The sequence below is a fragment of the Adiantum capillus-veneris genome, chromosome 6, assembly GCF_014529385.1.
Source record: "Adiantum capillus-veneris isolate H3 chromosome 6, ASM1452938v2, whole genome shotgun sequence".
NCBI lineage: Eukaryota > Viridiplantae > Streptophyta > Polypodiopsida > Polypodiales > Pteridaceae > Adiantum > Adiantum capillus-veneris.
Genome location: NC_140936.1, coordinates 97724370 through 97796458, shown reverse-complemented (window position 1 = coordinate 97796458; position 72089 = coordinate 97724370). Strand labels below are relative to the sequence as shown.

General features: G+C 39.5%; 1 pseudogene; it reads left to right on the top strand.

The window, feature by feature from the left end:
* Positions 1 to 53507: 53507 nt before the first annotated feature.
* On the top strand, positions 53508 to 55180 carry LOC147455951 (uncharacterized; annotated as a pseudogene).
* The last annotated feature ends 16909 nt before the right edge of the window (positions 55181 to 72089 follow it).

Below are 72089 nucleotides of genomic sequence, written 5' to 3'. Positions count from 1 at the left end.
GGCTAGGTGCGTAGGCATTTGTAAAAATGTCTTTGCGGAGGCCTTTGTCATTAAGATGCGAGCTTTACAGGATTGGGAGAGTGGAAAGCTAATTTGCAGGAATGACAATCATAAGAAGGTTGTCTTTGACATGAAGGAGCAACGCCAAGAGGATCTCCATGAAGAATCATCTCAAAGTGAGACGGAGGAAGGCTGGACCGATAGCACTTCAGAAGGAGAAAGTAGTGGCAGCATTACTGAAGAGGAGTCTTCTATCAAAGTCATGGGGGTAAGGTTTAATCCAAACAACCAAGAGACCTCTTGCCCAGGTTTGGAAGAGGTAGGTTCCCAAGAAAACAAAAAAGTGGAAGATGAAAGAATGCTAGAAGGTATGTTATCTACAACACTTACAAAGGATGAAAGAGAGGAGCTCAAAGGTGTGTTAAGGAAATTTCCTAGGCTTTTTGCTAAAGACTACACCGATGTGCCTGGAGTAGATGTTGTTCAACACAAAATTGAGTTGAAGCCAGACGCCACAGCTAAGGCTCAGAAGCTACGAAGGCTAGGATTCATCATGCTTTACTCAAGGAGGTAAGAAAGCTTCTAGCAGTAGGTTTCATTTATCCAGTGGAGAATTTAGAGTGGGTATCTCCCGTTGTTGTCACTCCTAAGAAAAATGGCAAGTGGAGGGTGTGTGTGGATTACCGTCCACTCAATGAGGCAACAAAAAGAGATCACTTTCCCCTCCCATTTCAAGATGAGATACTAAATGAGGTAGCTGGTCATGAGAAGTACATTGTGTGTGATGGCTACTCGGGTTACTTTCAAATAGGTATCGCATTGGAAGATCAGTTGAAAACAACCTTCATCACTCCTTGGGGTTGTTATGCTTTTAGAGTCATGCCATTTGGACTGACAAATTCTCCTACGACTTTCCAACGCTTCATGAACATGGTGTTTCAAGCATTCTTTGGAAAGTCCATTAGGATTTTTACTGATGATTTTTGCATTTATAGCTCAAAATCATTGCATCTACAAAGGGTAGAAGAAGGTTTAAAGAAGCTCTACGACATGGGAGGTCAACTCAACCCCGACAAGTGTCACATAGGTGAGGATGAAGTGATCTTGCTTGTTCACAAGGTTTCCTATAAAGGCATTGAGGTGGATCCTTCAAAGGCAAAGGCTCTTATTGAGCTCCCATCACCCAAGAATCTCAAAGAGGTCATCTCATTCATTCAAAAGGTGAAGTATATGCCGCGCTGTATTCACTTAGCGTCGGAGTTGCTTCATCCTTTGCAAGAGTTGACACAACAAGTAGAATTTGCATGGTCTTATGAGCTTGAAGAGTACTTTTGTAACATTAAAGTCATTTTTTCAGAGCTACCAATACTCATGCCTCCTTGTTGGGAGTACACATTCTTTGTTATCTCTAGTGTTGGGATGAAACAATTGGTGCAGTTTTATTACAACAAGATCCCCACAGTACCAGGATGCGACCCATCTACTTTGCTAGTAGGTTCATGAATGCTTTGGAGAGAGGCTACATGGAGGCAGAACTCATGATGCTTTCTCTCATGTTTGCGGTGAGAAATTTTAGATCCTACTTGCTACCAAAAACTTTTGTAATTCTCACTGCAAAAAATTTATTTCCTTGGGTGTCATCTCAAATGAATCTTAGCACTAGGATCTCAAAGTGGATTATGGAATTGCAAGAGTTCCAATACTCTTTCAAGGTAGAAGATAGTGTGCGTGCACAATTGGTAGGGATCCTTACTTATAGGGTACATGAGAAGGAGATTAAGGTGCCTGAAGTAAATACCCTACCATTGCCACCACCTCAGAAAGTATTTCTAATGCTTTTACCTTGTTCTTTGATGGAGTTTTTCGACGAGCCACAGGAAAAGCAGGGAGAGGGCTAGTGTTGCTCAACCCAAGTGGGGAGGTGGTCATGAAAGAGAAGGTCAATCTACCAGGTTCAACTAGCAACAATGAAGCATAATACGACACACTACTTCATGGTTTAAAGATATGCATTGGCCAAGGTATACAACGTCTCATGGTTAAAGGGGATGCACTTCTCATTGTGAAGCAAATTTTAGGCATTTGGGCATGCAAGACTGAAAGCCTAAGGACAAAAGTTCATGCCATTCGTAGATTGTTTAATCAATTTGAAGAAGTGCAACTATATCATATTCCTAGGAAACAGAATGAAGATGCCGATTTACTTGCACAGCAAGTAGTTACATGTGTTGAGAAAGAAGTGCAGATCATCATGGTGGCACCAACTGTCAAGAAACCAAGATACCAAGGATTGGAGTCATTGACTCCCATTATTAGCTACATTTTAGAGGGTGAGTTTTCACAAGACTTCACGAAGTCTCAGAAGAGGAGACTCATGAAGAGGCAAGCACGCATCTCTTCCTAGAAGTATCCCTCTATCAAAGAGGGAAGGATCAAGTGTGCAGAAGAGTACCAACTATCAAGGAGATTCCAACCATTCTAAAAGGTTTGCATGAAGAGGAATGTGGTGGTAATTTTTCCCAAGAGTTAACTGTGAAGAAGATTTTGCTTGCGGGGTATGTTTGGCCAAGTCTGCATGTGGATGTCCAACATTGGTGCCAAAGTTTTCACAATTGTCAGGTAAATGGGAATAGAAGATTGGTTTATGGTCCAAGGCAAATCGTGCTTGCAAATGGACCCTTTGAAAAGTAGGGCATTGATGCTATGGGTCCTCTCCCTAGGACAAAACATGGTAAACTCTACATTCTAGTGGCTGTAGACTATATGACTAGGTCGGTGGAAGCACAAAGTGTGGCAAAGGTAAATGAGAAGACAGTGAGCAAATTTGTCTACACTCACATTTGTTGTAGATTTGGCACACCTTTGGAGATTGTTTCTGATAATGGTCCAGGGTTTAGAAAGGGCTTGCTCACAGAAGTCTGTGAAGAACTTCACATTCTACATCGTCATAGTATACCCTACTATCCCCAATCAAATGGTTTGGTAGAAAAAGCTAATGGTGTCATTACAGGCATCATTAGAAAGGTGGTGAGAAACAAGACAAAGTTGTGGGATGACTTCTTGGATGGTGCCTTGTGGGCGTATCGAACCACATATAGGGAAGCCACAGAGTTTACACCATTTCACTTGGTCTATGGTCAAGAGGCTTTGCAGCCTATCGAGCTCAACATTCCAACAATGCGGCTTCATGGCAAAGCAGCACAAGATGATCAAGAAGCATGGATGGATCGACTTCTTACCTTAGCTAAGCTTGAGTGGAAAAGAGAAGCAGCATACGAGTGCTACAAGAGGAAAGCCACAAAGACGAAGAAAAAGCTTGACAAGAAACTGAAGGACAAAGGCATCAATGAAGGAGATCTTGTGCTAAGGTATGACAATCGACTCGATAATCGTTTTGATGCCAAGTTTGAAACTAGATGGTAGGGGCCATACATAGTCAAGAAGGCTTTCAATTCAAGCTACTATCAACTTATGGACTTGAATGGGAAAGAGCACTCTAGGAAGGTAAACGGGTATCGCTTGCAGCCTTATTTGAGTTGCCTTCTACCAAAGGATCTACCAAAGATTTGTCAAAAGGCAGCTATCTCATGTAGGTATTGTTCCGTGAAGCATGAGTGTAACTCAAACCAAAATTCTGAGGGGCCAAACAATGAAGATCTCGTCAAGGACTCTGAAGCACTCTCTTTGGAAAAGATGCTCTATGATGGTACATGAATATACCATCATCCTGGGGGAGGGCTAATGATAGCCATTTTTTGGCTTTCCATAATTGCCATAGTAAGCTACCTCACCCTATCAAATCACTCAAACATTTTGGTTATCCCTTTCACTGTACATAGACGTGTGTGAGTTAGGGACTTTCTCCATATTTTCTTAAAAACCCTCAGCTAGCTAGTCACTGGGCTAGTTGAGCCAAAAAAATAAATAAATAAAATATATTATGGCCCATTTGTGTGTAAATATTTCATTGTATATAGGGCCTAAATAAAAGGATTTTTCATAATTATTTTGGTATTTATTTAAATATTTCTATCTATGGTGTGTTATTTATGCTATGTACATTGACTCACCATTACCATATTTTTTCTTACCATTTTGCATACTCTTTATTCCATATAAAAATAATTTCATGCAAGATTCTCTTATTTTTGGTGTAACTCCATCCCAACAAAAATCCAAAAAAACTAGTTCTATTTATGTGTATATTTTTTCACTATTGTGATTTTTCCCTTCCTATATCTATTCTCTATTACTCTCATAAATTAGACCACCAAAAATATTCATCTTTTTATGATAGACTTATAATGAGACAGATTTATTTTGACCCCTTTATATTTTTTCCACCTATATTATTTATATTTGACATGTACATATTTTTTTAGACCCCTCAATATTTGATTTTCTTAGTTGTACTATTCACTTATATCATGATCTCAACAATATCTTCAATAAAAGACCTACCAAATAAGGTCAAGGATATGTGGCATGCATGCATGCACTATGGGGGGCTCACTCTTGGAGGTATTCTAAAGAATTATCCAAAGAAGGATCTCACAAGGACTTTGTGCTGTGAGCTATGATTTTATTGGTGGACCCTACTTTTCCCATGCTATGCAGCCACACTCCATCTTCCACTTTATCATTTTCCTCTTTCACACACACTTCTCCACTCATCATCCCCACCTCTCTCACCACTCCTCTCTGCACCCTACTCACCTTCTTCTCAACCTTGAAGAATAAGAGAAACCATGGTGAACTCGTGTCTCCTACACACACTTCCATTCCAAAATTGACCACCTAGTCTCATTTTTCCTCATCCATATTACCCATATCTATCAAAAAACCACAAAATTCAGCCTCTTCTCTTGAAAGATAGCATCATGGTGATTGATTACTCATATTACCCAAGGGAGGTCAAGAGTGGAGAAAAAACGTACCATCAAAGCTAGTGGACCGACAATAACCTTCAAAATTGACCCTACACAAGACACTTGGAGCATCAACATTGTAAGAAATCTATAATTTCTTACCTATTAAGAGTTTTTTCTTCCTTATTTGTACCCTACATGGATACTCCCATTGTAAATATCCAATTTCATTTGTAAATCAATAAAAATACCAACTCTACTAATTTACTAACACTAACCTACTATGAAAAGTCCTATCACCTCCACTTCTCTCCTCTCTCTTCTTCATATATCCACACCAACTTCTTGATAATTCCAAGCAAAAAAAATTAGATAAGTGTTGAATTTATCTAACCCAACCATGGTTAGAGGAGTAACCCTAGCCCCCAAAATTGCTATAAAAGGAGGGTGTAGCTAGCACAAAAGGGGGGGAGCCATAAGAAAGAGCACTATGCTATAGCTTGAGAAGCCAAGCTCAACCTCTCTAGAAGGAGCTCTTGAGTGGAAGCTCATTGTCTTATGCATATGCATGTGTTGTATTAGGGGTGATTAGCAAGGGAACTCTATGCCATTGTAAGAGAGAGAGTGATCATTCAATTGAGAGTAGGAAATCTATCATTTCTCCTACTAGTGTAAGCTATACATTTGCTGAATCCAGGAGGGTGGATTTGGATTAAGCTTGGATACTTTGTCTCTCTTCCAATGTGAAGTAATGGAAAACAATGATGTGTGAGTGTCTTGGTGCTGTTTTTAAGTTCTTGATAGCTTGTCTCTAGGTGTTGTCATCAATTTAGCCATAAATCCCACATACTGTAAGAGGGCGACAGGGTGGAGAGGACTCCCCTGGCCTTAAGACAGTGATTGGGGTGGCTTTTCTTGTGATGTGTTGTGGTGTAATTTACTCAAGCTATGTTAAAAAAGTACTAATCTCACTTTGATTGGTCATGACAGATTTGTAAGAAGGTATTAATGCAACAAGCCCCCCCCCCCCCCCCCCCCCCCCCCTCTTCTCTCTCTTTCTCACATATATAATTGTGTTGGCTTGATCACAGCCGATACATTTCAAAGCAGCCCGAGCACTCTCTCTCTCTCTCTCTCTCTCTCTACGCTTCCTAGTTCGCATCCAAAACTAGGTGGTGCCCCAAATTTGTGTAGGGTTAGGTTGCGGGTTTGTGTGTGTGTTTGCTGTTTTTTCAAACCCTGTAATAGGACTAGTCTTTGAAGTTCTTAAAGTCGAAAAGAATGTAGGAGGACATATCTTTCGTTAGCACGATTTGAAAGATTGTTGAATAGTCTATTAAATAGAGCTTCTACGAATGAGTTGAGATATTAAGAGAGATCATATATTTTTTTTTAAAAATAATACACTAAAGACGGATTTGATAAAGATTAATGAATAACAGATAGTTTGTCTATGAACAATAAAATTGAGATTTTTATTAGTATCAATATTTTATATTTATGTGTTTTAGCTTAAAATGCATGGGCCGGGTAGTCTTAAAATAAGTTGAAAAAGTAGTGGAGATCCAAAAATAGAGCTTTTATGAGTCGCGACCTAAAAGTTGCATTTTTAGCCAAACGGAGATGTTTTTTGCAATTCTGTTCGCGTTGCCTTGTAGAACAGACCTATTCCCGTCATTTTGAGTACCTCGATTGCTCTGTTCTGAGTTTGTTTGTAGAAGTTATGATAAAAACAAACAAAAGGCAGCAGTAGTGTAGTAGACACAGGGACAGACAGACATACAACATCATACAGCTCTCCCTGCTATAAACCAAGAAGTGGATTGTTTCTTCATGGTAGAGTAGTGCAATTGAGATTATGAAGGCTTTTCGAGGAAAAGAAGGATAAAAGAATGACGGGTGGTGCGTTTGGGGATCATTCACCGATCTCTTCTTCTGCGAGTGCGAGTGCGAGTGAGAGTGAGAGTGGGAGTGCGAGTGCGAGTGCGAGTGAGACGCTGCATGCAAGCGAACTGAAGCTCGGGGGTGGTCGGTAGGTTCGAGCTCCATACAACGGAGTGCGCCCGTATTCAATTGCTCCTCTGTTGTATCAAAAGTCTACAAAGATTCATCAATACAAAGATCTCTTTCTATACCTTTTGCTGTCTATCTCTATTATTCGGTTCCCGTGACAAACCCCAACCCAATTGAGCAGCACGGGAGCCTAGAAGGGTGCTTAGAAGCCACTCTTCTTGTTGCCCGCCCCGGACCGCCTCAGCATAAAGGGATTGCAGATGCTATGTATGCTGACAAGCCACCTTCCTTTTACAAAACAATGGATTTTTTTGTCTATTTTGCCGAGTACAAAGTTCCATCACGAGAAGGTGCATATGGAGAACTACATCAGTTACCCGTTCCCACCATAAGTTCACTTGATTGGGAAGCTCCTGATGCATGTACTATATCAAGCTTCAAATCCAAGATCAAAAAAGACATCCTTAAAGCTATGTCTCCGGGCAGGATATCAAGAAGGATTAAAGTTCAATGGTTCTTGCCTATACATGTCTTTGTGGCATGTTTCAAAACAATGGATTTGTAGAGGAGAAAGACGATGTGGCTTAATAGAAGACTTTCTATGACTGAACTTGATAATGTTCTTGGAGATGGATGGAGCACCAAAGAAACTTTCCATATTGGTGACAATATTAGTTGTAGAGTAAGCCCAAATTCTATGTCTATCTCATATCAATTATGTCGTCAATCATTAGTTCTGGGCTACGACTATAGGAGATGGAGAAGCAAATTAGGTAGCTGGGTTCCTCTCGACTCTAAGGAAAATTGTCCAAAGTTTGAACTAAAGGTCACAGTACATCCACACACCGAGTATAGAAGCTTGATAGTAACAACAAATTGGAGTCTAAATGATGTTAGAGAATCTCTTGAGTTTCTTGATGAAACATCTCCCGAGTATAGATTCAAAGTGGATGAAATTTTGGTGAGCACAAGGATGGAGAATTCAACCTCTTGTATCACATGCCTTCCCCCAAAAAGAGTTGTATTTGAGCCACTTACAAGGACTTGAAAAAACAAGTTCCATATTGTAATCATTTTGCAAATATATTTATCTTTTCTCTACTTATGTTGTTTTAAACTTACATGACATCATGATACACATTTAAGAATAGACAATTGGTATTAAGTATTTGAAGTACAAAATTATGAATCAACAAAGGGTATATATATATGTTCATATGGACAAAATGAACAAAAGTGTACATAGCTTTTGTGGACTATTCAATCATGAAATTCCACTTTTCTTTTTGCCTGAGAGGATTTTGCATCCTCAGAGACCCTTTTCCTTTTGTGTTCATAAGGGGGTGAAACTTCAGGAGTGGGTGGTGGTGGTGACTTGGTAGGGGTTGGTGCTTTGGACACCTTAGGGCTTGGCACGGGTGACATGGCAGGGGTTGGTGCTTTGGGCTCCTTAGGACTCGCTGGCTTGGGTGATTTGGAAGCTTTCTTTGACAACATGAATGTTAGCTTGAAAGGTGAGCTAGGTGCCTCCCCCTTATTGTTCTTAAGTGTACGACGCTTTTGCACTTTGAATTTCAATGGTGAGTGGAATGGATGGCCCTTTGTATTTGGTCTTTTTTTTGCAGGGCTCTTAGTGGGACTCTTTCCCTTGGCAGTCTTCTTAGTGGGACTCTTCTCCTTGGAAGGGATATTCTTTTTGGTAGGACTCTTCCCCTTGGCAGGGATCTTCTTCTTCTTGGGACTCTTCCCCTTGGCAGGACTCTTCACCTTAGCAGGACTCTTCTTGTGATCCTTTTGCTTTGTATGGATCTTTGCAGGACTTTTCTTCTTTTGATCCATTTTCTTTGCATCCAAACCTTTGGTGGCTCTACCTTTCTTTGGTGGCAAAGGAGAATCAGGATCATTTGGATTTATTGATCTTTCCAAAACCATAGAAACAGCCTTGTCTCTCATCCACGTGACGCAAGACTCTGGATAGTCATGCAACTGAAAAAAAAAAGAAAAAGGAACTAAAGGACATGACATACATACATAAAACATCAAAATAAATACATGAACCACACTTACAGTGAGTGTAGTCATCCGGCACCTTGACTCAAGATATCTCCATGCATTTGCAAGCACCCTCCATCCACAAGATGTTGAGTCTGTCTGTAAAGTCACTTTTTGATTGTAGTACTTGAAAGCTTCTATATTGTAATCCTTGTTTGTGGTACTCAGGTGACCAACAATAAGTTTGGCAGCACTGCAAGAAGACATTGAATCTACTAATAGAAAGCAATGGGCCATCATCAAGCATAGATTATGCTTCATACTTACAGTTTACTTTTCCCATGGATACTTGACAATGAATTCATAAATATAATATCTTTCTCCAAAAGATTGAAGATAATAAGACTCCAATGTCCTCTACAAAATAAAAAACAAATTAGCTAAGAATACCACATAATGTTAAAAATAACATGTAAGGAGTTAAGAATTACCCTTCAACATAGGGGTATAATATGTAATTGCAGGTCAACATGTTAAAATCATCAAAAAAACTTGAAAAGGTTCCTTGCTTGTTGAAAAGGCACTGTGTCACTAGAGGGTCAAGTATGGCAATTTGCATAGCTAGAACCTCTGGAAGATTCCTCATAAGACACCTGGAAAAGGAAACACATGCCCCAATGAGCCCCTTGTGCCTGTCTGCCATGCACATGCACTAATAATTAGCAAAGCGCCACACCTGAGAGAGATATAGAGCACAGTGTCACCAAGCTCAATGTTGGGATTTACAAGAATACTTGTGTCTTGAGGGAATATGTCCAAATATGCCTCAGTATCTCCAAACAAGGAGACATCCACCACCATTTGGCCCGTGATTTTTTCATAAAGAAGAGAGTTGGATGCTCTTAAAATTTCAGCTTGATCTTTAAGGATAGCATCCTCGGATATCATGTCTTGCTCCCTCTCAACTTCCTTTCCTGCTTTAATATCCTAGTACTTTCTTGTCTCATACTCATGTGTAACATCCTCAATGACAACCCCAGAATCTTTCTGCTGCCTGGAAGGAGGGATGTTTAAAATTTGGAAGTCTCTAAGATCCTCACTAGGAATGAGCTCAAGAGCCTTATCAAACTTGTACCTTAGCCTTGACACAAGCACAAAATCTTTGCTCATAAGTGTGACCCTGTGAGAAAATGCAGCTGCAATGTAGCTATCATTCATAAAGTCTATGAGAAAATCCCCAACAGCTTCCTGAAGGCACATCACAGCTTGAGACTGCCACCTTATCGAGACAAAAGTTTTGATATTCATCATGCTTACAAGTCTATCGGATATCTCCTTGACAACTCTCATGAAAGTGAGCTTTGGAGTTAGTAGACAAGTAGACTTTTGTGATTTTCTTATTTCTCTTAGGGACTTCACCTAATAATTCAAACTTTTTCTAGCATTGGGCCTCTGACGAGGTAGTGGAGGGGGTGCTTTCTCAGCATCTTTCTCAGCATCACCTATTTCTCGATCAGTTGGGGCTTGGTAGACCTTCCTTGCAGTTTGCTTATTCCTCGCCATTTGGGTAAAAAAGCACGCCACGTGACAGACGCGTAGGCCACAACCTTCAAAATGTTTCTATCGCGCCGTGTGTGAGGAGAAGGGTGACAACACGACGCGATAGAAGGGTGACCCAAGATTTGGAATAGGTCCGTATCGCGTCGTATGTGATCACAGGAACATCCAAAAATAATCTCACAAAACGCCCTGTACGACGCGATAGAGGGTGCAACCACACCTTAGAACATCACCGTATCGCATCGTATGCAAGGTGAAATCTTTAAGCCGAGCAGATCCCCCGCACGACGCGATGAGAGCCTCACCTAACCGTTGCAACATACGCCTATCGCGTTGTATGGGAAGTCATGAGTATTCTGAAAAAAATACTTTCCTAATGTGATAGAGGGCACACAAACACCTGAGGACATGGTATAGAGCCTCATATGCGAGTTGTGAAAATGTTTAAATTGCCAAGCAGCAACCCCCGTATGACACGATGAGAGGTTCACTGAGACTCTGGATCTTGCGCCTATCGCGTCGTAAGGGACGCTTAGAGTATGCGAAGCGGTAGAAAGTAGAAGGTGAGGATGACTCGAAGTGCGGGTAGTTGAGGACGACACGACGCATAAGACCGTCCGTACGATGACCGTTGTGTGCAGGCCACGTGGCACGTGTGCATGACTGGCACGTGTCACCAACAATCATATTTCGAATGTTATATAAAGCTTGGTCTCGAATTTAAAAAATGTTGCACATTAACTTGTCGCATACGACGCGAGATATTATCTATTTTTGTGTAATCCTTTCGTCTCGCACGATCTCATCTTTGCAAATTGCACATCGGTGCCCCCTATTGCTTCTTTTTTGCTTTGTCTCGTACAACGCGCAGGGAAGAAGTTCCAAAGGCTGGGTCTAGCGCCTATCGCGTCGTTTGGTGTTGTTTTTTGGTTTTGTGTGGCTTTGTCCCGCACGATGCGTAGGGAAGCAATTCCAAAGGCTAGGTCCAGCGCCTATCGTGTCGTTTGGTGTTGTACGGTTGGTGTGGCTTTGTCCTGCACGATGCGTAGGGAGGCACTTCCAAAGCCTGGGTCCTGCGCGTATCGCGTGGTCCGGGGTTGTTCGTTTTGCTGTGGTACATTGGCACTAGTACATTAGCACTAGTACATTTGCAAACGTTGGGCGTATTTCCGTACCTTGTACCTAGCTTCACCTGTCGACCTTTCCTCTACCATGATTGAAGGCCGGGAGGAGATTTTGGAGGAGAGTCCAAGTGAGAAACTATTGGTGGCTATGATGGATGGTGGTGACATGGAGGTGTACACCAAAGCATATGAAATATTCAACCCTGTGTTTGATCTTGCAGCTTTGTTAGACCAATGGAAAGACTTCTTGGCAAAAGAATTCAAAGAGTTTGAAGAAGCAGTTGAAGGAAAGTGTTTGGTTTTAGATGGGAAGGCTTATTGTCATCTAACCGAATATACTACACACTCAATTGAGAAGAGCAAAAAGGAGGTTTGGAAGATTTTCTAAGAAGACTTCCTTTGTTTTTCCACCTACCATTTCTTGTCAATTACATTTAAAACCTTGTAACCTGTTCCAAAAGAAGTTGCTTTTCTTTTTTTTTTTGTTCCTTAAAGTTGACATGCAAGGCAAATCTGATGAAGTGAAAGATACAGATGAGGCAACAAATAAAAATGTTTCCACAGTTTTGCATCTTGAGAAAAGTGAAATTCTAGAAGAGGAGGAAGTTGATGTTGCAGCTGAGGAGCAGGAGAGTCCAAATTTTGATATTGCTCAATTTAGAGCTAGTACTGTCATTGATGAGCCAACAGATGAGGTAGAGGTATCTGAAGCTTCGCTTACTATTCCAAACCTTCCCTACTTCTTTATCAATGGGAAAGAGTATCTTCCTCTCCATCATATCCAGTGTTTGCTTAATATGAGGGAGGACTACTGTATTGCAACCATTTATGAAGCTTCTGAGGTGGCCAAAGATTTTATTGACACAGAAGAAGAGTCAAAAGAGGAGTTTTTGGCACTTGATCTTCATACATCCAATAAAGATTTTTTGACTGCTCCTGATGCACTTGCTCTATGCATGAGAAGAGTGGAAGAGGAAAAACCTTCCCTCAAAGATGAGGATTTTGAGAAGAGGCTTGTTGAGCTTGGCATCCAATATTTTGGCAGAGACTTTAAGCTGAAAATTTTTGGAAAGGAGGTTGACATAAGAGAGATGACCGGATCATGCAATTTCCTTCAAGAAAAAGTCATTGCCGAAGATGAATTGCAAAAGGTGATCTCCCTACTGAAATATTTCTTTTTTTTCAAGTTAGTTTTAATTACTCATTGTCTTGTTTTGCAGATTGAACTCCTTGACAAAGAAAATTTTCTTGGGAGAGCTAAAGGCTTGAGAGGGAAATCAATAGAGGGCTCTTCAAGAAGGGATGCCTCCTCTCTCATGCACTACATGCCTACATTGGATTGTGCCACCTTCTATGCTTTCCACATGTAGTATTCTAAAGATCCTGAGTTGCCAATGTTTCCACTGAAGATATTGTCACGGTTTTTAGGGTACACTCCCCTTCAAATCAATGCAAACAAGATTATGCTACTTGAGAGAGCAGCAGCACTTAGAATATTTGGATATGCTGCAGGATTCAATGCCTCAAGAGCAGGATACTTTCTTTGCTACTCTAGCTATGCAGCAGCAGCTGAGGAGACAAATGTCAACCTTCTTGGGGGCTATAAAAGAAGAAAGTTTTTGAGATATAGGGGTGACATGTCTGGAGATATTAAAAAAATCAAAAACTGATGTAAATTTGATAATTTTTACACCAAAATATCTTTTTTGAATTTGGATCTCTTTAGAAAGATTTAGTACAAAGTTTCAAAGTGAAGCATTAATCTCAGATATGTGGTTGAGCAGCATGGTTGTTTGATCTCATCCATTGTAATTGCATCCTATAGAACCAATTGAATAATTCCTTTAGTGCATTGCTCCTTCTTTGTCCACCTCCCTTTCTCGTACATTTGAAAAAAGAAGTCCTCGCTTGATAGTGAGATTTTTCCATTCCCTGAGTATTCCATGTTGCAAGGGGTCCTTGTTTTGAAAAATATGGTCCATGCAGGTACAGAATATGCTAAAAATTTTAAAAAAATTAGTTCAACTCAATAGGATGCAAAGTAAAATACTATCCAGACTTTAGAAAGTAATTGAATACTCACCAAGTAATATGTGATGTCTTTTGCTCCCCAAGCATATGTAATAGCAGTTATTAAAAGCTTTATTGTCTTTTTAAAGTCATCTGCATAAGTAGCAGAGCTAACTTGTTGTCTCAAAACTTTCAAAAAATTGTCGAGCTTCTTCCACACTTCCATGCGTTTGTTGGCTACATCTGGTCTACTTTTGACATTGGTTGTTATAACACAAAGATCCTTCCAGCAGTTCCACATAGCATCAACTTGTTTGTTATCATGGTTACTCAAAAATCTTATGGCTTTTGCTCCACCCATTGAAACATCTTGCAAAACATCACCGGTTCCTTTTGAAAGAGTGGGATCTTTTTTTAGATGCACCTGACCACCATGAAAACCCATTTGAGAGAGCAAAGCCTCGCATTTTTCTATGCACTCGTCTGCAAGTTTAGTTGGCTTAATAGAATATGCATAGTCCAGATGGAGTCGAAGCAATTTTTCCAAGATTCTAAATATCTCTGCATGCATTGTTCATATATGTACATTTTTTAAATCTATTGTTAGAATATTTGGATCCCAAATCATAGAAGATGATGGGTAGTCGATGACGTTAACACTATTCCCGATGATGCTTTTCCAACCTCGTGTTCTGCAAGCCATCCTTTTGTTCCAGTGCTTGCCATGCAATATAGACATGGATCTTGGTACGTATTGGCACCTCCACATACACCAACATGCACTTTAGTGATTTTAGGTCGGCACTCAAGTGCCATTCTACAAAAAAGTCACCCATGCCATCTAAATAGAGTTTTTCACCTGCATTTTGGTCTTGTATAACACAAGGGATATCGGTCTGCAAAAACAGCCATTTCAATGTATCATGATTTTCTACTGGTATTTGAGTTGCTCCGATCCACCAAAGTTCCATTTCTGATTGAGTTTTGTGGTATGGGGAATCAAGCTTACCCTGGCTATAGTCCAATGCTCTATTCATAAGGGATATGGATACTCTTTCCATTTTTTGACATTTTTGAATTTAAGCTTCATCCAATTTCAGAACAAATATAAGTTTTCCTTCACAATCTACTTGCATATTATAGTATCTCACCATAGCAGATTCAACATTTTTTATACTCATCCAAATGTTATTAAAAACATTATACTCAAAAGAAGATTTTTTTTTCTGTTTTTCATATGGCATCGTTCCTTCTATATGATAGTACTCTCCAAAATGTTCGGGTATTTCTTCGTTTAATAGAGTCCTAACTTTCCCAACATTATGAGGCCTAGGCAACCCAAAAGCTTTAATCTTGTAATACTTTAAAACCTGAAACCAAGTTTTAGAGATGGCCCTGTAACCCCTTCTACTCACCCCCACTGTGTCACAAACTTCTTGCATTTGAGAAGGTTGGACCAGTAAACCCATATCTTTCAGTAAACTTTGAAATACCATTTTTTTCTGAGTTTGATTTTCAGGAAGTTTCAAAAGTTTAAGAATATCACTTTTGTTCATTACCTCATTCAAAAATCTCACCCTTTCTTGACCATTGGACATATCAAATCCTAAAAGACTAGTCACATGTTCTCTAGTAATCTTTAATATTTTTTTCTTTGCTCAGAACCTTCTGTTAAGTTTACTACATCTCTCATTTTCTTTACTCGTGCTCTTAATCCTATTGGAGTTTCTTTTAAAGTCCAAAGTTGGTGATTTTCTTGTTTTAGAGATGCTATTTGGTTTTCAAGTTCTAAAATTCTTGCTGCATTTGAAGACAAAACAGTTTTGGGATATTGAATGTAATGTGTATGATCAATGTGTAAATGAGATAACCTAGAACTATATCCTAGTAAGCCATCAACCCCATCACCAACAAATCTCATCAAATCATGAGGTGTGTCAAAAGATGGATACCTTCTAGTGCTAGGATCCGGTGGATACAAGCTCCCATCTGTCCATATATCAATGTGTTTCTTTCCCTCGTTGCGAAGTTGTTGTGCTTCATTTGCAATTGTAACTGGTCTTTGATAGACACTCCGCGTAGTAGCATATTCCTGGCTTAGCTTAATATTCAAGTGAAACTTGCGGTTATCACCAATGGAAGATGTATTAGTCATTGTAAGTAATGAAGGAGTAGAAAGTATAATGAAAATAACGTAGCAGCAGAACAAGGTGCATCAGAGAAGAAGAGAAAAAGCTCGCGAAAGGTGAGAGAAAAAAGAGAGATTCAAAAGTGGAAACAACTATTTGCCGCCAAGTGAAGTAAATGAAAACAAATTTCGAGGTGAGCCACAAAGGAATGTGAAGAAAATGATAACTTTTTGAATATTTAGAGATATGTACCTAGATGTTGAGATGTAGAGAGAAAGAAAGAGAGACGAGACAAGAGACACACCATATACGCTCCCAAAGACTGATTCATATTGAGGACAAGATACAAATATATAGGTGAGACCAAGTTCAGTAGAGTGAGCCATATATAGCTCCAACACCCCCACTCAAACAAAGGTCTCTAGCTTTGGATGAAAAAACCCTTGGGGAGTTCAAGGGAAAAACCCAAGCCCCTATACAATGTGAAATATGAACCAGCGGTGATGATGTGAAAGTGAATTGTGCATCTATGTACAAATATTCAAGTGACTTAGATATCACAAGGTGCAAATGTGGAGTGTGCATAGTGCATGGTACCTAAAAGATTACAATGTCATATGTACAAAGCTATTACAATAGAAAAGAAGCTAATCTAGAAAGAGTGAGGCCAAAGCAACTCCAAGCTCCGAGCGCGAGAGGATGAAACGTGACTCATTGAGGCCTTTGGTCAAAATGTCTGCAATCATCTGGTCACTTGGACAGTGTTCAACCATAATGGTTCCCCTGCGTACTTCATACCTGACATAATGATAATGGACATCAATGTGCTTTGACTTATTATGTTGAACATAGTCTTTTGCAAGACTAATAGCACTTTGGTTGTCACACCGCAAGGGTGTGCTAGAAAGAGGAGAGTGACCAATATCAACCAGCATTTGTCGAAGCCAAATCAACTCACGAGCTGCAAGTGATACCGCAACATATTCTGACTCAGTCGTAGAAACTGCAACACAACGTTGTTTCTTGTTGGTCCAAGAAACAAGACAACCATTTATAAAGAAGCAATTTCCACTACCAGATCGCATAGATAAATGTGAGCTTGCCCAGTCTGCATCTGTGTAACCCAAAAGAGAAAGAGATTGCATAGAATCCGATGTGAGTTGTCGTCGATAGACTAAACCAAAATCTGTAGTGCCTTTCAAGTATTTCAATACACGCTTTGCAGCAGACCAATTCTTAAGAGAAGGACATGCAAGATGTTGTCCAAGATAGTTAGCAGCAAACAGAATATCAGGACGAGTGTTCATGCCAACAAACTGAAGACATCCAATCAAGTTAGCATAAGGTTGATTTGTGACAAGTTGACCGCCATTGTCAAAAGTATTCTTCGTAGAGCTCGCAAGACAAGGTGTGTTGGCTGATTGTGCAGATTCCATACCAAATTTTTGAATAGTATCTACAATAAACTTTGACTATCGAAGGAATAAAATACCTTTTGTACGGTTCCGTTGGATTTGAATGCCAAGACAAGAGTGAATCTCTCCAAGATCCACCATATCGAATGCAGAAGACAATAACTTTTTCACTTGCTGAAGAAATCCCAAATCATTGGAAACAAGGATGGTATCATCCACATAAAGAGCAAGAATCACAAAACTGCTACCTTGGCGTTTTATGTATAAGTTGGGGTCTGACGAGCAAGAGATGAATCCTTTAGAGGTGAGAAAAAGATCAAATTTTGTATACCAGGCTCGCGAAGCTTGTTTGAGACCATATAGTGCCTTATGGAGTTGAGCAACAAGGTCTTCTTTACCTGGAATAACAAACCGTTCTGGTTGTTCCATATAAATTTCCTCTTCCAAGTCACCATTAAGAAAAGCAGTTCGCACATCCATTTGATGAGCTTCTAAATCAAATTGAACAGCAAATGCCAATAAAACTCGAACACTTGTAATGCGAACAACTGGTGAAAAAGTCTCTTGATAATCAACACCAGCTACTTGGGAGTAACCTTTTGCAACTAAACGCGCCTTGAACTTGTCAAAAGATCCATCTGCTTTTACTTTCGTTTTATACACCCACTTACATTTAATAGCTGTACAACTAGGAGGTAATTCAGTTAGTATCCATGTACCTTTAGAGATAAGAGAATCGTACTCTGCTTCCATAGCCTCTTGCCATTGATCCTTTTGTGGTGAAGAGATAGCTTCATCATAAGTAACGGGATCTTCAGAAGTAGAAAAAGCATTATCAGCAATATCGTCATCATAAACATGACATGAGCCATGTTCAAAATCAATAGGCAGATCAACAAAAATATCAATATCATCATTGACAACATTTGGAATGGATGGTTGTGAGGAGGAAAGTTGCTCTATAGGAAGAGTTTCATCTTTTGAAAGAAATGGAAAAGCCTGAAGCAATGATTTAGTATCATCAGAATCATCCATGGACCATGAGCCTCCCATAAGCTGTTCGTTAAAAGTAGCATCACGATTCACAATTACTTTCTTGGAGGAAGGGTCATAGAATTTGTAGCCTTTGGAAGTGTCAGAATATCCAATAAAAATAACTTTAAGACCAGGAGCATCAAGCTTTGTTCGTGTTTCTTTGGGAACATGAATATAAGCAATACATCCAAAGGTTCGAAAATGAGATACAGAAGGAATGTCACCTGTCCATGCTGTGATGGGCATCTTACCAGAGGGTGCAATAGTAGGAAGATGATTCTGAATAAATGTTGCTGTCAAAGTAGCTTCAGCCCAGAAAACACGAGATAAGCCAGAATGAATCAGCATACATCTTACAGCATTGAGAATAGTGCGATTCTTTCGTTCAGCAACACCATTCTGTTGAGGCGAATATGGAATAGTGTGTTCATGATGAATTCCACTATCAGCACAGTAACTCACAAACTCTTGAGAAACATATTCGCCTCCATTGTCACTACGAAGCTTCTTAAGGCGACGACCAGTTTGAAGTTCCGCAGCCTTGTGGAATTGTTTTAAAACAGATAAGGCTTCAGATGTTTGTCTAAGTAGAAATACAGTCGTATACCTTGAGAAATCATCAATGAAAGTAATGAAGTAGCGATATTGTGATCTCGAAGAAGGTAGAGGTCCACGTATATCAGTATGAACAAGATCCAAGATGTCATGAGAATGAGTTGTATTTGAAAGAAGAAAGGGTTTACGATTGTGTTTCCCAAGAGCACAAAATTCACAAATTCCCATATGGGGATGTACTTTAAGATCCATGCCATGAACAAGATCACGACGTTGAAGATCAAGGAGTTTTGAGAAATCAGCATGAACAAAACGGTGATGCCATACTTTGCAATCATGATCACCTGGAGCAGTGACAATATTTGCTACAGCATCGTTGAGAGAGAGTTCAAATAAATTACCGTTTCGAGGAGCAGTGGCTATAGTCTGTCCATCATTCTCAATTCGGCATTTGGTATAATCAAATCCAACAAACAGACCAAGATCAACAAGTCTAGCAACTGAAAGAAGATTACGTTGAAGATCTGGTACATGTTATACTCCTCACAAAATTCGATTGGAAGAAGATAAGGTACGAAGATATAAGTCTCCAATACCCTTTACTTGACAAGTAGTATCATCAGCAAGATAAACAACACGTTGAACTGGCAGTGGATGATAGTTATGGACCCACTTAGACTGATATGTCATATTTCCTGTAGCACCAGAATCGACAATAAAAAGTGATCCATCACGTACATGAAGTATTCTGTCTGGAGCAACTGAACATAGGACGCAGCTTGTTTCTGGTACAATGTTGTTTCGATGTTCAGTAGCATATGCTCTATTCCGATCTGTGTCGAATCGACGCTTATAGCACATATGAGTGGGATGATCAGATCGTCCACAATATTCACAAGAAGAAGAAGAAGAGTCTCTAGATAAACGTGGTTGTTTTGTGGTAATATTGTGTTCTTCATCATATTGACGTGCCCAACAATCATCTTCAGTATGGCCATTTCTGTTGCAGTAAGAACATTGCTTATTAGGAAATTTGAGACGAGAGAAAATATTACCGCGACGGCCACCTCTGCGGTTTCCTCGTTGAAATGGACGCCTTCGAGCATAAAAAGCACGTTCCATCTGTTGTGACTCAGTCTCCTCTTGTGAAATCATAGCTGTATCGTGACCAGCATTCCGACGTTCTTGACGTTGAGAGTATTCAATTAAAGACATGCAAGCTTGGTCGAAATCAAGACCATCTTTATTAGAGAGAATAGTAACAATGTTATCATAAGAAGAGTCCTTCACCGTATCAAGGAGAAGTGTAATCAGTTGCTTTTGTGGAACAGGATCACCGGCAGCAGCAAGTTGATTAATAATAGATTTGAAAGACTCAATATGTCCCGTCATGGCAGTACCAACTTCATATTGTAACTTGTTAAGCAACCCTCTCAAATAAAGTATTTCTGTAACAGATTTCTTCTTAAAGTTTGCAATAAGGTACTTCCATACGTCATGGGAAGTAGGCAGTTCATACATATCAAGCAAAAGGGAATCAAGAGCAGAAAGAATATACCGACGAGCTGCAATTGAGAATGAGAGAGATATAAGTACTGCGTTCTGTCAACGATAAACGTAAGAAGGATGCTCAAGGAACATCCAAAGATGTGAGAGACGTCACCCAAAAAAGACAAGGTAAAGGAGACGTTAATAATAAACGAGTCCTCAAAATAGAGTGGCGTGAGACGCAAGATTGAAGGCCACAATACGAATAGCAAAAAGCTAAATCTTCTCGAAAAAGTTAACGCCAAAATATAAAAAAACGATCGCAGACGCTTCACGAAGAAGTAGGACGAAGAAAGCTGCGTCAAGCTCTATTGCAGTAAAAACAACATAACTTTCTGTTGCAAACTCCGATTGACGCAAACCTAGAACTCAAATCGAAGAGCTCGAGGAGACGAACATGTTTTGGATGAAAAGTGTGATTACGCTACGCTCCATAGCGCTTTTCCCGTTTCTCTAAATTTTGAGCAGAACAGCAATAAAAATTGAGATGAAGTTCAGGGTGTCATTAACAAGAAAACGTAATCAACGATTAGATTGATTATAAATAAACGCCACATAAAACACTAATCATATTCTTCTTAACACAAAACAACCACAGTTAACAAGAATCAACGCTCAAAAATAAAATTTGTAACAATTTTGAATCTTACATGCGAATCACATACACATACTGTTGTCACCATGAATTGAATCGGCGCGTGATTGTTACCGCTCTGATACCATGTTGAGATGTACAGAGAAAGAAAGAGAGACGAGACAAGAGACACACCATATACGCTCCCAAAGACTGATTCATATTGAGGACAAGATACAAATATATAGGTGAGACCAAGTTCAGTAGAGTGAGCCATATATAGCTCCAACACTAGATACGCTTTAGATTGCATAGATATGCTTTAAATGACCAAAACGGACAAATTTGGAGCCGTTTTGACCACAAACGGCTTTGCTAATTAGTAATTCCTTACACAGCCCTTTTTGAGTAGTTTTTGGCCCTAATGAAATCAAATAGAAACTTATAAATAGCAATCATCATCATGGTTCTATATACCATGCATCATGGTACTCACCATGATACATTTTGTGGACATCTCCAAGCACTATTAGAGTTTACTAAACCGTTAGTACATAATAATCAATAGACAGATGATTGCATGGAAGAATCGACTCATAAGGCAAAATCTCTTAGAGAAATATAAGTTCATTTATGATTGGCTAATGTAAAGATTTGCAACCTCTTTGAAGACTAACATGCGGTCAATTACAATTGGCTATTTTCCCTAGCCGGTTAAAATAAGGAAAAACATGAAATTCTCCCAGGTTTTATGTCAAAATTGAAAGCTTTTGCACTAAAACTTGACCCCAATGCTTTGACCTAGGGACTTGATGACTACAAGATTTTCCTTGAAGCAAACAAGGGTGTATGTAGTTAACTATCTTTACCCGCATACGTGTCGTTTGTCGATAAAGATGCTTCTTTTCTCGAGCTTCTTTGGGAGACTATAGTGGAAGTCTCGGAGAATTTGATGGACCTTCCTTCATAGGATTGACAGAGGCTGCTTGAGAACTCCTCCATGGGGGCACCAATTTATGACGAAGGAAATTTGGAATGGCGGCCTCTACACCAAAACAAACTCCATTGCGCCACAAGGGAAATGAGATGAGGGCACCACCTAGTCTTGGAAGCGTGGACTAGGACCGCTGCGCAAAGAGAGAGAGAGAGAGAGAGAGAGAGAGAGAGAGAGAGAGAGAGAGAGAGAGAGAGAGAGAGAGCTATCGCTTTGAATGAAGCATTAACCTTAGTGTGTGTACAAGGAATGGATAACTTCAAGCACTCCCAACACAGATAGCATGTAGATTACTAAACAACAACTCAAGAATTAGAAAAAATCACATCAAGCACTCTCAAGATCTCTCCTAATTAACATAAGTAAGAGGAGGGGAGGTTACTAGCATAAAACAATTTGCACTCTATAATGTGCAAAGAATGGAGTGAATGAATGATCTTTATGGCTCATGATGAGTGATACAAAGACTCAATGAGGCTGAGGGAGACTTGAAATTACAAAGGGGCGGGGGCTCTATATATAGGCAAGAGAGTGATTAGGAGTGAGTTTAAGATCCAAGTGCAATTTGTACAAATGAAGCTTGATTAGGGACATTCCACCAATGAAGAAGATCCTTCCAAGTGATTGTTGACCAATTTGCAACTAATTGACTCCATCATCACTTGTGTTGTCTTCACTCCTTCCTCCATAGCTTGAGTCCAAGAGCTTCCTTATTTTAAAATGTAAAGAATTACAACACAAGATTAAGCATGATTTGAGAGGTGATTAGAAGAGGAATTTGTGATTGTTTTATGAGCTTGAGAGAGAGGAGGAAGAAGGGGAGGGTGAAGAGACTAATGGCTGATTTTTAGAGAAGGACTCAATGTGGAAAAGGAAGGGTGTGTGTGTAAAGGTAGAGGGGGTGGTATCCACCACAGTTGGAAAAACTGGCGTCCACCATTTTGGCCATATCTCCTAAACCATAGATGCAAAAATTATAAAAAAAAATATGGTCAGAATCTTCAGCTCATAAGCTACAACTTTGATGAAGAAAACTTTTCTTAGATCGGAGTGGACGTATTTTTAAAAAATCCAAAAAAATCATGTGTCTGTTTCCTTCCTCCACCAAGTCTTCCATCTGGGTCCCATCTGTTTGAATCATCATATGCCTCCAAATCCATGATGATATGAGCCCCTCATGACCCTTAAATCCTGGTTGCATGGCTCCACAAACACATCATATCTTTTCTTTTCACATTTACATATTTCCCTTCCCTTTACTATTAGGTTCTACCTTTCACCTCCTGTGAACTAGTCAAAGAAAAATTCCCATTAAGTCTTTTTTTTTTTGAATTTTTCCAAGAGGGTGTTCTCACTCTTTCTTTTATTGTAAACCTCTAGAAGCAAGGAAAACCAATAAAATATAGTTAACAAAATTTTGTGATAGGCTCGGATCACCATGTTCACCTCATTATTTGAGGAAGGCATGAAATAGAAAAATTCCAATATATTACATGGATATCATTCAATACCATCGCCACTCCTATGATCATATTATAGCTGTTGAGCTTATATGCAAAGCTACTCAATGTATGGCTTCTCTATATACGGCACGCAGGTCCCCTCTATATATACATCATCTCATGTGTGTATTCTACACACTTTGGGGTTCTATTTTTGTGCTCTCTCTCTAATCTCTCTCTCTCTCTCTCAACATGGTATCAGAGCAGGACGTTTTTGTTCTCAATTTTTCTCCTGATTAAAAATGTTTTTGCAAAAACTATTCATTTTGGCCAAGGGAATCGATGTGGTCTACAACTTTGCAGAAGAGTTTTTTTTCAAATTTTGCATCGGTTTTGAGTTATCGTTCGCGGACTGCGTACATGTCCGAAAAGCAACTTTCATTTTATGTTTTTGATCTTTCTCCTAATTGAAAACGATTTGAGAAGTGTCATATCGGTGAATCCCAGGTGGTTTTGCTAGGCCATGTGGTTTCTTCACAAGGAATTCAAGTGGATCCCTCTAAAGTAGAGGCCCTTTTGTCATTATCTCCACCAACAACAACTAAGGAGCTAATGACCTTTAACCACAAAGTGAGGTACATGTCTCGCTTCATCCATCTCCTAGCAGAAGCCATCGCCCCTTTGCATAGGTTGGCAAGCCAATCTACATTTGAATGGGGGAGGGAACATGCAAAATGTTTTGAGGAAGTGAAGGGCATTCTTAGCTCTCTCCCAATCCTAATGCCACCAGATCCAAAGGAGACCTACTATGTCACTCCAAGTGTAGGTTTTGAAGCAATTGGTGTTGTTTTGATGCAAAAAGATCCTAAAACATCATACATGAGGCCGTGTCCGAAAAGTATCTTTCATTTTTTGTTTTTGATTTTTCTCTTAATTAAAAACGATTTTGCAGAAATAGTACTGGAATTGATGTGTTGTACAACTTTGCAGAAGAAACTTTCTCTAAATTCTGCACTGATTTTAGGTTATGGTTCTCGGACTGCGAACATGTTTGAAAAGAAAATTTACTTATTGATTTTGATTTTCCTCATAATTGAAAACTTATCAATTATATTTTCTCTTCATCAATCATATATTTGTTACTGACGTAACTTTGTTGCAGAAGACTGTTACACATCCTTTCGATTCAGTCGAGCCGTTGATGATCGTCCAAATCCTCTCGAACTACTGATGGCACATGATCTTTTGTTATATGATATATTCGTTCATTGATTCTCATATAATTATTCTTCTAGAGATATAGTCCACGTTGTTTTATTGATAATCTCTCGTTGATACCATAGTGATTTTGATGGTACCATGACGATGTTTTGTTAGTACTTTGGTCATGGTGATTCTCGTTGATACCATGATGATATTTTGTTGATACCATGGTTATTCTCGATGATACCACGATGTTGTTTCGTTGATACCATGGTTATCCTCGGTGATACCATGATGATATTTTGTTGATGCCATGGTTATTCTCGGTGATACCATGATGTTGTTTCCTTGACGCCATGGTTATTCTCGGTGATACCATGATGTTGTTTCGTTGATTCCATGGTTATTCTCGGTGATATCATGATGTTTTTTTTTTGATACAATGATTATTCTCAGTGATATTATGATGTTGTTTCGTTGATACCATGGTTATTCTCGGTGATACCATGTTGTTCTTTCGTTGATACAATGATTATTCTCGGTGATATCATGATGCTTTTCCGTGATGATTTATTCATTTTTATTGATACAATGATGATCTTTTGTTAATAATTTGATGATATTCATTGATATCACTACGTTGATAAATGTCGTTTTATGTAGTATATACACATGTCATTTGCATCACGTAATCACGCATCTTGTACTTTTACGTTCATATTTTATGTACGTATGTTGTCATGCGTATATATGCCGTCAAAAGAGTGGCATCGTGAACCATCTCTTATGGCATTGTGAACGTAATTATTTCACTAAGGATGCTAATATTTTTCATGAATATGTTTTTTGAGTTTATGATCTATGTAGGATTGATTAAACAATTGATTTTATGAAGATAAACTTGGTGACAATAAAAGATTTATGAAGAGATGTTTGGTGATGCCATATTGATGACAAGCTACACATCAAATTGACGGAGACACTTCTGATTATGAGATAATCAATAGCCTTTACACCTCTTTATTGAACCTTTCTATTCATTATTATATTTGATAGGATAGGAGTAATGTAACTCCTCATAAAACATTCATTAAAAGGAGTGATGTAGCTCCTCATAAAATATTCATTGTAATTAAAAGGAGTGATGTAGCTCCTCGTAAACATTTGTACATTCAATGATTTTTATAATATAACGGTGGGTGTATATAAAGCTGTGGGTTTTTCCCTTGATCCCCCAAGGGTTTTTTCATCCACAGTTAGGGACCCTTATTTGAGAGGGGGTGTTGAGCTTATATGTGAAGCTACTCAATATATGGCACCCAGGTCCCCTCTATATATGCATCATCTCATGTGTGTATTCTACACACTTTGGGGTTCTATTACTTTGCTCTCTCTCTCTCTCTCTCTCTCTCTCTCTCTCTCTCTCTCTCTCTCTCTCTCTCAACAATAGCTCGAGGATGTTATGGAAAAAATAAAAACATAAAGAGATAAGGTGCCCCAAAAAATGGCCTTAAACTCGAGATAAGGTACAATTACTTGGAAAGCTATATTTCTAAGTAGGTGTGCAAGTCATCCACATTGATAAGACATCCTATGTAAGTGTGTGTGTGTGTGTGTTTAACTATGAAAATCTCCTCATAATTGAACCATACTTAGAAAATTATATTAAAAAATATATTAAATAACAATATTTTAAAGCAAGATGCCATTAACATTTCATATACAATAATATAACATTCTGTATCTAATGGATAATACAGTTATTCTGATCATTACAAATTGATATCTTAATTTTGTATCTCTGTGTGTCTACCGTTTGGGATGAGCTTCCACTACATCTACATGGTGAAGGATCCAGTTGTTACCTGCATCCATACAAAGACATTCAATTAGAACTGGCTATGTTTGTGCATGTTGCAGGTGTCCACACTGGATCAAGTTGTTATCCATGTCACACCTGTAGACCTAGTTTATAGCTTACCCTAAGGATAGACCATTTAGTTGAATTTTCAAGTAAATTAAAATATGTTTGAAGAATCATATTTGTGTTAAGTTTCCCTAAAGAAAAGATGCTAGTGTTTACTACCAAGTTTTATACAAACATCTATAATTGAAAAAAATCGGACAGAGTCTCGTTTGTACTTTAGTTAATTTTTCAAAAAATAACCGTATATGCCATCTCTAACTGAGACCCTCCATAGCAGGTTTGAGGCTTCCATAGCATAGATCATAACTACTTCAAGTCTCAGACTTAGCTTTGTCAAAAAAGAAAAGAAAAGAAACCTCAATACTATTACTGTTCAATGAAGTTAAGCAAAAACCTTTTTGTCACATAACTTATTTGATTTCATGCTTCAATAATTCAACAAGTAGGTATTCCATATACCAATATTCATTATATGTCAAGAAGAATCATTCCTTGTACCTTCCAGTGAAGCAAAGACAAATACACACACACACAAGGTTTCCTTTCGTGAATAGATCATTATCTAAGCTATTCATGAAGTAGAAACTTCTCAAACAATAATAATGTAAAAAATGAATTTTTCAAAAGTATGAACTTGTCAGGTAGACCCAAATATGAGAAGTCTCCTAAAACATACTTTCCAGCAATCATCTACTCATATGCTAGCTAGACATTTGTCTTAGTAGTTGACACACTTAGTTTATATGTTACTTAGATTTGAGAAATTACGGCAGCATCTCCTTTGTAAATTGGATAAAATTTCAAGAAAAAAATTTATGCCATCTCACGGAGAGACCCTCAGAAGAGGATAAAGGTCAATCCATAAAAACCCTTTGCAAGACATAATCAATTACTTTGCATCCCAGCATATCCTCATACCCGAGGCCAACCTATATCATGCGTTCGGATGCTCCTGTTTTATATACTCACATTTAAAAATGTGGATAACAGAACCTTCATGAATCCTAGAAACATACTTAATTGAGTCTAACTTTATTGTTTTAGGAAAAAAAGTACCATTTAGGGTTATACGAAGAACAAGGTATCTAGTTTTACAATAGTGCACACGATTTTATCTAAGATATTTTTCTAGATCAAAAGATGTAGGCACAAATTCATATATTCCAAATGTTTGTTGTGAATGAGCATATGCTTGCCAACTACCACATGCTCTGAGACATGGTTTATAAATTTTTATCATCACTAGTATGCTACCAATCTCACAGTCCATAAGGTCTTTACTGATAGGTATCAAAAAACCATAATTATCATAAAGAGTGCATTTAATGTATGTTGGCTTCTTATTATTATGAAACCTAAACCATTGTTTGGTTTAAAAATGATCACAGTAACAAATTATCACAGCCATTCTAAGTAGGTGAAAACACTTACCTGATGAGAGCATCTCCATGGAAATTTGTGTGAGTGTCATGCCAAAGACCGTCATGATACTCCAATAAGATCAGTGATTCCTTAGGTGAATGAGCCTGACCAAGGAAATAATTCCTTGATGATCATGCGTGCAATCTTTCTTCCAAGCCAAATCCAAGTGTTGATGAGACAAAGTTCATTAAGTGCCGCCATCCGCTAATTGTGTTTACCTGCTTTCTTCACCATCATGTCCACCTTGCATATAGGTTTGTCTGAGTCAAGACCTATGTATGCATGTCTGATAGTGTACTGCAAAATGTGAGGGATCTAAATGTGTTACGGATGAGGAGGCATGGGCTCTAGTCTTGTGTGTGTGTGTGTGTGTGTTTGGGTGTGTGTCTGTCAAAGTTCCCCTGCCAAGCGAAAAATGCAAAGCCAATCCATAGGGATTGTCTGGTACATACCATTCCCAGCATGGGCATGCCAACGGAGAGAGAAGGATAGAACATATGTGTGTCTGTACATGCGTGCAAGTGTGTATGTGGGGGGGGGGGGGGGGGGGGGGGGGGGGAGGGGTGTCTTCAAGACAGCTTCCAGAGAAGCATACACTAGAACTGATACAAGCCGGAGAGTTGGGAAAGTTTTCGCTCACAAAGGTATGGCAATGGTTGCATGAGGGGGGCTCCTGAGCACAAGTCGCTCCATGGAGCAACAGATGCAGGGCTCAGCCACGGTATCGATAAGCAAGTGCAGTGCAAATAGAAATGCATGCTCCTTATAGCTAGAAGGAGTGAACTCCCCATTTTCTATAAATTCCAATTTCCAAGTTAAGTAGACTCCAGCTCATCAAAAATTGGGAGCTCTAAAAACATCCCCATTTTCCTTTTTATGAGATCTCTGAGCATGTAGAGAACTCACCAGGTGGAGTACTTATGAGATCCTTGCGCATGTGGTGAAACTAGCTTGAGCGTGTAGAAACTGCACCAACAGAAAGAGATTATGCGATCCTAAGCATGCAGAGAACGCACCACGAGGAGGGGAGATTGAGAAAATCACAGCTTGTGACATGTAGAGTTCTCATGTTAAGAGCATATATAGAGGGATAACACAAAGGGCGAGAAAATGAAAGGGGAACATATGTGCCCCAAGTTAACGTCAATTTGAGATAGCCTCTAAATTTAGGGGCCTCTAAGTATAGGTATGTCCCTTCTATTCCTTGCATGTATCTCATTAATACCACCATTGTGTCTATGTGAATATTACAGCTAGACAATATTGTACCACCAAAAATCTTTATGAGCTAGTAGTGTCTACAATAATGTTTTAGGGGGAGAAAGAGAGAAAGAGGGACAGAGAGAGAGAGAGAGAGAGAAAGAGAGTAGATGGGTCCATGATGCACAAAGTGTTAGCTAGTGCGAGCATAGGGCCATGATGGGCGAGTGAATGACCGCCAACCTAACCTAGGTTTCCGATCGAGAAGAGGTCCAAAAAGGGTTTGCATGGAAAGAGGAGCGCGTTATTGCAGAAAACAACCATCTCTCATGCTAGAGCACAGAGAGGGCCAAGTGAGATTCATAAACAGAAAGGTCATCCACTTAAACTAAGGCAAAGTCATCTAAGGTACATATATTTTTAGGTGGGTGTGCAAGTCATCCACATGGAAGACACCCTATGTAAGTGTGTGTTTGTGTGTGAGTGTGTGTGTGTGTGTCCCCCCCACATGCAAGAGGAGAGATCCACTTGGTGGAGGATAGTCCACCAAGTGGACATATCCCCCACCAATTGCAAGAAAGTATGGTTAAAAGTCATAAAGTTGTGTTATCCTGCCAAAAAAAGAATCATGGTTTGTAATAATTGGTATTATTATATAATGTATTATTTAAATATATTTGCTAAGTATGGTACTAGTCCCCGACCAAAGACTAGTAGGAAGAGAGGGCGTGTGTGTTTATGTATGAAAATCCCCTCATAATTGAACCATAATTAAACAATTGCATTGAATAATACATTTTAAAAAAATACTTTAAAACAAGACATCATAAAGGTGAGTATACATTTCATGCGTAGAATATGTCCTTTCTTTGTCATATACAACACTCTGCATGTGATAGTCAATATGATCTTTGATCATAACAAATTGGTATCTTGTTGTTGTATCTGTATGCATCCAGTGCTTGGGATAATCCTACTTGTTGTTGTTACCTGCATCCATACAAAAGTATTCAATTAGAACTGGCTATACTTGTGTGTATTGTAGGTGTCAAAACTGGGTCCAATTGTTATCCATGTCACACCTACAACATTGTTTACAGTTTACCCTACGGACTATCATATGTCTAATGTATCAACAAAGCCAAAAACTAGGCTTCTTTACAAAAATTGGACAGCATCTTGTTTGTATTTCGAGAACTTTGTCAAAAAGCTATCATAATTGCCATCTTTTTGGAGACTATCATAGGAGGATTACGGCTTTTAAACTAAATAGAAAATTTAAATAATCATGTACTTATTTGCATTGTTCCTTAGTTATTCAATTCCCTTTTTCATGCCAAAAACTTGAGCACAATGTCTCAACCAGCATGCAAGAATATTCAATACATTCTAAGTGTGTTTATTTTGTTCCGAAAAACATTATTTTGTAAAATAAACCAAGCAATTCTAACAACTTGGGAGACCATTTTGTGGCAGATTGGGATAGAGTTCAAAAGGTCTCTATGAACTTGATCTCCCTTTAGTTCATCTCTTAATAATTCCCTCCACAGGAGGTTTATGGTTTGCCGTAATAATCACGTTGTTGGGTGCATTTCTGACACCCCGTTTTTTGTAAATTTGTACATATGGACATGACGCCCGATGTCAAAAGGGCATGTGGGCTTTCTTTTTGTGGTTTTTTTACCTTGCTTTAGCAAGAACATGTACATGCACTACAAGTCGCTAGTCTAGTGACAGCTGTCGGGCTACTGTAAGTGCCCGTGAGTGAGTTTTTTGAAGTGAGCCTTGTATATAACTTAAACTCATGTAAAAAATTAAAAACTTTCAGCAAAAGATCAGAAATTTCCAGGTTTTAGCTCGTTATGTCTCCTTGGTGCTCTTGGATGCAGTTTTTTGCCCCGACTAGCCTTCTCTACGTGTAGTCGTGCTGGGACAGCTATCTGTTCGCGTCAATTTTGCTCATGGAGGCGTATGGAATCAATTTTAGTCATCTTCATATTTCTGGCCAGTCATTTTTCAAGCTTTCTCTCAAGCTTTAAAGTGCCCCAATTGGAGTTGTTCTCATCAGGTTAAGACTAGTTCTCTGTAGGGTTATGGCTATGGCAGCCTAGTGGCAAATTGTGTGTAGACAGATTCGGAGGGCATGTATTTATGAATTGTGGAATTGATGTTGAAGTTGTGGGTTTGTGATGTTTGATTGTGAAAGGAGAGGCTCTTGTATTCATATGCATTGGTCGGCGTGTGCTGTAAATCCGTGCTTTGACAGGGTTTTGCTCCTATGTGACATAGTCTCTTGGGTGGGCGACGGCCAGTAAATTCCCAAGGGGACTACTCCTATTGGACTTGTGGTGTTTCAAAAGGATTTTGCGAGGCTTTTGGTGTCTTGTAGTTCTCTTTCAACGCTCTTGGGTGACATCACTATAGAGGTGTTTCAGTTTTCTTGTTTCTCAACAGTGTTTTGGTGCCCGCCACCAAGGAATCACTTCAAGTTACCTTCAGTTTACAGGTTTTGAAGACATGGTGTTTAATTTTCCGGAGTTTAGTGGGAAATCAAATGAAATTTCTAAAGGTTTCATTGAGAGAATGGAGTTTGCTTGCCTTCTTGCTGACAAGCAAGACCCAGCGTTGGTGCTACGAATCTTCTACTTCTGTTTGAAGGGAGATGCTAGGGAATGGTTGGAAGGCTACGAAAAGGAGCTACAATCAGCCCAACCTCCTCAAGTCATGACTTATGAAATGGTAAGGCATGCTTTTCTTACACACTTTCAACAGGTGGAAGACCCACAAAAGGTATGGCAGTCTATTCAAGGCTTAGTACAAGATGAAGGACAAACCATAGAAGACTTTGTCAAGGCATTCAATGCGTTATGGGCAAAGTGGTGTACATCTTTGGGGGCTGAAATTCCTCCACCCATGTTGAAGAAGGACATGTTTCTTGCAAGCATGAGGAGTAACCCACGCTTGAGGGTAGAGCTTAAGCAGCCAAGGACCTTTGAGGAGGCAGTTGAAATTGCAAAGAATAAAGAGTGGAAAGCAGAGCGTCTTCATCAACTTGGAATCAATGTGGAGCCAAAGCTTGAAGTGAAAGCGGTAGAGCAACCAAGGGTCCTCATGAGGGAGCCAGGTTCTGATCAACAAGTTGCTCATGATGTGAATGCCTTTCGCAAGGAGATGCAAGAGGTTGTAGGTCTTATGAAGAATCTTAGTGTGCATATGATGGGAGGTGGAAGAGGTCAAAGTTATGGATATGGATGTGGTTATGGAAGCAATGAGGGTTATACACGTGGTAGAGGAAGAGGCATGGCTGGAAGAGGGGATATGTTTCAATGCTACAATTGTGGTGAATGGGGTCATAAAATCCCTCAATGTGACAAGCCAAAGAGAATGGGTGGCAACATGTTTCCTCTTCCTCCACAAATTCCTTCTCGAGCTCAAGAGTATGGTATTGAGATTAAAGGGGAAGCAGGACCAAGTGGATTGACAGCAGAAGAGAAGGGCAAAACAAAAGTGGTAAGCATAATCCGTTTGGAGAAGAAATAGGATGATTTGGGAGCTTTTGTCATGCCTATAGGTAAGAGGGTTACAAGAGATCATGACATGAGTGATGCAAGTCCCATCCATAAAAGAGGGAAACAGGTTAAAACAGGTACAGGTAAAGAGAAGAAGAAGAGAAAGCCCAGGAAACATTACAATGCATCCAACTTTCCTTTGGGAGAAGGGCAACCAAATTATAGTTTAAGGGCTGATTTGGTGGGTAGAAAGGCTGATGTTACCTTTGGGAAACTCATGGAGATGTGTCCCAAGTTAAAGAGGCAATGGAAGCACGTAGTCAACCCCATGAAGAAGGAGCCTGCAAGGGGGTCAGTGAGAGTCTTTTCTTTGAATGAGCTACCTAATATATGTCCTGCTATGCATGCATGGCATAAGAGGAAGTGCATTGGAAAGGCTTATATTGATGGAGGTGCATAGGTATGTGTTATTACTCAAGCTTGTGTATCAAAGTTGAGACTCAACATGGTGAAGAATTCAGGTTTTCGCATAAATCTTGCCAACCAATCAAGGGTGAGGTGCTTGGGAGTTGTAAAGGACTTGGAGGTGGATGTATTTGATGTTAAAGTGCTGGTCAATTGCCATGTTATGCCCATGGGTATTTGTGCTTTCCCTCTCATCCTTGGAAGACCATGGTTACAGGCAACGAAAGCTATACAGGATTGGGGACATGGTACCATCACTCTCTACAATAGAAGGGGTGATAAGAAGAGGTTTGACATGGCTAGCAAAAAATGTTTAGATGCTGATTTTGATGATAAAAGTGATGAAGAAGAGTACTCAAGTGAAGAAGAAGACAATGGGGATGAGGGCAGTGAAGTGGAAGATAGCAGCGATAGTGATCTAGATGTTTCCTCCTTGTTTCTTGAAGAAGAGCATGATGAGAAACAAAGATTTCTTGGCCTTATGGAGAATGAGGATATCTCTGGTCCTTATGAGCAGATTGAAGAGCTGATACAACCCGAAGTTCAACCTAATGTCAAACAGGAGTTGATACAAGGTATGTTGTCTTCCGACTTGACTAGTCATGAGAAGGGTGAGTACCTGCATATGATACAAAAATTTCCCCATTTATTAATCACTTCTTATGAGGAAATTAGAGGCTTTAAGGGAGAGGAAATCCACATTCCAATCAAGGAAGGAGCTCAACCCGTACACCAAAAGCTAAGGAGAATGGGACAGGTACAACTTAATGCTTTAAAGGAAGAGGTAGACAAGCTTCTTGAAGCAGGTTTCATAAGTCCTGTGAGCACTGCAAAATGGGTGAGTCCTGTTGTTGTCACACCCAAGAAGGATGGAAAGTGGAGGATATGTGTTGATTTTAAGCCTCTAAATGCAGCCATGAAGAGGGATCCATACCCTCTTCCTTTCATAGATGACATACTTGATTCTATTGCAGGGCATGAGAGATATAGCGTATGTGATGGATTCTCTGGATATTTTTAGCTCATCTTGGCTTTGGAAGATCGAATGAAGACCACATTTATCACTCCATGGGGATGCTTTTGTTATTGTGTACTTCCGTTTGGTCTTATGAATGGCTGTGCATAGTATCAAAAGCGCGTCAACAAGGTGTTCTCTCCCATTCTTGGCAAGTTTGTGAAGGATCTTATTGATGAATTTTGTGTTTATATCTCTAGAAAGGATCATTGTGCAAAGCTTGGGATGGCATTGAAGAAATATGATAAAAGTGGAGGTCAACTCAACCCAAAGAAATGTCATCTTGCTCAACCAAGAGTGAAGCTTTTGGGGCATATGATCTCAAAGAATGGGATTGAAGCGGATCCTGACAAAGTGAAGGCTTTGGTGCTCCTCCCATCACCTAAAGATACAAAGAAACTTTCTACTTTTATTCAAAAGGTGAAGTATATGGCAAGGTTCATTCCTTTGTCCTCTCAACTTCTTTATCCTCTACAACAAGTAGGAACGTTGGATCCTCTACAATGGACAAATGAATGTGAAGAGGTTTTTCAAGGTATCAAAGAGGTTCTTGGTCCTCTTCCTGCTATGCAAGCTCCTAATTGGGATAAGGAGTTTTATGTGAATCCATCAGTAGGTGAGGATGCTATTGGAGCTATGCTTCTTCAACGAGGTAACAATTCTCACTACATGAAGCCTATCTATTGTGGTAGCAAGGTGAAGCTAGAGGTGGAGAGAGGCTATACTGAGGTGGAGCTCATTATGGTGAGTGTGATTTATGCATGTAGAAGGTTTAGGCACTACCTTCTCCCTAAACCATTCACATTCCTCACTAGCTACACTCTTCTACCTCAATTGGTGAATAGCCCTACTTTGTCAAAGAGGCTCATGAAGTGGATTGTGGAGCTACAGGAATTCCAATTCTCTTTTCTTGTTGAGGAGAGTACAAGGGCTACATTGGCTGATTTGCTTACCTATAAGGAAAGCCCTCTTCTTCTTAAGGAGGATGCAATAAAGAAGCAACACATGGAAGCTCCTGACATAGACAATTCCTATCTATTGTTTTTTGATGGCTCTTACACGAAAGCGCATGGTGAAGCTTCAGGAGGTGTGGTAGTTTATGATCCTCAAGGTGCTTTTGTAACTAAAAGGAGTTTGAAGCTTACCGCACAAAGCAACAATGAAGCTGAGTATGCTACTTTGGAGAAAGGTCTCAACCTTTGCCTTGAGCTTGGCATCCGTCGTGTGAGGGTAAGAGGTGATGTTCTTTTGGTGGTTAAGCAAGTACTTGGGGTGTGGCAAAGTAAGAATCCAAGGCTGAAAAATATGTGTTTTCAAGTGAAGAATCTGCTTAAGCATTTTGAAGCTTGGAGTTTAAGGCATGTGGACAGGTCTCAAAATGAAGAAGCACATGGTTCAGCGCAAGCTTCAATTGGGCAATTGTATGTGATAAGGGCTGATTCTCCTCTTTATTTGGGAAGGGAAGCTTTAGAGAGGGAGAAAGAGTTTCTACAAACAGGTATGCTTCCATCAAAGTTGGAAAAGCCATAAAGGTACGCCTTCCTACGTCGTGCCAAAAGGTATGTTCTACTTTGTGATGCCTTGTATATGAAGGGGGCTGATCTTGTGATGAGAAAAGTGCCTTGGAAAGAGGAAATTTACAAAATTTTAGAGGAGAATCACGAGGGTTATTGTGGTGGTCACTTTGCTGCAAAGATCACTTTGCATAAAGTTTTGCAGGAGGGTTATGTGTGGCCAAGTGTTCAACGTGATGTTCATCATTGGTGCAAGTCTTGTAAAGAGCGTCAAAACATGGCAAATAGGGTTCTCAAATCAGAAATTAGAGGCACCATTGTGGCTTATGATGTGTTTGAGAAGTGGGGTATTGATGCAATAGGTCCTCTACCTATGACAGCTAGAGGCAAATGTTACATACTTACTGCTGTTGACTATCTATCCAGGTGGGCCTTGGGCCATAATATACTTATATTTTTTATTTTTTTTATTTTTTTGGCTCAACTAGCCCAGTGACTGGCTAATTAAGGGTTTTTAAGAAGATATGGGAAAAGTCCCCTAACTCACACACACCTATGTACAGTGAAATGGTAGGGATAGCCACAGTGTTTGGATGATTTTGGTAGGGTGGGTTAACTCACTATGGCAATTACGGAGAGCCGAAAAACGGCTATCAATATATAGTAAGCCAATCACCATAGTATCCCACCACCATCGCCATGTGCTAGGCCAAATATGGAACATCCAAAAAGCAGAAGGTTTTTTATTATAGAAAACATTACAATATTGGGCACACTCAAAGTACATAGAAGAAAAAAAAGAGGGATCTTCCACTTAGGGTTAAGCTTGCAATTTCAACCATAGCGTTTCCTTCACCCAACCCGAGTGAAAATCATGTTCATATGTTGTCTGAGGGAAAACTGGTGGCCAAAGTACCTCCTGACACATTTTTTCTTTTGCATAAACCATCACGTATAGTCATAATCATGAATATAGATCTAGACACATCTTGGAAATAGTGTTAGCTTGAATATTTGAGCTTTAGTATTCCGGCACAATATTGATTTATTTTTTGAAATGTTACATGATTTTTTGGTACTTCATGATTTAGGTAGTTATGGAGCATGTGTATAATCTGATATTCTTCTTGTGATCCATCCACATCATCCCATGCTATGAGTGTATGTGTGTGTGTGTGTGTGTGTGTGTGTGTGTGTCTTTATGGTGTATATCCCTTCAATATAGAACCATATACTAATTATTGACATAGACATAAATATATAAGTTTATATCCTCGAAATAGAGAATGTTGTTGAACAAGAGTATTCAATAAATTAACCAAAAAAAACCTTTATTGAATTTATGATACAACCAATCTTTTGTAGGAGATTGAACAATCTAAAATCACCTTTTTCTAGATCTACATGAAGGCAATGTCCGATACATGCGTGCTATATATCAATAGATAGCATTTGAAGAGTAGATTCTAAATATCCAACCTCCGACAAGTTTGGATCTTATTTGCAAACAAAATCCGATCCCCACTTTTTGAAAGCTATTCCACATCAACAATTCTTACAAGGCCCATTTTTGAGTCCAAACTTCCTAATGTCATGCTATTTTGGTCTATTATCACTTTCATGAACATGTGCTTGAAGCTGCTCGTGGGCTTGTCCTGTATACCCCAGGTAATCTGCTCCTACCCAGACTTGCCAACACACCTATAGCCAATACCATCAAAAAATATTCTTAGACCTTTGAAAGGCAAAGAAGACATGAAGAAGATCTTGCATACACTGGGCAGGGCTTCTTCTATTGCGCATAAGAAACCTCAACAATTTTGTGGTGCTAAAGATATTGGTGATACATTGAAAGCTTTGGAATTCTTCTCAAGTGAAGATCAGGTTCGGATTATTCTTACAAAAGCTAATTCACTTAAACAAATGAGTAGAACAAATAAATCAAAAGGAAGATTTGTACATTTGGTTTTTGTAATAAATTTTATAGAGCCTTTTGTATTTTACCAAGAAGTCTTGAATTCGTGTAGCATACCTAAACCCTTAACAAATTTCAACATAAAGTTTGGCTAGAAATACACTATAAATTTAAACGACGTTTTATATAAACTTTTTCTTGAAAGATTAACCTAGGTATGGTGGTTTCAGAATTCCAAGTCAACGGACGATGCAACTATATAAAATCAATTATAATGCATGTTTACAGTCTTTGGCATCCAAATATTATGTGTTTTTTTGTCAAGTGTTACTCTTATTGATCGAAGAATGGATTAATGTCAATCATCTAGAGGAGTTTTAAAATGTGAAAAAAGTGGCAACAAAAGAAAAATATCTTGATGAAAATATACACAATCTGTAGGGGATTGACATGTGGCTGCTAAAAAATATGTGCTTGACTTGTTTTGAGATTATGTGCTTGGCTGATGACTCAATCTTGTGAGAGGTCAAGGTGGCACCATCCAAATACGGAAGTCATGTGCACAATGACCAATGCAAGACCATGGCCCAGTACCATGTTAGCATCTCAAAAAAGTATCTAATCAACTTTAGCTGCCCATCAAAATATTACCATTCAATTTCTTTCCCAGAAAATTCTACCATAGCAAGAAACGGGAGTTGTTTTGCTTTCAATCGTCTCTATAACAGCAGGTGTTAAATTATCGATCTTAGTCTTGTAAGGGATCCATAAATACACTAAGTGAGGTTTTAATCAAACAATGTGTGAGTAATACCACTTCACATTAGATAGGATACACTTAGCTTGAAAACTTAAAGGGATGGATGCAATCCTCAACATAAAGAAATGCATGGACGCTCACTAAAACTAAACGGATGCTTAACTAAATTCAACACACCAAATGAATGACTATCTTAATAGAAAATGGAGTGGATGCAACCCTCCAAAAAACAAAATGTTACAAGCATGTGCACTCCTAACAAGTTGACTACCCTTAATGCACCAAATGGGCTGCCTTACTAGGATACTACTATATTTAGCACTCTAAAATTGCATAAAAACCTGAGAACAAAGCGTACTATTGCAAGGTTTTTTCACTCTTGGCACTCTCAACTACTGCGGCAGTTGCGCATGCACACACAAGCAATGCACACAAGTAGTGCACAATTATAAGCCCATTTTCCGCTGTAGTACTACTAAGCACCCAGCTCTCAACATCTTTCATAGCAACACTAAGATCTTGGAATGTTATTTATACTACTCAGAATGCACATACAATCTGCCCACAACAACCACCATCGCTATCTATCCATCTCCAAGCACTAACCCCAACACAATCCCACACACCGATGATTAACCACTGATTAGAGAGCAAATGTAGTATCAAGGAAAGCTATGCCTACACATTCGAAGCTACACAAGGCAACAACGCAATGCGTAGATACAAAAAATTGACGATACTCATGACGACTAACAACCAGGTTTGATTAGAAATTGTTAATAGAGAAAGTGTAAACGACCAAATCTGGTTCTTTGACTGATTTAATTAAATAATTGGAGGCATACATACATAGAGTTTTTATGGGCCTAAGAACTAACAACTAGTTTTTGAATCGAAGTTCTTCTTTTTTGACTTGAGGCATACTAATTTTACATAGAGGAGACTAATACTTACATACTTAGTATACATAATAAAACATTAACGTGCGGTATTTTTTTTCTATCCTCCTTAAGTTGGTTATACAAAACTAATTGTGCTTGAGGTACAACCATACACAATAATCCCCCTAAGTGGATCCTACATCGGCCTCTATTTTATAGGAATGGTAGCATAACATATTAGGGGCACAGAGTAAATCATATTCATATACACATAACGGCCAATAGATGAACGCCAACATCGGGGGACAATACCAAGTCACCCACTTAAACAATTATCTTACGTATATCGGTGTTAACACTCTCTATTATAAAAAACTATGCATCATCATATACCCTTATAATAGGAGAGTCTCTAACCATGTGTATTTACCTACTCCTTGAAGTAATAATTAATTTTGGACATACCTAGCCTAGACCCACAAAGTTTATTAGTCTTATTCATCAAAAGCTTTTTTAACAACATAGTGTAACTAAAAATGATACAGCAGGACATGCACACAAAGGAGGTTGTTCAAACTAGACTAGAGGAAAAACCAATGGAGATGAAAAACGTTGAAGACAAGGCAAACCGATCTAAATACTTACATTTGGAAAACTCCACCCCTTTGTTATACGTGATTTCCCCATTAGATGTAAACAGTTATATCATCATAAATCCATAAAAACCATATTTAAGAGGGTATTACCCTACCGCAAGCCAAAAAGTCTACCCCTAATGTATATAGGGAGAGAGTCAGTGAGTGTAGGGCTATGTGACAGCTATAACAAGCAGAATAGATTGCTTGATTGTTAGTACAATGTTATTAATTATTCAGGGTAATGTACAACAGTTTTGGCTTTTCGGGTAAGAAAAGGTCTAGTCCTAGACAAGGTTATGTCATTTGTATCGTGAATAACTACCAAGGGTTTTGGTTCCTACTTGTTACGTTCTAAAAATATTTTCTCATTGATAGTTGTTATCCTGACAGGATCAATACGCACACGCATTCTAGCAGTATTTTTGTAATTGCATTTCATGCCCTTAGCTTGAACTTGAAATACATACTTATGTATGAGATATTGGCAACAAATGAAAAGTGTAACATTAAAAGCAGTTTAATTAAATACCTAGTCCCAATTACCATACCACAACAAGTATGTCAATGCTATTGAGTTTTGGGTGAGAAGCCATACCATTTTTTTATGGGTGCTAAGAAATTAGTTATAATGCCCATCACATGATGAGATTCAAAGAAATCCTCTTGATAAAGAGACATATAATTTGTATGCAAAAAAGACCAAAATTCATAAGTCATCTACTGCCCTATACATTTTAATATGAATCCACATATACCATCCAAAAAATGCTACTATCATAGCGACAAAATTCCAGTAAAGTTATTGTCAAAACAAATCCTGTACCATGCCAAAAATCTAAAAAAATTGTCAACATTTTGTTTGTTGTTTGAGTCTATTTTCAAAGGAAACCATATATCAGTGTTATGCCATCACGTACACTGTTTGATTTGACCAGCACATATCATTTTACTGACCTATCAAGTACCATTTAGTAGTTTCTTTATCTATCCCTAATTATACCATGTTCAGAGTTTAAAGGCACTAAAATTATGCTAAAGATAACAGGCTATTATGTTACCCACAATAGTTGTATTATGCTCTCAAACCACATTATTTACCTATTCCTTAGATTAATGCAATACATCATTACAATTATACCATGGGTTTGTGTTAGAAACAAATAGTGAGCATTTCTGTATACTTAGAAAACAACCCGTATAACTGATCAGAATGAGGAAAAAATAATACAAATGTACATAAATTTACTTAAGCGTTGAATCTAAATAATCCCAGTAGGTATGACAGCCTACCTCATTAGTTTACGCCATATGTTAATGCAAAGTAAGATGGAGTAGAGCCTTTTGTTGCTAAATCAACAGAGGGACTACAGCTTCCAAAGAGACAAGGATAGCAAGTAAAAGGAAAACCTTGATTGCTGGTGTATATATGAGTGAGAGTGAGTGTGTGTACTCTACTTATTAATTAGGAGTACTCTCGTTTGTGACAGTCGACATAGAGAACGAGAGTTCTAACCTACAACAAAGGTAAGCTTGTGCATGTGTGCATGTATGCACGTAGTAGTGTGTGCACAAACATTGCATATGTATGCCAATATATACCATAAAATCGGGCGCGATGCCGGTGAGGTAGTAATTATACTGCAGATGGGTATTAGGTAAGGTAACCAAAAAAATCATTATGTAGTTAGAGCCCAACTATATATAGTAAGACAATCCCCATAGTATCCCACCACCACCTCCATGTGCTAGGCCACATACAGGACATCCAAAAAGCAGAAGATTTTTTTTTATAAGAAATATTACAATATTGGGCACACTCAAAGTACATAGAAGAAAAAAAAGGGGGATCTTCAATTTAGGATTAAGCTTGCAATTTCAACCATAGCATTTCCTTCACCCAAGACGAGTGAAAATCATGTTCATATCATGTTGTCCGAGGAAAAACTGGTGGCCAAAGTACCTCGTGACACATTTTTCTTTTGCATAAACAATCGTGTAGAGTCATAATCATGAATATAGATCAAGACACATCTTGTAAATAGTGTCAGCTTGAATACCTCGACACAATATTTATTTATTTATTTAAAATGTTTACATGATTTTATGGTACTTCATGAGTTTGGGTATTTATGGAGCATGTGTATAATTTGATATTATTCTTGTGATCCATCCACATCATCCCATGCTATGAGTGTGTGTGTGTGTGTGTGTGTGTGTGTGTGTGTGTGTGTGTGTGTGTGTGTGTGTGTGTGTGTGTGTGTGTGTGTGTGTGTGTGTGTGTGTGTGTGTGTGTGTGTGTGTGTGTGTGTGTGTGTGTGTGTGTGTGTGAGAGTGAGTGAGTGAGTATGTGTGTGTGTGTGTGTGTGTGTGTCTTTATAGTGTATATCCCTTCAATATAAAACCATATACCAATTATTTACATAGACATCAATATATAAGTTTATAGCCTTGAAATAGAGAATGTTGTTGAACAAGAGTATTCAATAAATGGACCAAAACAACCTTTATCTAATTTATGATAAAACCAAGATTTTGTTGGAGACTGAACAAGCTCCTAGACCACGAGAGAATAGACCTATACCTGCCACCATCCAAAACAAATATCAAGTTAGAAATTGGGCTATCCTTGATGGGAAGACAGGTATCCAAGCAATCTATTCTGCTTGTTATAGTTGTCACATAGCCCAACACTCATTGAATCTCCCTATATACATTAGGGGTAGACTTTTTGGCTTGCGGTAGGGTAATACCCTCTTAAATATGGTTTTTATGGATTTATGATGATATAACTGTTTACATCTAATGGGGAAATCGCGTATAACAGAGGGGTGGAGTTTTCCAAATGTAAGTATTTAGATCGGTTTGCCTTGTCTTCAACGTTTTTCATCTCCATTGGTTTTTCCTCTAGTCTAGTTTGAGCAACCTCCTGTGTGTGCATGTCCTGCTGTATGATTTTTAGTTACACTATGTTGTTAAAAAAGCTTTTGATGAACAAGACTAGTAAACTTTGTGGGTCTAGGCTAGGTATGTCCAAAATTAATTATTATTTCAAGGAGTAGGTAAATCCACATGTTAGAGACTCTCCTATTATAAGGGTATATGATGCTGCATAGTTTTTTATAATAGAGAGTGTTGACACGGATATCCATAAGACAATTGTTTAAGTGGGTGACTTGGTATTGTTCCTCGATGTTGGCATTCATCTATTGGCCGTTATGTGTATGTGAGTATGCTTTATTCCGTGCCTCTAATATGTTATGTTAGTATTTCTATAAAATAGAGACCGATGTACGTAAGATCCACTTAGGTGGATTATTGTGTATGGTTGTACCTCAAGCACAATTAGTTGCGTATATATAACCAACTTAAGAAGGATAGAGAAAAATACCGCATGTTAATGTTTTTTTATGTATACTAAGTATGTAAGTATTAGTCCTCTCTATGTAAAATCAGTATGAATCAAGTAAAAAAAGAACTTCGATTCAAAAACTAGTTGTTAGGTCTTAGTCACATAGAAAACTCTATGTATATGCGCCTCCAGTTATTTAATCGAATCAGTCAAAAAACCATCTTTGGTCGTTTACACTTTCTCTATTAACAATTGCTAATCAAACCTGGTTGTTAATCGTCATGAGTATCGTCGATTTGTTGTATCTACGCATTGCGTTGTTGCCTTCGGTAGCTTCGAATGTGTAGGCGTAGCTTTCCTTGATATTGTAATTTCTCTCTAATCAGTGTTTAATCACCGGTGTTGCTGTTTGATAGACCATCTCTCATTTAATCTGGTCCCCTTTACCATTGGCCCCATGTTGAGATAGATCTATAAGCACATGTCCATATCTTAACCCTTGTTCCTGTTTATTCTCCCACATCAAATGATCAGTTTAATATGAGAAAATCATTTGGGTTGGTTAGATATTGGAGTTTATGACATATCTCTCTCTATCTCTACCCCTTTCCTCTCTCTCTCTCTCTCTCTAATGTATAGAGGGGTGAGAGATAGATAGATATTAAAGCATTGATTTCTACTTCTCTTAGAATTCAAAGAATAACACCCAAGTAACTACTCCTATGGTTTCAAATATCGTTTCTTGCAAAGATTAGTGGAGTGGGCTTCACAGTGCCAAGTTGGCATTAGTTCATATCGAGCTTGCTAATAGCTCAGTAATGGGTAAGCTATAGGCAATTCTAAAAATACTTCATTAATAAGACCATAGTTTTTGATGGTGTCCCATGAACCCTGTAAAAAGGTATGCCAATCGATTGTTGTCTGTTCTACGAACCAGGGGGGCTTGGGAGTCCTAAACTTGCACGCACATGCTCATGCTGTAAGAGATACTATGGTGAACCATATGTTCAAAAGAGACACTTATATTTGGTCCAAACGTCTCTGGGAAATCGTGTCCTTGTCAGTTGTGTACTTTCATGGGACGTGGAATATCTTTGAATGGGATAAATTGTTCACACATGCTCCTCTAAATACTGGATGTATCACTGCTGAGCTGATGATCAGCTCCTGGAAACATACATGCTCTAACTTGATATGTCAAGGTCGGACTTAGGTATACAGGGAAATCTCTTGGAAAAGAGAATGCCTTCTCGAGCTTTGTCTTTAAAAATATTCTTGCTTTGATTATTGAAAAACCAACCATTAGGATGTTTAGAAAAGGTATCACATGCATTGAACAAATTTTGGACTCTCATGGATTGTTTGTCCCCTTTTTTGCAACTAGAAGACATTTCAAACTTTCCAATGCTTTTAGAAGAAGTTGGAAAGACTTGTATATTCACAGTTTTAGGCTCCAAGTTCCCATTATAGAGAACCTAAGGGAGAGATTTAGAGACTCACACCTCCAACGGAATGTAGGCGATTGGTGGAAGTCTTCTACAACTCAATTTTACAATTTTCTCATTCCATTTGTGGACATATCTATCAAATGTAACAAATATCAGAGATTTAATAGATCACAAGATTGGTGAATATGGAGACTGGTTTCTTTATGGACTATTCTTTCCTCAAACAAACACAAAGTGTTTATGGGGAGACTGCTTACATGTTCCCTTTCCTGTGAAGAGCTACTGTTGAAAAAATGTATTGCTGATGGAAAATGCCCTATATGTGAGGCTAAGAAAACTGTCAGATATAGGTTTTGGGATTGTAAAAATGTAAGGCAGTGATGGTTGTGGATTCTACAAAATGTGTAGAATTGGGTTCCTTTTAAATTGTCTATTTTCTCTAGATTTTGCCTTGTGTAAGTTTCAAGATGATGCTATTCAGTTTTGTTTGCAATCCTTGGCAGTATGGTTACTTTTTTTCATTTCGAATGTTGCGAATTATGGATGCTTTGAAAAAGTCTCACTATGTAAAGTCACTATCCTATGGGAGATCATTAAGAAAAAGATGATGGACGATTGTATCAGCATCTCTGAGGGAGATATGTTTACAGTTTATGGACAATTGTGAAAAAACTTGACAAGACGAGACCAAGATGACATGATGTAATTTAATGTACATAGTTTTTCTCCTAAAAGAAAAGAGAGAGAGAGAGAGAGAGAGAGAGAGAGAGAGAGTATGTTAGTCTACTGTACGGCTAGCCCTCAATTAATAGACCAAAACAACCTAACTCTGATTAACTAAAACCTAAGAAACTAGCCCTAAGCAGCCAAACACAACCAACCATAAGCGACTACTCAGAGCAGATGAAAATGGTCGAGCTAAAAATTTCCTAAGCAGGCAAAGGAAAGGTCGATTACCCTAAGCAGCCAACCCTAATCAGACTTAAAAAGCCCAACCGCTTATGTTAAGTAGCTAACCAAAAGTGGATTATTGAAATGGCTAAACTACTATGACAAGAAACATATCACCAGCCTTCTCTTTGGTTTGTCACATTGAGGCCTCATATGACCCCATTCACCACAATTGTAGCATTGAAACTACCCTCTTCCAATCATGCCTCTTCCTGTACCACGTACAAAACCCTCAATCATTTTATAGAGACAACCATATCCATAGATTTGGCCTTGTCCACTTCCCATCATATGTGCATTGAGATTATTCATAAGATCTACCACCTCTTGTGTCTCCTTGTGAAAAGCATTCACATATTAAGAATCTTGTTTATCTTCACTTGGCTCCCTAATGAGAACCCTTGGTTGCTCTGCATATTTCACTTCAACCTTTGGCAAGCTTGACATTGACTCCAAGTTGATTAAGATGCTCTACCTTCCACTTTTTATTTTTTGCAATTTCAACTTCCTCAAAGTTTTTTGATTTCTTGAGCTACACCTTAAAGTGTAGACTTATTCTCAATGTTGCAAGAAACTGATCCTTCTTTAACATTTCTAGAGGAATTTGAACCCACAAAGATGTACACCATTTTGTGCATAATGCATTGAAGGCCTTCACAAAGTCTTTTATGGTCTAGATTTCACCATGTACTAAGCTTTAAATAGACTGCTATATCTTTTTCGGGTCTTCCACATGTTGAAAGTGTCTAAGAAAATCATGTCCTACCATTTCATAGTTCAGAACATGAGGAGGTTGTGCCGATTTGAGCTCCTTTTTGTAGCCTTCGATCCATTCTCTAGCATCTCTCTCCAAACAAAAGTAGAAGACTCATAGCACCAATGTTGGGCTATGATTGTCAGTAAGAAGGAAAGAAAACTCCAATTTCACAATGAAACCTTTCGAAGATTCCTTCTCCTTTTCATGAAACTTTGGAAAACTAAATTCCATGGCTCCCAAAACCAGTGAAGGTAACTTGAAGCAATTTCTCTTAGTGGTGGGTACCAAAACACTATTTGAAAAACCAGAACAAGGGTACCTCTATAGAAATGTCTTCAAATAGCACTCAACACACAAAGTGAGCAGCACAAGCTGTACCAAAAGAATTCTCACAACACCACAACTCAAATTAAAGTGATTACAAGCACATGCCAGCCCAAAACATCACCATGGAAACTATGAAGCACCTGCCCAAAAATAAACAAAATGTATGACGAGTAATAAAACCTATGGCCTGCCTTTTATGGCCAAAAATGGACAACACAACTCAAAAGTGAGTGTTCATGAGACAAATCCACATCAACGAAGTTTGCTAGAAAACAACATAACTTACATCTCCGAAATTGGTTATTTGCAACCTTGCACTCAAATCAAATAGCTCGAGCACCTCTACCATTTTTAGCATGTAGGATTAATGCGATAGGACTACGTACCATTAATCTCTACCATGCATTCTACCAAACTATGAGCATATGTATATAGAAAAGAAAGATAAATAGATATAGCATAGTAAAAGGGATATATATTGATATCTACAGAGACAAGTACCAAGATAGATATCATTAGAAAGTGGAGAGAGAATGAGAGATAGAGAGGGGGTAGAGAGAGAGGAGGTAAAATACAAAGAGAGATCTAGAGTGAAAGAGATAAATAGCAATAGAGATAGAGAGAGCTACCATAGTGCATACTTTGGTGCACTTGAATGGTCCAAATGCTCTTCGAGAGCTTCTACATGGACCCATGGGCTATCCTCTAGCCTGAAGGCCATAGGTTCCTCTCTAGTATGATGTAGACCCTATGGTCTTAGGGCCATAGTGTTTTTTGGGCACTTATATGCATGGTGACCATATTGGAAACATTTCAAACACTTCACCTTCTTGTTACCATTAGAGTTTTGAGCAGGACGTTGGTTGGAATAATTTTGTTTGTCTTCTTGTTGTGTGTTGATGTTGTTGTTGCCATAGGGTTGAGAATTTGTAGCAAATTTGTCAAATCTGCATCTCTTGAAAAAGGTACGGCTTTGATGTTTGTTCCTATCAAAGCTAGGAGAGAAAAAATTTATCTTGTTATGGTTAGTCTAGCAGTTTTCTCAATGTGCGAGGGTTGTCTATCTTTCTTCTTCTCCACATTAAGGGCCAAATTAATATCCTTTGATAGTAAACCCAATTCAAACATATCTTCCTCAGCACCAATTTATAGTGCTAAGCCAGATATATACTTACGCTTTAATTTTCTACCACTGACATGTTCAATAGCTTGCAATTGAACTAAACAATTCCAAAGATGATCAGTGTAGCCATATACATCTTCATTTTGACCCTATCGAATTAAATCCCATTGGCGTCGTGCTTTAGCTTTATATAAAATGGGCAAAAAAATTGAGGTTAAAACAACTTTTTGAATGCTTGCCAGATACGTGGTCTTTTACCATGCTGTTTGGTGATGTTCCACCACAATGCAACGCTACTCTTGAAATGATTTGATGGACAATTTACCATTTCACATTCAAACAAGTCTTCATCCTGAAAATAGTCATCTAATTGACTAACCCATGTTAGAACTGTTCTAGCATCTCTAGTGCCATCAAAATCCTTGCAAGTGATGGCTTTTTTGTTAATTTTGTCTTGCTTTGGTGTCGGTGTAGATTCTATGCGTGTAGAATGTAATAATTTATCTTCCAACTCTTGCCTTCGCATGCGTTCATAAGTGAGAGATTGTTTTACTTTAGCATGGTGCTCAGCAGCTATGAGTATCTGTGGAAGGTGTGTGATGATTGCGTGCTTTTTCTTTCTTTCTTTCTCTTTTTATTTTTTTTCTTTTTATGTATATATGTATATATTTTAAAAAAAATAGAAAAATGACTATGTAGTAATAGATGTATGCTCAATATGTGGAATTAATGAGAAAAATAAAGTAAATAACAAAATAATGGGTACTTAGCTCATAGATTGATGATGTCCTCCAGTCTAAATTGTGGAGTACTAGGGCACGGCCGAAGGTGGCAATCTATCAACAATTCAGATGCAAGTTGATTGAATTTTTCATCATCCGATCTACCTCATCTCCGGTTGAACGATGTTGGAAACTTTATGTGGCTTGAGGATTCTTGGATAAGGCGAGGTTAAAAGAGCTCCGATCGTAGTATAAGATATATATATATCTATATATATATATATATAGTAGACCTTCGCACCCACCGTGGTTCAAATATCCGCTTCGAGGACTAAGGAGGTCTATACTTATCATGCGGATAGCCCATGAAATATCTCACGCTTTCTAGACTACGCTACATACTTCCCCACATGTCTGATAAATCTTGCATTCAAGAGCAAAACATTTGCCATTTCCCAAGAGATGACATTCAACATCCATTACATGTGTGATTAAGTAGAACTAACCTCATCCTGAAACATGTGATGAGAGAAAAGACTGTTATTAACCATCAGAGGTCTTTGATGTCCATGCTAAGATGAGCAATTCAAGTTTGAGAGAACCAAGGGAAAGTGATCACAAAGGGCAATATGCACGTCAACCGCGGTGTTTTGATTGAGTCTATACTTTGACCTTGGAGGACATTGGAAACACGTCTGGCATCTAAGACGTATATGGATTTCATAGCCTCTCCCCTTACAATGGACTTTAGAGCAAGTTATTCGAGACCTTCTTTGGTGCATGCACTAAGTGTGCATTACTACTAAAGCTCCTCTTGTTGGGAGGAGGCAGAAGGACCTTTGCTTATGTCAGCTCTTCGGCCTCTACACACCTATTGCCCCTGAAGAAAGGACCTTTTGAACTCCCTCACGACTAAGTAACACAGGTTATTGAAGGAAGCATGGATGATCTAATCAATGGGAGGAAATTAAGACACAAAACACCAAACAAAGCTTAATAGTTAGATGTGTTCGAGTCTACTTTTTAGGTCTTAGTTTACTTTTCAACATTTTTGTTTACCTTATATGTTTTTGTTTTCCCCATTTCGACAACCAAATGAACATGTGTGTGTGGATAGGGCATGAGTCTCTCACGACGGTCGGTCGTGTTCAAATACCGCATCATGCGTTCGAAGCTGATGTTTTGGTTGTCATCCTTTGCTGTCGAGATTTCATCCCTTCAACCCCCTCCATTGGTCCTACCGCAAGACCTCGTGCAACCACACCCCCCCCCCGCCCCACCAAAAAAGAAACGGGTTCGCGGCAAGCTCTGAGTGATCCCCTTGCATTTTTCATGTGCCTTGGGCACTTCTAATTGTGCAAAGTGCGTCTTTTTGTTCTCTTACAAACATTTAAAGAAAAGAGCATGTAGTAAACGCTCGCTCAAAATGAAAGAGTATCTACAATCTTGTCTTTGCCCAAACTCTTCAGCTCGTTTGTATCTAGAATTCAGTGTGATGTAGAATCTTAAGACAGCATAATTTTCATTGCATTGCTGTGAAGAGATATTATATATACCATTGTTTAGTTATTTTTGCATGTGTACACGTATGACACATACGTCACTAGACTGGTCCTTACCTTCGTGAAAGGGACATGGAGAGTAGAAAGCAAAATGGGATAGTGAGGATTCCCCATGAGATATGACGCGCTTCTGGGTTGTGCGGGAGAGGGGCGGAGAGAGATAGAGATCGAAGAGGGAGAGAGAGAGAGAGAGAGGAGCCGTGGGAGTGAGCACGGCGCACGCTCATTCAGTCTGCTCGTTCAACTTTCACGATACATGAAAGAGTGGACCCTCCCGAATTTCTTGCCCGGTGGAATCCCGGGTGGATGAAACTAGTGAATCTGCGGGGAGAGAGAGAAGAAGAAGAAGAAGAAGAAGAAGAATGTTTTGACGTCGTAGAAAACACACACACACACTTACGTGATTAAGCATATTTTTCCTTTCTGGCCTTTCTCAAACGGTAATGCCTTAGTGATGCCTCTTCTCTTTTTAATGTATACTCTTTGATTGGTATAGATGTTAGTGGACGACAGGAACGCTCTCAAGAAATCAATGAGGCACCATGATCTGGGTAAGCTCGATAGTCAAGAAACATGGGGCACTCACTCTCTCTGTCTCTCTCTCTCCGATGAATCCGCTAGTCTAGAGACTACTACTCTTCCTTTTCTCCTTCGACTCATCTCTATGTGGCGAAGGTGGCTCCATGGTGGTGATGTGCATGGCTAGTCTTTGCTGTAATTTTTCTCTCCCTCGGTAATAGGCTCTATAGATGAGGGATAATCAGGCCAATGTGCTTAACATAATGGCCAATAGGGCGAGCAACAGAGAAGCTCCCCAACGCTTCTACTTTTCCTGGTCTATAGCTATATATCATGTATGGGCATTTCTTGAGATGGAAGTGCAAGGTCAAGAGTGTGTCTCCCAAGTCAAGGTCTTTGTTTGTCTATGTCTAGACTTCTAACTTTTGTAGGGCTATTGGTGGACACTCGAGTTTCCAATATCTCTGGCTCTCTCTCTCTATGCCATATACTCTCTGCGGCATACATGCGTATGCATCTAGAATGCTCTCCTTGTCAAAGTCCCTTTCCACGTGACTTTTAGGTGAAGGGTGAACCACCCATAATTTACCTCACCCTTAAATCTCTCCCTAGATCAACTCCCTTTAATTGCTCCCCCTCACTATGGAGCAACTCTTGGGAGTTAGCCCTTATCTCCACATGTATATAAAGAGCTACAAAACCACTCCATTGTATTAGAGTATTCAGTTTTCTAGTCATTAATCAGAGTTTTGTTTCTCTCTATTAAAATTATGCAATTATCATTATAGACTTAAGTTTCTACATGGTATCAGAGCAACTTAGAGCCTAAGTCTATTTTGTTAGCGCTAATTACATTCAATCCTAATTAATCCACACTAGAAGCTATTTATCACCCTCTTCGATCTTCGAGGAGCCCGGAACCTCGCAAGATGGCTAACCAAGCTTCATCTTCATCATCTACATCTACCCATAAACCGAAATACGTCATTGACAAGCTCAATGGCTCAAATTACCAAGTGTGGAAATTTAGGATGGAACTGTACCTCATGCAGCTGCTGCAACTTTGGGAGGTCACATCGGGCATCGACGAGCAACCCGACCTACGCAAAGAGAAAGACCCTTAGGGCATCGCCGATCTTTATTTTGCATGGGAAAGAAAAAACAATAATGCAATGATGGAGCTTATTCTCCACTACCACGATCGACAGGTCCAAATGGTCAAGAAATTGGCGATGGCCAATGCCATTTGGCAATTCTTCAAGAAGAACTAAGAGCATACTCACTTGGTCTACCAGGTTTCTCTCCTCAAGAAACTAGTCAACACGACCATGTCTGAAGGTTAGTCTTTCCCTAAATTTGTAGAAGCATGGCAGATAATTCTTGATGAACTTATCATATACAAGGGCTGCTCATCCCTGAAGAACTGCAAAGTATGCTTCTCTTAGCGGCCTTACCTGCATCTTGGCGAGCTTTTATTACCCCGTAGGCCACCTCGGTAAACCTACAGATCCAAAATTTGGTGTGAAAGATCAAGCAAGAGGAGACACTTCGCGATCAAACTAGTGGATCATCAAAATCTACAGCCTTGATTACAACGGCAATACATCATAAACATCAGAATCATTGCAAAGGAAACTTCAATCAACCTTGTCAGTATAATCAATACATGGCATGGAAACTTCAACATCAAGGAGAACGCAGCACAAATCCCAATCCAAAGCAATGTACAAACTGTAATGGATTTGGGCATCTTACTAAAGATTGTCGTCAACCGCGCTAACAAGGTAACCATAATAGCTTCCCCGTCACTCTGTTGCACCTTCTCATAACTATTCCTTTTACCCTCAAGGGGGGCCTAGGCACTGTATTTCTTATAATAGCCAAGCTCATTATGCTGATATACCTCAAGCAGAAATATCTACTTATGAAGAGCAACCACCCTATCCTATGCATCTTTATGCGAGCACTATTGAAAGCTCATTTTCTGATACTTGGTTACTTGATATTGGAGCTACTAATCACATGACATATCATGCTGACTGGCTCACTCATCTCACATATCTTGAGCACCCACTAAAAGTATGTTTGGGTGATAATAGCATTCAAATTGCGAAGGCCTATGGCAATGTCCACATCACTCTTCCCACGGGACCTCAAATCGTAATTTCTTGCGCATCTACCTCATCCTAACAGTCAAGAAGAACCTCATTTTAGTCAATACACTCACTAAAACCGGCATCAACATCAAATTCATTGCCAATGGATGTTTCATCACTACCAAGGCAAAGGATGGTCACCACCACAATCTCCATATTCCTAAGGTTGGGTGCCTCTACCCCATAAGGAACTCTACACCTCTACATGCATTAGCCTCATCAGTTTCTGCATCATCTCATGACAGTACACTCAAATGGCATTATCGCTTAGGCCACATTTCACAGCATGTGCTTCGCTCTCTCACAAATCGCTGCCTAGCACTATGTCTGCGAAAGTAGCTCAGACATATCACGCTTTGTGAAGGCAACATCTTCGCAAAATCACATCATGCACCATTCCCAGTCTCTCAATCACGTGCTAGTCCACCTCTTGAGCTCATCCACTCAGATCTATGTGGCCCTCTGACTACCACATCACTCACAGGCAACAAGTACATGTTGACCTTCATTGATGATTTCACAAAATACACCTTCACATATTATCTAGCAGACAAAGGTGCTACAGTCTCACGCTTTCAAAAATTCAAAGCACTCGTAGAGAATTGTCTTGATAGGTGCATCAAGATTCTTCCCACCGACAATGGCGGAGAATACAAATATCAAGATTTTGCCACCTTATGTCAACAAGCCGGCATACAACAACAATTCACCATCACCGACCACCCACAACAAAATGGTCGTGCAGAAAGAAAAAATCACAAGCTATTTGAAGCTGCACGCGCAATGATGCTCCAGGAAAGCCTCTACAACTCATATTGGGAGGAGGCTACGACTACAGCATGCTATCTCCAAAATTGCATTCCCTTTACATGCAACCCGCTAACCATGCCATATACACTTTGGTTCGGCCACCCTCCTCATCTTGGTCACCTACGCATTTTTGAGTGTGTTGCCTATTCTCTTAACACGCAACCTCCATTGAAGCTCGCACCATGCGCACGTCGTGCTATTTTTGTGAGCTTTGGAGATCTCTTTGGATTGAAAGCATACCGGCTTCATCATCCCACCACCAACAATATTTTCTTCGCCCTCTCTATAATTTTCAACGAAGATTATCTCCTCTTAGGTAATCTCTCAATAGCCGTAAAACCCTCATCTCATACTTCACCTGAGCTTTCACATAAACGTCCCCCATCTCAAACCTCTCCTCACTCAGTGCCAAATTCATCTCCTACATTAACTCTCTCAAAAGGCCATAATTGCCCACTTCTACCTCCACATTCGGTGCCTCCTCCACCTCTTCACACACCCCTACTTAAACAAACTGATTCTGCTACTTCTACTTCTCATGGCACAACCCTCCCTCTCCCTTCTATTACTCGCCAAGTCACCTTAGTCATTAGCGCACCTCTTCTCCCACACCCGACAGTTTTTCCACCTCATGGTGCAACTCCTTCTGTAGCTAGACATGTTGCCCCACCAGCCCCTACACCTCTTGGTGCATCCCTCCTTCCATTCCCATCTTCTCTTTCACCTCCTGCAGCACACTTCCGTTTCCCACCAACTCTTCACGCAGCCCCTTTTCCCCTCTTCATCGGCTCTTGTCTTTCAGCGACCTCCCAAAGTGCCCTCTTATCACCTCCACCGCCAAGCATGGTGCGCACATATCAAACTGCACGCAAAAGAAGCCTCCCTCCAGAAAATCTTTGTGTGGCTCCCTATCGCGAGCCAGCCAAATGTGCCTGGCTTTCCACACCACCACCCTCGCCACCACATGTTCCCGCTCCAAAATCCCATGCAACTCCTCCTCATATCCCCATGCCTTTTGATGTTGATGAAGTAGAACCCCAATCCTCTGCTTCTGCCACTTCTTCCCCTACCGCCTCATCAAATGGCTCCTCACCACATCCTCCTGAGCTGGATCATGCTGCCTCTAGCCACCGTGTTTGCACCCGCTCCATCCAAGATATCTAACGGCTTTTTCCATTGTTATGCTGGACGAGCGCACCACAATAGGACCACGTAACCCCTCGGAAGATGCACTCCCACTCTCTATTGCAAATGCTCTAACCTCACTCTATGGCATGCAGCGATCATGGAGGAGCTCGACACTCTCGAAGAAGAAAACACATGGATTTTGGTGCCTCCACCCACCGTAGCATCACAACATCATTTCTTGTAAGTGGCTCTTGAAAAAAAAAAATCATGCAGATGGCACTGTCGAGCGCTACAAAGATCGTTTAGTATCTCATGGTTTCTCACGACAATATGGCGTCGATTATTTTGGCACATACTTCCCTGTTTTTAACATGATCGCTTTTCGCCTATTAGTTGCATTTGCAACTAAGTTTGATCTTCTGTTACATTGTCTCCACATCAAAACGGATTTTCTTCATGGAGTTCTCTGTGAACTCATCTACATGTTTCAACCACCCCACTTCGCCAATCCAGCTTATCCAAATCATGTGTACCAACTCAACAAGCCCATATATGGGCTCAAGCAATCCGCTCGAGAATGGTATACATGGATGCATGAGTACCTAATAGGTTGTGGCTAGGAGCGCCTCCAAATTGACTATAACCTTTACATCTAGTGTTATGCTGAAGGTATGGCCATACTTGGTCTCTTTGTTGATGATATTCCTCTATTAGGCACTTTCGAACATATCATTATGAAAGCCATAGATTGCCTTTCCCAAGAGTTTTCCGTCACTCACAAGGGCCCAATGTCTTATTTCTTGTGCATACAAGTGACGCGTGATCTGATCCGCAAAACCATTAGTCTCTATCAAGCAGAATACATTGAGTAACTCCTTACTTATTATGGTATATCTGCATCATCCTATGAGCTTACCCCTCTCCCTCTTAAGCACAAGCTTGCACCAGAATATCATGCCTACACTCATGCTGATGCCTTATATTTTCTTGAATTCCATTTTCCTAAGTTTTGTGGCCAGATCCGCTACTTAATATCATGCACATGATTTGATCTATCCTATGCTGGACACATGCTTTCTCGCTCTTTGGCTAAACCCTACAAAGTACATAAACAAGCTGCTAAGCCTACACTACATTATCTTCGCACTACACAAGGATACACGCTTACTTATTCTTATGATCCAGGTACTCCTATATCCCTCTCTGGATATGTTGATGCAAATTGAGCCCGTGATAACCCACATTGTTTTTCCACTGGAGGTTATGTGTTTAACCTTGCAGGTGACCCTATCTCCTGGCAAACCAAGTGCCAGTCATCCATCGCTCAATCATCCACTGAAGTGAAATATGTTGTTGCCGCCCTTGCTTCTCGTGAAGCACTATGTCTACCAGAGCTTATTTCAAAATTCACATTGCTCTTTTCTATGACAGATGACCCTGTCATCCTCCACTACGACAACCAATCGACCATCACCTTGGCTGAATCCCTCTCTTTTCCATCAAAGATAAAGCATATAAAAATTAGTCATCATTTATTGAAAGACTTGGTCCAAGAGAATTTTTTGCAGCTCGCGTATGTTAGCAATGAGGAGAATTGGACTTTTTTCTTGACAAAATCCGTTCCTGCAGCCAAGCAAACTGCCTCATGCGGTGCCCTCAACCTCGTCCCTCTCAGGTGCCCCTGTCCTTGAAGGGTTCTATTTTAGAGCTATGTATTAGACTTCCTTTTTGTATTCAGAGGTTGGTTCAATCTTTGCAGCTATTTCTTTTATTTCAAGGAGTAGCTCACCCTTTAGGGGGGATTGTCAAAGTCCCTTTCCACATGACTTTTAGGTGAAGGGTGAGCCACCCATAATTTACCTCACCCTTAAATCTCTGCCTAGATCAACTCCCTTAAATTGCTACCCCTAACTATGGAGCAACTCTTGGGAGTTAGCCCTTACCTCCACATGTATATAAAGAGCTACATGCTCCACTGATCCATTGTATTAGAGTATTCAGTTTTCTATTCATTAATGAGAGTTCTATTTCTCTCTACTACAATTATGCAATTATCATTCTAGACTTAAGTTTCTACACTCCCCTCTTGTTTCTTGCATCATGTTTCCCTTCTTCTTCACACACGACATCAAAGGTACAAAAGGTGACTAGTTAAGTGAAGTATGTCTATGAGGAGAGGAAAAAATAGTGGAGCACTGGGAGGCATCTCTTAGCTTCAATTGAGAATGAGGGTGTCCCTCTCTCTCTCTCTCTCTCTCTCTCTCTCTCTCTCTCTCTCCTTGATAATAGTTGGATCTATTTGAGGGATACAAAATGTTTTGTATGTGAAGATCGCACTATTAAGCAACAAAATATGCGTCGCAAGGCATATGAGGAAAAGAATAATAAAAACAAGGAGATCTCTCATGAAGAAAATGTGCCTAAGGAGGAGGCAAGTCTCTCAAGAAAATAGGGATGCGTGACCTATGAGACCGAGTTACAATTGAAAATATGCTTTTGGGATTGTAATGGATACCCATGGAATGCGGGGGTTGGCATTGATGAACTAACAAGCAAAGCCGATGTTGTACTTCTTGTTGAAACTTGGGAGCATGATACACAAAGGATTAACGGCTTGGAGGATTACAATGTACATTCATTGATGTGGTCAAAGAATCTCAAGCAACGAAGAGGACAAGGAGGGTTAGCATGTATGGTTAAGAAAGGATTGGAAGATTTTGTATCAATTGTGAAAGATAACAAGTACAAACGTTATGTATGGCTGAAAATTATGACACCAAAAAGAGCACCCATTTTTGTAGCCGGTTGCTACATTCCTCATCATGATTCTCCCTTTTATGCTTGCATGGATAGAGATCAACCATTTTCTGATTTCGAAGAGGACATTGCTTATTTCAAAGGTGAAGGTGATGTTATTGTATTTGGGGATATGAATGCTCGCACAAAAACATTGCAACATGATACTCAACAATTTGATATGCCATACATTTCAAGGGAGTTGGAGGAAGTTCACTTGTATGATCGTACTTCAATGGATGAGAAAGAGCCAGATCACTATGGAAAGTTACTTTTACACATGTGTAATAGCACGGGTATGCTCATTGCCGATGGTGTATCTTTGTGGAGTGGAACCAATGGATTTACATGTAGGAGACATAATGGGGATAGTGTGATTGACTATATGCTACTCTCTGAAGCCATCATGTATCGCATAAAGAGTTTTATGTTTGGTCGATGGACCCCGGAATCCAACCATCGCACGTTATGTATTGACCTTTCATGTGGAGAAGCAACTAAGCATGATAATTGCAGCCAAAGGAAAGAGAAGTTATCACTATGTATGGATTTCAAACGGGCACCAATGTACATTGAAATGGTTGAGCAAAAATTATGGATGACAAAGCTTCAATGTGATGCACCATTGGAAACTAAATGGGAAGCTTTCAAGAAAGCTATTTGTTCTTGTGCGGAAGAATGCTTTGCCATAAAGCATCTCCATGGTATCAACAAAGATAGATCATGCAAAAGGTGGTTTGATAAAGAATGTCAAGATGCTCGAAAGTCCTTGATAAAGCTTGATGCAACTATGGACAAAGACAACTATCGAAGTCATTTGCATACATACAAGGCATTGATTCAAAAGAAGAGAAGAAGATGGGAAGTAAATCAACAAGAATTTCAAGTCCAAGAAAAGGCACATGCATGTGGAAGATTTTGGAGAAACTTGAGAGGCAAGCGGGTTGAGAATTTTGGTAACTTGAGCCTAGTGGATATGTACACACATTGTAGGCAATTATATGAGCAAGAAAATACTGAAAAAATGCCATTTTATGGTTCTCCCATGTATGCCATCTTTTTTTACTATTGAGGATGTATGCCGTCGCCTTGAAGAGTTGGCCACTCGCAAAGCGGGAGATCTTCAAGGTATCAAGCCGGAGATGATCAAATGGACGGGAGATTTTACCCATGAGTGGATGTGTGATATGTTTAACCTTTCACTTCAACATGGTATGCCTTATGATTGGAGTACTAATTGGGTTAAGCCTTTGCATAAACGAGGGGATGTAAAGAATGTAAGCAACTACCGGACTATAATGATTGGGTCTCTTATGGCAAAGTTGTTTGGGTGCATAATGGAGATGAAATTGAGTGATTGGGCTGAAGAGAATGACAAGTGTGCAAAGGGACAAGCGGGTTTTCGTCGATGCCATAGCACCATTGATCATCTTGTCACTCTTCGTGTTCTCATGGAGGAAAGTCGGTTGAAAGGCAAGCGATTGTATTGTTGTTTTGTGGACTTTAAGAAAGCCTTTGATATGATTCCACATAACAATTTGTGGAGTAGGATGGAAGAACTCCAAGTGCCAAGTGAGTTTATGCTTGTGGTTTCTCGAATCTATGAGAAGGTGATTTGTCAATTGCGCATGGGAAGAGAAATTTCAAAAAAATTTGTAAGCACTATTGGGGTTAAACAAGGATGTCCATTGTCACCAACTCTCTTTGGTCTATGCATCGATCAATTGGAACAAATGGTACTTGACTTTATGCAAGAAGAAGGCATTGAAGAGGTCACTATTTGCAATGCGGTAATCATGCTTTTGTTGTATGCGGATGATGTAGTGCTTCTAGCACACACTTTAGAAGATGCACAAAAGCTTCTGGTTGTCCTTGAGAACTTTTTCTTGCATAGTGGGCTGATTGTAAATGAATCCAAAACAAAGGTTATACTTGTGAAAACCAACCATAAGGAGAAGCCATGCATTGTGTACAACAACGAGACACTTGAAGTTGTTGAGAGCTTTAAGTACCTTGGCCTTGAGGTTCCATCCAATCACAAGTGGCATGAATGTGCTATGCGTCGTTTGGAAGCGGGAAAGAGAGAATATTATGCATTTGAGAACATGTGTAATGCGGGAAACATCAAGTGTTGGGTTCTCAAGAAGTATCTTTTTGATGCATTGGTGACACCGGTTCTTCTTTATGGAGTTGAAGTGTGGGGCGGGAGCATCTCAAAGTCTACTTGGAAAGAGTTTGAGAATGTCCAAAAGCGTTTTCTTACAAACTTTCTCCAAGTTAAGACACAAACACCATATATGCTCCTACTTCTTGAGTCGGGATCTCTTCCAATTGAGGTTATGGGCATGGAAAGGGTTGTGGAGTACATGATAAAGATGCGCCAAAACCCCTCACATCGACTTCCTACAATTGCATGGGAAGCAAGCAAAAAAGTTCAAAAGATGCATAAAAGCAAGATCTTGAGCACGGGATGGATGCAAGACATAATGAAGTGGTTTGGGAGATGGGATGCATTACACTTGCTACATGATGATTCAATTGACTCTCAAGTGAATGAAGATTTTCTACAACGCCAATGTGTTACGGCTTGGGAGAAATCCGGTGGGTCACGCTTCATACATTACACCACCTATATTGCCCCCAACTACAAAACCATGTTCTTCGCTGAGAGAGGAAACCGTACTCACACTTACATGCTTGAGCCTATTCCCTTGTCCGTGATACGCACTATCGCAGCAATTCGGCTTAGCTCCCATTTCCTTCGATGCGAGGTAGGGCGTTGGGGCAATGGAGAAGAGTCAAATCGATTGTGCACATTATGCTCACTACAAGTTCGAGAGTCTGAGTACCACACACTACTAGAGTGCTCAGCTTTTGATCACATCCGAACTTGATTCTCTCACATTTTCAGCCATAACTTAGACCTACACACTTTCCTCTCCCAGCCAAAGTGTGGGCTCTCCATTGCGACTCTCATCACTACAATTTTGGAGCATCGAGAGTCACTCATCAGCCATACACATACTACATCACATGTAACTTTGGTCCCATAGGTCATATTTGACCTCCGAGGACGATAATAAAATCTATCTATCTATCTCTCTCCAGTGTGTGTAATGTCTCTTGTATGAAGCATGAACTCGTTAATCCTTAGCACGCAGTCATGAATCTACCATGGCAAGTCCTTGGGCACAATGTAAGGACATGTCAAATGGTGGGAATATTGTGTCCATGAATATCCATGCTTTGGTTGAAGGAACATAACTTTGTGAACATAAATGGCATTAGAGGCAAGTTTGCAAGCCTTGTCTTCCAAATAGTGTAAGCACAATGTTTTCACAATAGACAGCAAGATCCTATCTTCTAATGATGGTATGTTCTTTTTTGAAGATAGTAAAATGTAGCTTCTTGGCAAGAATTACCCTTCAAGGTTAGGTAATTTCTTGTGTTGGTGGATTTTTGTGTTCATCGTAGCCTTATTTTTTGTGCATCCAACACTCTTTGTAGTGCTAAAAAGAAAGGTTTCAGTGTCCCAACTATGTAGGAATGTTCATGTGGTTTATAATAGCAAATTGTGCTCGTTTTCATTGTCATTTTTGGGGCTTATAGAGCGCTATATTTTTTAGCTAGAACTGAAATTTGGAGCAAGTAACAAGTGGTAATAGAAGAAGGAAAAGCAATCCTTTCTCATCTCTGCTGTAAATTTAAATTTCCTTGAACGTCCTGCATGCCTTAAGATGTGAAGGATCATGCTTGATTGGCCAAGATGACCACATCTCCTTTGTGATCTCTTATGTGTATGGGTTGCATAAGTAGCTTTTTAAAATGGCATTACTAAATAGATATTAATTATATGCTTCATCATATTGAGATCCTATTGTGCCACCATATACACCCAACAAAATGCTTTCTTAGTTTTTGTATGAAATCAACAGTGAGGTACAATGTAGTATTTGTGCATGTGTGTATATGTGGAGATAAGCGGGATTTTTGCCTGTTGTAAATCTCTCTCTCTCTCTCTCTCTCTCTCTCTCTCTCTCTCTCTCTCTCTCTCACACACACACACACACACACACACACACACACACAGTCACACCATGCACATTATAAAGCAATCATGTTAAGGACTATCACTAGGTAGGTCCTGGGATTTTATCACTTGTTTCTTGTCAGAGGGAAAAATGAAATTTCATGGGGAGGGAGAGAGAGAGAGAGAGAGAGAGAGAGAAGGAATGGCGCAACGTTATCCTACCTATGTGACGACATGGAGAAAATTTCTCTATGCTAACATCCTCCATCAACTCTTGGGAATCTCTTTGGTGTGTTTACTACCAAGTCCACGTCTACTTACTTTGAGTCATGGCATTATACCAAGCTTTCTGGATTAATCTTGAGAATTTTCCCACAACATCACTCACTAAGCCTATTGAGGTCCATGTAGACCATGCATCTTGTCTCATACATCTAGGGACATCCTCACTTTTGACTGTGCACCGTAGGGGCAACATAAGTCTAGAATCTTTGCATCTCTTATTTGGATTGTCTTTATGGAGAGAGCTATTGTTCATTATCTCATCGGTAAACAAATCACTTTTTCTTTGGGTCCAGAATTCCAACATATTGTTGTCGATTAAGTCTTTTATATTGGATCTCAATTCACTACAAGAGATCACATAAATTCTGACATCAAATTACCGATGTCAATGGCAAGCGTCGGTATATGTGTGGGTAAATTTGATAGGAGACCAATTTTTTTAAAAATCAAATTTAAAATTTTCAACGCTGATTCCAAGGAGGATACCGACGCCTATATCAATGCTTATACCGACGTCGATTTTGGCGCACATTTTTCTATCGGTGAATTCTGCAAAAACAGAATCTGCCTATTTTCTCTACGTATTTCGCTCATTTTTCTCCTCCTCACTTGCTACATATTTGTTGTCATAGGGTTTGACGAACTTAAGATTCCCACTCACATGCTCCTCCCCATCAACAAAGCTTCTAGGGGTCACTATGTATAAATTGTGTATATCACATGCGTTCAAGGACTATTTATAAAACTCCTTAACTATGAATTTTTCACAAATAAAATAGAACCTTTTCCTAATAAATTTGTAAAAGAATTTCCCATTTTTACTTTGGTATCCTTCTGTATGTGAAAATGTGAGAAAAAATAAATAATCCCTTCGATCTATTGCACTCACGTTGTTGGGAAACAAGCAAACTGGAACACCTCTATAGCGATGTCACCCAAGAGCATTGAAAGAGAACTAAAAGACACCAAAAGCTTCGCAAAATCCTTTTGAAACACCACAAGTCCAATAGGAGTAGACCCTTGGGAATTTACTAGCCGTCGCCCACCCAAGAGACTATGTCACATAGGAGCAAAACCCTGTCAAAGCATGGATTTATAACACACGCTGACCAATGCATATGAAGACAAGAGCCTCTCCTTTCACAATCAAACATCACAAACTCACAACTTCAACATCAATTCCAAAATTCATAGATACATGCCCTCCGAATCTATCTACACACAATTTGCCACTAGGTTGCCATAGTCATAACCCTGCAGAGAACTAGTCGTAACCTGATGAGCACAACTCCAATTGGGGCACTTTAAAGCTTGAGAGAAAGCTTGAAAAATGACTGGTGAGAAAGCTCAAGATGACTAAAATTGATTCCATACGCCCCCATGAGCAAAATTGACACGAACAGAGAGCTGTCCGAGCACGACTACATGTAGAGAATGCTAGTCGGGGCAAAAAACTGCATCCAAGAGCACCAAGGAGACAGAACGAGCTAAAACCTACAAATTTATGATCTTTGGCTGAACTTTTTTTAGTTTGTACATGAGTTTAAGTTATATACAAGGCTCACTTCAAAAAACTCACTCACGGACACTTACAGTAGCCCGACAGCTGTCACTAGACTAGCGACTTGCAGTGCATGTACATGTGCTTGCTAAAGCAAGCTAAAAAACCCACAAAACTAAAGCCGACAAGCCCTTTTGACATCGGGATTCATGTCCATATATACAAATTTACAAAAAACGGGGTGTCAGAAATGCGCCCAACATAGTTTGCCACACCCTTGCCTGCTAGATCATTCATGATCAGCAGCACAAAAAAGATCCTGTAAACCACATGAGGGAGTCTTCAACTCATCTTCATCATTAATCACATGATCAGCAAATTCTTCAAAAGAAGGCTCATCCTCAATCACACTCATCAACCTTGCAATATACTTCTTCAACCTGTAGCCATTCACACGTGCTTTATGCGGGGTACCATCCAAGTCAGCAAGCTGATATGTGCCATTCAGAAACCTGTTTAAGACCAAGAAAGGACCTTGCCACTTGATTTGAAATTTCTTTTGAAAAGTTCTATCAAGCTTACTATTGTAACGAAGCACCATGTCACCCTTCTTAATGTCCTTGTTCTTTACCTTCTCATTTGCCTTTGCTTGACTCTTCTTCAAGACCTGCTCATAATGCTCAAAATCTAACACCCTATCCAATTGTACACATTGCAAATATAAAAGTCTTTCCTTGAATGCATCCTTGGGCTCTTCTTCAAGATTTAGCATCATCTTCAAGGATGGTATCTCCACCTCAATAGGAAGTAAAGCCTCTTTGCCAAAAACTAGATGGAAGGGAGAAAAACCAGTACCTGATTTGATGGCAGTCCTATAAGCCCATAGAGCACAAGGTAGCTCTAAATCCCAAGTCTTCACATTTTTTCTTGTCATCGTTTTAAGCATCCTTATGAGCTCTCCATTAAACCTTTCATTCATGCCATTGCATTGGGGATAATATGGAGTAGTAAACCTGCGATGCACATGAAGCTTTTCACATAGATAATCCACCAACTCTCCCCTGAAACCTGGACCCTTGTCAGAAAGTAGCTCCAATGGCATGCCAAATTTTCAGATAATATCTTCATATATAAATAAGGAAACATCTTTACTCGTGATGTGCTTAACAGCTTTGGCTTCGGCCCAACTGGATAGATAATCAACAGCAGTAAGTATGTAACATTTGCCTCTAGCTGTCATAGGTAGAGGACCTATTGCATCAATACCCCATTTCTCAAACACATCATAAGCCACAATGGTGCCTCTAATTTCTGATTTGAGAACCCTATTTTCCATGCTTTGACACTCTTTACAAGACTTGCACCAATGATGAACATCACGTTGAACACTTGGCCACACATAACCCTCTTGCAAGACTTTATGCAAAGTGATCTTTGCAGCAAAGTGACCACCACAAGAACCCTCATGATTCTCCTCTAAAATTTTGTAAATTTCCTCTTTCCAAGGCACTTTTCTCATCAAAAGATCATCCCCCTTCATATACAAGGCATCACCAAGTAGCACATACCTTTTGGCACGACGTAGGAAGGCGTACTTTTTTGGCTTTTCCAACTCTCATGGAAGCATGCCTGTTTGTAGAAACTCTTTCTCCCTCTCTAAAGCTTCCCTTCCCAAATAAAGAGGAGAATCAGCCCTTATCACATACAATTGCCCAATTGAAGCTTGCGCTGCACCATGTGCTTCTTCATTTTGAGACCTGTCCACATGCCTTAAACTCCAAGCTTCAAAATGCTTAAGCAGATTCTTCACTTGAAAACACATATTTTTCAGCCTTGGATTCTTACTTTGCCACACCCCAAGTACTTGCTTCACCACCAAAAGAGCATCACCTCTTACCCTCACACGACGGATGCCAAGCTCAAGGCAAAGGTTGAGACCTTTCTCCAAAGTAGCGTACTCAGCTTCATTGTTGCTTTGTGCTATAAGCTTCAAACTCCTTTTAGTTACCAAAGCACCTTGAGGATCATAAACTACCACACCTCCTGAAGCTTCACCATGCGCTTTCCTGTAAGAGCCATCAAAAAACAATAGATAGGCAGTGTCTATGTCAGGAGCTTCCATGTGTTGCTTCTTCACTGCATCCTCCTTGAGAAGAAGAGGGCTTTCCTTATAGGTAAGCAAATCAGCCAATGTAGCCCTTGTAATCTCCTCAAAAAGAAAAGAGAATTGGAGTTCCTGTAGCTCCACAATCCACTTCATGAGCCTCTTTGACAAAGTAGGGCTATTCACCAATTGAGGTAGAAGAGTGTAGCTAGTGAGGAATGTGAATGGTTTAGGGAGAAGGTAATTCCTAAACCTTCTACATGCATAAATCACACTCACCATAATGAGCTCCACCTCAGTATAGCCTCTCTCCACCTCTAGCTTCACCCTGCTAGCACAATAGATAGGCTTCATGTAGTGGGAATTGTTACCTCGTTGAAGAAGCATAGCTCCACTTTTGTGTCCTGCTAAGTGACCATTTTGCTTGAATTATTTGAAGAGTATGAAAATGAATTTCTAGGTGCTATATATCCACAAAGTTGCCTTATGAGCTGAAAAAAACTTAGCACTTTTTTTTTAGTATGGATCTCACCATTAACCTTACTCTTGCACAACATTTTTGAACCTAAATTGTGTGAAAAAACGGGTCCTGTTTTTGACTTTTTTTCAATTTTTGGAAACTATACCACTCTAAACTTCATGTTTGTGAGGTTTAGATGGCTAGAGGTTAGGCATTCATAGTTCTCAACATGTTTTGATGCTTGTAGGGAGAGCTAAGTGTTAAAATTGCAAGTTATGACCAATTTACAAGAATTGCATAATCTTGTTTTTTGGCCAAAATTTGCACTTTTATGATTTTTTTGGTGGCTTTCTTGATATCCAAATTCAATTTTGATTGTGTAAGTGTAATGTATAACATAAATCTAATCTTCCTTGAGTTTTGGGGGACCTAATATGCTATATAGCATAGTATATGATGATGGTTGAGTTTTTTGATTGCTGAAGAATACGATACATTTTAGAGTAGGAAGTATAACTTTTTTAATATTGCTAGTTTCTTAGGCCAATTGTGTGTATTATGTAGGTAGTGACCATATCTAATCATAGACTACAAACTTGGCTAGATATTGAGTAGTTTCTATGGGTTTCTAGAGGTCATAATGCTAAACCCATTTTTTTCATGTTTGCTATATTTAGCACTTTATCATTGCCCCCAAGGTTCCAATTGTAAGAGATCCATTATCCTTTTGACATGCTCCATGGATCCTTTTGAATCCAGAGGCCCAAAGGGAACTAAGAAAACATGTATATAGTATCTGTATTGAGTGTGACTATAGAAACTTTGATGATAGGTCCGTAGAATGGAAAAAATGCAACTTTTTTGTACCTTTTTTTTTGCTTAAACAAAAATTAATGAGGTAAAAGCAACCATATGTTTTGGTCACCAACCCATTGAAGTTAAAGGGGCATTTTATCTCATGTCCTACAAAAATCTCCACTCTTATTTATATGCAATCAACCGTAAGAAATTCCTGTTTTGGGCAAAATGCACTGGTCCATCAACTTTGGAGGCTTGTAGTGACCAAGGAATGAGAAAAATTACAAGTTTCTCATTTTTTCCATATGTAGTAGTTGTTGAACTATAAGCTCATGAAAGGATTTTTCAAAATGAGTGGATCTACTATGGTTTTGGAAATTTTTCCCAAAACCCTGAAAGGACACTTTTATGTCTTGTTAGGTTACCATTCTAGTGTTAAAGGAAATCTATGCAATTACAATTTTCTTAGCTTGGCCAGGCAACCAAGAACAAATGAGAGAGAGGTGAAAATCCACTCGTTTTTCTGGGAAGAGTAGGTCAAGATGGTTGATAATAAACCAAATGGTATGATCGAACCACATGATGCTCAATTCACAAGAGGCTTTAGGATCAAGAAATCTGCAGGCATATTATACATAAGGTCAAAAGACATTCCAGATGGATTTAGTGTAGAAATTTGGGTTACTTTTAGCAAATTCCATGTTTCCTTTAGTACGGATGTAGAGGCCAGTATTTGAAGGGCATTTGGAGTGGTCAATGAGATTGAGGTTGAAGGGTGCTTTGATGAGCTCCCCTTTGTCAAGAAATTTTCCACCTTTTAAGATCTTGAGTCTCCAGTGCTCCATAGTAGAGGCAAGGATGCTTGCAAGGTATACCCAAGTTTCACTCAGAATGGGTGCTAAGAACGCCTTGTTGGGCAAGACCCAAAGATGATGGTCAAGTCCAAGGGATTCAATTTTAATATGTCTAACAGGTAAGAGGGGAAAAAATTTAGAGATCTTTGGTACCATCTCCAAGAGGTTAGAGTCATTGAGGGAACAAAGATTACTCTGAAATTGTTTAACTAATTCAAGTGCTGCACTACCCCTACAAAAGATAGCACCAGTTTGTGGTATAGTTGGAGTAGCCGTTGTACAAACAAAAGAGGGATTGAGACCGCACAACTTCCTTAGAAAGTAAGACAAATCAGCTCCTGAGGAAGAGAATAGGCCAAGCTCTTGTTGGTATTGTGAAGAAAGTATGGGAAGTAGGGCTATGTATTGAGTAATCAAATTTACCCCTTCCTTGGAGTCCTTATCTAGAGTAGCCAAAATTTTAATCCAATCATTAAAAGATAGCATATGTTAGATAGACAATTTCTTGTCAGAGGTAAGAGTTGAGTCATATATTAGTTAAGAAGCATCCAAGTTGCTAATACATCTGAGCACAACAGATGTGTCCACTGACAGGGGATCAGAGGTCAATGCCAATCTTTGTGAGAGAGAAAGAGTCTGCAATATTTCAAAAAAGTGAGGTGAGGTTATTTTTTCTTACCATAGTAAGTAATACAATCTTTGGCTTTCCTAGTAAGGAAGGGTCTAGTTCTAACTGCCAAAGAATTCTTTGGTTTATGGTCTTTAAGTTACAACTTAATCTGTTCACAAATATTTGCATGATTCTCAGAATTGTGTTTAGTACTCATGCGGGCTGTCTTTATAAAGGGCATTTGGTTCTGAAAAAGGAACCGTTTAAACATAAATAAAAACAGTAACTGTAGTTTGGGCCTGCAAACCTTAAACCGCTGTGAGTGGGATGGAAACACACAGAACGCCTCTATAATGACCCGGCACACACTCTTGGGATGAGATACACACACACACACACTATGGGGCACCACTCGGCTTATACAACCCACTTGGCTGAAACAGGGAACACACCGATGGAGTGAGAGGAGAGAGACTACCCATTTACCCACTCCACACAGAGAGAGAGAGACACACACACACCCAAAAAATCAGCTCAAAAGAAGAGAATTTATAATGTTTAGATACAATTGATCTTGGGCCAACACAAATGGGGCAAATAGCTCACACAATACGGGTAAAATATGCCCGATACAATCACAAATTGGAGCAGAAGCTTCGCTCATAGGAGAAACTTCAATAGCCAAAACAACAGAAAAACAGTGAGGAATTTGGAAAAATGGAAAGCTCCATCGCGTCAGGAACAGACCAAAACCCCAGTCTACAATGTCAAAGTGCTCAAATCCAACCTCAGATGAGCAGTTTATGGGCAAAAGGGGCTCCAAAAAGGGGCTGTTTCTCCTCTTCTCTCCACGTTTTTTCTGGTCTTCTCTCTATTTTTAAAGTTCCCACAGTTAGCTTTTTTACTTGGGAACCCTTGGCCTTTCAGTTCACCTCAAACGGACCCCGAGTTGGCCAAAAGGTGGCCTCACAGTGCATAGTTGTCACCTTTTTGCATCATCCGCACACTTGACACTCAACTTTTTCAATAATGCATCCCGCCACCACGTGAAGTGGCCCGAGAATATGGTCCTCATGATGACCTTTTTGCATAATTATCACAAAGAAACCTCCACGTTGTATCCGTACTTCTCCACATGCAAGTATTGACCCCATTCGACCTCCTGATGCCACTAGATGCCATCTGACGCACCTGCTTACCTCATGTCATCGGCCCGCGGATAGCTTCCTCGATAAATTTTACGCACTACCAACTCCTCATTATTATAAAAAAAACACACTGGTACTGGTATTGGTACTGCTGTCCTACTTGGACACATGTGGGCCCACGTAACCACCTGGCTCTGGAAAATGGGCAATCCTTTATTTGATGCAGCATACATGGGTATGTACATATGCGCAATCATTTGCTCCGAAAGACTCCTAACATAGTTTTTCCATCCCCTAGCCTACTAGATAATTCATGATCAGGAGGAGCAACAAAAAGAGATATGAGACTCGTTGTGTCACAAGTCTCCTCATCCCTCACAAACATTACTTGTTCTGGAGAAGCTCACCTTGCTCCACCATCAACAACCTAGCATGATACAATTTAAGACGCAATCCATTTACCCTTGACTTATGTACAATTCCATCCAGGTTAGCCAAATGATATGTACCATTCGGAAAACACTCCACTACCTTGAAAGGGCCTTTCCACTTAATTTGAACTTCTTTTGGAAGGTGTTGTCCAACTTACTGTTGTAGCGCAAAACCAAGTGATGCTTCTTGATAACCTTACTTTTGACCTTTTCATTTATCTTTGCCAAAGCCTTATCCTACATCTGCCCATAATGCTCCAATGCGCTCATCCTATCCAACTGGACCTCTTCTAACTGCAAGAGCCTCTCTTTGAATGCATCACTAGGCGGCGCAAGCAACTTCTCTAGAATCTTGACTGCCCGGGGTAGTCACTTATCAAAAGACCCCTATATCACGTGCGTTCAAGAGGTAATTAATAATACCCCAATATACATACTATACTTACACTGTGAGCCTATTTAAAAAACCCCCACCCCCCTCTGTATGTATACATTTTTATACATTTTGGTCTTTTAATAATCCTCTCCGGTTAACTCACGTGATATCATACACATTCTAAAAAGTGACCGCCCCGGGCTTGACTGCAGGAAACTCTACTTCCACATATACCAAATGAAATGGAGTAAACCCTGTACCTGTCTTCACCGAAGTACGGTGAGCCCATAATGCACTAGGCAATTCCAAATCCCAATTCTTTCCTTGGTGCTCTATCACTTTTGAAAGAATTTGTACCAAGTCTCCATTGAATCTTTCATTTAAGCCATTACACTGCGGATAATAAGGAGTGGTATGCTGCTGCCTAATCTTCATCTTCGCGCATAAAAAGTATAGTAGTTTAGCTCTAAATCCTGGACCCTTATCCGAAAGTAGCTCTAGTGGCACCCCAAACTTGCAACATATTTCATCGTACACAAATTTTTCCACATCCTTTGCAGTGATTTGTTTTACTGCTATAGCCTCTGCCCATTTAGAGAGATAGTCCATTCCGTATAAATATAGCTTTTGCCCCTGCTTGTGATAGACGGGCCGATTGCATCAATCCCCCACTTTTCAAACACATCAAATGCCATAATGGTTTTTCGTAGCTGTGGCTTCAACACTCTCTTCCCAAATGCTTGACACCTATTGCATGACCTACACCAATGGTGAACATCATTGTGCAAACTAGGCTATACATACCCCTCTTGCAAGATCTTATGCAAGGTGATCTTTAGAGCAAAATGTCCGCCACATGCACCTTCATGATTCTCTTCCAACACTATATAAAGCTCCTCCCGCTCCCAATCAGGAGCCTGCATGGCTGACAACCCCCCTAGCACCTCTTTCACCTCTTGAAACAATTCTTCACACTTGTCATCCTATTGCAATGGATCATGCTTTGCCACTTGTTGTAATGGATAAAGGAGCTGTGAAAACAATGTAATAAACCACGCCATGTAATTCACTTTGTGTATAAAGGTTGCCCATTGCTTTGTACTCGTAGGTGATGGAAGAAGAATAATAGACTTAACCTTGTCTGGATCAGCCTCAATGCCATTTTCTGACACCATATGGCCCAATAACTTCACCCTTGGTTGTGCTAGATGACATTTCTTTGGATTTAGTTGTCCTCCACATTCATCATATCGAGCTAATACCATATGCAACTTCTCATGGTGTTCATCCCTATTGCTGTAGACACATAAGTCATCCATAAAAGCTTTAACACAACTACCAATGAATGGTTCCAATACCAAATTTTCTCTCTCTTGATAGAAGGATGGTCCATTTGACAACCCAAATGGAAATACTGTGTAACAATAACAGCCCCATGGAATAATAAAAGTTGTCTTTGTGCGGTCTTTAAGAGCAATCTTCAATTGAAACTAGCCTGAAAAACCCTCACACACACTATACCTCTCATAACCTGCCACTAAATCCAAGATCTGATCGATGAATGGAAGAGGATATCGTTTCTTCTTAGTGGCTGCATTTAAGGGTTTAAAATCTACACAAATCCTCCACTTTTCATCCTTCTTTGGACTGACTACTACTGGACTCACCCATTCTGTGGTCTCCACAGGGACTATGAACCCCGCCTTCAATAACTTGTCCACTTCTTCCCACAAGGCTGCCATCGTCTCTTGACCCTTCCTTCTTAGTCTTTGCCCCACTGGCTTAGCACCTTCTTTCAGCTCTACATGCATCTCTTCGCCGTCGAACCCTCTAATCTCTTCATATGAAGTAATAAACAAATAAGGAAAACTAGCCAGCATGTGCAAATATATCTTGTTCTCCATAGCTGAGAGGTCTCCACTGATCATTTGTGTCATCAATTCGTGCTTCTTTGACAATTGAACCTTGGTTTGCATCAGCCCTTCAATCTGTTGGAGCTATATATGGCTCACTCTACTAAACTTGGTCTCACCTATATATTTGTATCTTGTCCTCAATATGAATCAGTCTTTGGGAGCGTATATGGTGTGTCTCTTGTCTCGTCTCTCTCTCTTTCTCTCTACATCTCAGCATGGT